Below are 72,089 nucleotides of genomic sequence, written 5' to 3'. Positions count from 1 at the left end.
TAAGCAGCTTTCAGCTAATGGATGGAGAGAAAGTCTCCAAGATTCAACACAGTTGCATCTGTTACTGGTACTTCAAACATTCTCGTTTCTTAAAGACATGTTGTCCATTGTTTCGGTTACATGTTAACGTTCGGCACCCTTGTACTTTATTGTACCTTGCAACCTTGTACATTTCTGTACAACTTTATAAACAGCATATATTGTCTAAAACTGAATGCTCAAAATCAGACTGAAGCATCTACTGTACAGGCAAGTCACTACAGTATATAAGTATTACATTGAGTAGACATCATGTGTTAAATCAATGTTACCCATGTTTAATCTTTTTCCAAAATAGGTTTACTGAAGACTTTAATTTTACAAGTCTGTTTTGACAGAGGTTTTACTTTTTACACCCTTGATCCAAGATCCTGACTGTTTTTCTACGCAACCAGAACAGGTGATCAGAAAATACTAGCGATCATGGACATATCATGTTGAAAATGACTGTTATTTTTTAAATCATGAAAACAGTTTAATATATGCAAAAATGAATTAATTGACACTCCTTCTTAAATGTTTTATGAATACTGCGTTTTGAAATAAGTGCAGCTGGGACATTAGAAGCTTGTCTGCTTTCCTTGACTTGCCTTTCACCTTCTTACTTGTTTCTTTCCCCTTCATACTTATTCATTTCGCGAGCCATATCGAGGGTGATGCCACACGATGAAGAAATCACGGATGTGCTACAAGCTCTGTAACTAGTTCCAGATGTGTAGCTCAGATGCGTGCCACACCAGATTTCAATTTTGCATTATTTGATTTATTTTTTGTCTCCAACCATGTATACACAAATCTGTGTAGAACTATTTAGTGTAAAATACGAGTCTACTGTATTAGTTAGCTCTTATCTCTGTAGCCTTGTGATAGGATGGACTTCTTATTATGCCTTTTGCACATACTGTTTATATTTTATAATTAACAAGAGGCAGAATGAGAAGTCATTAGACACTTCCTTCTCCTGTAACCTTAGGATAATAAAAGAGCTAACTTATTTTTAAATCAGCAATTGTTTACCCATCTGATCTTGATGATAAATCCAACAGGAAATATCGGTTCAATTGTTTTTCACATGAATAATCGCCTACAGCTTTATGAATTCCGTGTAAAGTTATATACAGTACATGAAGTCTGTTACTATGTGAGCAAAATACATTTAAAAAGCTACATTAGGAGAAGTGATTCTGCAATAATGGGAACTGAGTCCCTTCAGACCTAAAAAGGGGGAAAAGCCTGAAGACAAACCCCACAGGAAGTCTGAAATTTAATTTCATGTCCATCCAATTTACAGCAATAATTAGTAAAATATAATAATGTTTTATTACTGATTTAATTTAGGGTAGGGTTAAAAAATACAAGTGATGAATAATCTTTCCAGAATTATTCCAGTTATAAAGTGTTATAGAACATGTTTCTAAGGCCTTAAAATCTATAGTCTGTTTGCAGCCCTTCTGCTTTCCATGTTTTTATTCTTCTTAGATACAACTCTCAAAGACAGCAAAAACCTTCAAACCCATGCATGATATCAGCAATTTCTGGAAAACAAAGCAGTCTGAATGTCAGTGTGATAAACAGAGATATACATTTAAAGGCTTGTTTCAGGATTAAATCTAACTGAACTTCTGTCATTAATAAAACAATTTCCTTAACTATTTCACAAATTTAGTAGGTATAATTGTGACAGACAGAAAAAAAAAACTTCAAACACATGCATGATATTAACAATTTCATTAATGATATCACTATTTCATTAATTAAACCATTTCATCAACTTTAAAATGGGGGAAATTAGGAAAATATCTTCACCTGTATGAAAATCCAGGCATGTTCTATATATATTTTATGTCATTAGGTTATTAGAATACAATGTAAAGATATTAATGTACCTTGAAGGTTTTTTTCTAACCCAGATAAATTTCACTTATGAATATAAGACACAGCTTGCACCATAGAAAAATAATCTAGCAACCACAGAGTGAAAAGTAATCAGTAATCAATATTTTCGCAGGAAGTCTACATCCAGCTGTGATTAGTTTCCTTTAATCAAACCTTATTCACAATAATTGCCTAGACAGGTTAGTTTCCAGTGGTTTAGCACATCAGTTGCACTTAATTAGCAATTTTCTTTCTGTTATACTATTGTATCAGCTTCAATGTCTTCTGCCAAACCCCCGGTTTTTGAACAACAACAAATAAGCAAGCATTTTTCTGAAAGCATTTTGTTCTTTGGAATGTACATGATACTTTCCAGGTTAAAACCGAAAAGTGAAGGTGAAAAAAAATATTCAGAGCGATTTGAAACAGACAGGCTTTCATGAATTTTAATGTGTTTATGTGTTCAGCCAAGAATGAAATAAATGGCCATTTTTACACCTTTCTTGTCAAAACCTTCATTTAGTTGTAATCATGTGTCAGATTTATCCTATAAATAGTTATTGTCATAACTAAACCGATCAAGACATTCCATTTTGCTTGTCTGACCTGTCACGACAAATCCTCCCCACTAAATCCTGATCTTTATTGACATTCCTTTGAAAGTCACCATTCCAATAGAATCCCAAACTGCTGAAGTATGAAAAGAATAATCCTTCCTACAGTATTGCAGGATAATATTTATATGTGTGATTTCAATGTGCTGTGGAAAAACTACTGAACTCAAGATTCTCTACACAAATGGTTTGCTTCTTATCCCAATTTTTTAACAATGATAATGGCATGGTAAATTTTCAGCCTGCCAAATAGTAATACAAAAATATTTACTTATAATTGTTAAATTATTTTTGCACCCTTTATCTACTAATTAAAAACAAATTATTAACAATAATTTCTAAAGAGATATTGCTACGTCAATTGTCGAAATTTTGCAAAGAAAGAAAATAGCTGTGTAAGGTTAAGTATTAGCAGCAATAGTGCTACAACTGAAAACCGTTTTTCAGTTTTTTTACAGCTTTATCATCTTTATATTTTCAGCCAAAAGTGTAAGTGAAAGGAATTTTGCTATGGTTGATATAACAAGAAAAAGAAAAGGTTACACAATTAGGAAAGGTAGACTGTCCACACCAGAGACAAGTGCAATATCTCATATGGTAACTGGCATTTGGACACCCAGAAAGTGATAAACCTACATTTTTTTAAAGGAAATAAACTAGAACCTGAAAAACAATACTATAGCGGTAATATTTTGAAGCAGAAGATTGTTTCCTGTTGTACAAAAAAAGACGACATATAGAGTTTATCAAAATTTCATCAGGCACATTGTTCTGTAAAAGGTTGAAATCAATATCATGTCAAAAGTATCAGAGTGTTATTGGCATTGAGTTATTCTTCAAACTGCTTATTAAACTGCTCTTCAGCAAAGACAAGCAACTTAGAGATAATTTGAGACCAAATTCTAAAGACAATTCAACAGTCACGGCCCAGATTAAACTTCCTTAACTAAACAAATTACTTGTAAATTTAATATAGATTTTACAAGTGTTTCTAATCTAAAAACATATTTGAGGGTGTCCTACAAAACTAACTTGATTAGAGCTCTCCAGGACCATGACCAGGGACCTCTTATCTAAATTTGGTATGGATAGCATACTAGTCAGATTTGAGGAGAATACCAAAACAGGAGGAATAGCAAAAACCATAGAACCAGAAAACGAAATTCAAAATAATTTAGATAAAATTCCAGACAGGGCAACCACTTGGCAGATTTGGCAGATGTCTAATCACTGCTGGGGAAAGTTACAGTAAAAGCTGCTTCTGCAATGGAGTGTTCCTTAAAATTAACAAGAAGTTTGAGGGAAATGTTCAGAGTCACGATTTACAGTCGGTTACATATAACAATTATGTGTATAGTTACGTAAAGTTACAGCATATAACACCCCTTAAAAGGATTCATCCCAAACCCTTACACAAGTGACTTGTACAGTAAATATAATGGATTACTTTCAAAGTAACTAATGACGGTAGCAAAAACAATCTACAGATATGATATGGGAAACACTGAACTTAAAGAAGTTAATTATGAGAAAGACAAAACATTATGTTGACATAATTTAGATCTACTAGACAATGTAGGAACGCAATAAAAGGTCAAACACAAGGATTTTTTATATAACTCTGTATAGGATATAGAGTAAAAACATATACAGTAATTTTTAATCAAGGATATGATTAAATAGTACAATCTGTTTAAATAACAAACGAGTATAACTAGTGCTTGTACTGTACAACCTCATTTAGAATGTTGTGTCTGTTGTCCAAAAAACATGTTTTCTTGCTCTGAATCACAGCAGGTGCAGAGAAGAGCAGACAGGTGCATTCCAATGCTTTAAATAATGTCCGAAACTGACAGGGGGAATGGACTGGAGCTTTTTAGTTTTGAACGTGATTAAAAGGGCACAGCTGAAGGGTGCGTGGCAGCATATTTAGAACTGAGAACAGGAGGCGTGTCTTTATGGAAAAGGTTTTTACCTTGGACTTGTTCAACCGTTTCTTGAAGGAGGTCTTCAGATAAGAGATAATAAGATAAGATCACTTTATTGGCCATATACAATTTCTCGTATTAGGAATTTGTCTTTTCGCATATCCCAACTTGCTCTCCTGGAGACACACACACACACAGGGAAAGAAGCTTGGGGTCAGAGAACAGGGTCGGCCATTCATATGGCGCCCCTGGAGCAGCTGGGGTTAAGGGCCTTGCTCAGGGGCCCAATGGAGTAGGATTCCTCTGCCAGCCGCAGGACATGAACCGGCAACCTTCCAGCCACAAGCACAGATCCTTTGCCACAGAGCCACCGCTCAGGTGGACTAGCTAATAACTCCGAAACAAACTAGATGGGCGAAATGGCCTCCTCTAGTTCCTATCTATAACCAGAATCGCCAGTTGTAGTTTTATCACCAGCGCCACATTACTTGACACCCCCTCAGCAGACGATGAAATGGCAAACACCTTGCGCTGAACTCTTCGTTCTACCAAATGCGGATTATCAAACCATAGTCCTTCACATCATTTGCTGTACTTGACCCACACAGTCTCTCTCCTGGAACTTTTACCTCCGTGTGCTGCTTGTTTCATTGGGTTGATGCTACTATATCAACATCAACTACTTCAGTTTTCTTCTCATTATATCACCAAAAAGTGCATTCAGAACTGTCAGTAAATCCAAACTCATTCACACCACTCATTACTGTTGTGCCCTTTGATTCCATTATCTAACACTGTGAAAAGTAATCTAAAATTTGCCACTTTCAAATGGATGTAGTAGATGCTGAAAATGTAAAAGTAATATCATTTCTGTAGATTGCACTCCACTAGAGTCTACTGATGGGCACAAGGAATAATTGGATTTTATTTTAATTTCAGGTATATTTTATAAGTTATAAGGACACCAATTAAGTGATTTAGCACATTACTACATACTTTAATGTAGCCTTCAATATAAAAATAGGGTCAAGTAGTGGTTGCAAGTAGTCTGAGTGGATTAAATAAAGACAATATTCTCTCAAAGACATTAAAGAAGAGACATTACATGAATAACATTATATTAAGGGAAGTAGGAGCACTGAAAATGTAAAGCTGTAAAGTCATAACTTAGAATCATTAAAAGTTGTTTCAGTTGTGGTCGTAACGTACATGTCTATTTAACAAATATGACAACATATACAGTACGTCACATTTCTACAACAGTAGAAATTAAAATATAATACTCAAAATATATCAGTCTAGTTTAACAGTGATATAATTAAACAAAAAACACAGCATGTTTTCAATGAGATAACATTCTGTTTTCTGAGAAATAAACTCTCAGAATATTCAATATTTCAAATTTACTTTAATTTACAAATTTAAAGTAATAACTGGATAAGGTTACTCTATCATAGTATCAGGTTACTCTGACCCCAAGCTTCTCTCCCTGTCTGTGTGCCTGTGTTTCACATGGAGAGCAAGCTGGGGTATGCGAAAAGACAAATTCCAAATGCCAGAAATTGTATATGGCCAATAAATTGATCTTATGTTATCTTATCAGGTCTATATATTTAATTTGAAATAATAACAAACTAAGTGGTATATATAGTTTCTGTATAAACCATACATCACTAACATTCACACAGTCAACTAAATCACCTGTGCATGCCATGAAATTGTAATCCCAATGACAAGAAAGACAGATCGTTTGGCTAAAGTCAGGAAAACATTCTCCTACCTGAATGCCAAATGCTCAGAAAACAGCAACAGCCTGTTCAGGGACTCAAAGCCCTTTTTCTGTTTGTGGCACATCAAGTGAATACCAGGTCTGCTCCAAGATATCAAGGAAGAATATGTGCACAACATAAGAAGTGTTTTAAGTATGAAGTACATACTGTAGACCACAGGGCGTGAAAGTGAAATCAGGAGAAGTGGAGTCTAATTTAAGTTATGTGAGGCTGACAAGAGTACAAATTAAGGAGGATTGCTGTATCATGTAACCAGTGAACACTTTGATTATGAGGATCAGCAGCAGCTCAGAGGAAGGTTTAAGTATGGGGGAATCCAGGGCACTGTTCCAGAAGGAGACACAGTTGAACAGGAAAAAGCTCATAAAACAACAAATTCAGAATAAAAGAAATGGCATACAAAAATAAATGAAATAAATTTAACAAAAAATCTGATTACGAAGAAGTACTGCAATAAACACATGGCACATTATGTGCACAATGAGTTAGTATTATCATGGGACAGCATATGAGTCAATAAGGCTAACTTGTTGTTAACTATGGGGAGAGACTGAGATATATGGGAACAGTATGGGGAGATACTGAGGCACTCATGTTTTGGGAACAGGAAGTCAATGTATCACCCAAGTCAGTGACTAGTATGCAATACACTATTGTACCTGTATCAGTGACACAAATGCCACATGACTTCAGTCACATTTCAGAGATGTGAGAGGTTACATGCTAGTAACACACAAGGATACCCAGCCTCACAGCAAGACACTGCAGTGGGCACAAGATCATGGAACAAAGAAGAGATACCAATGGGCTTCAGATGAGTTTACTAATGACACATGTATTCCTTCTGCATTTTCCTGTTTAATTTAATGACTTGTATGTCTTATTTGATCCAGTTTCTGAATAAAACGAAAGAGAAAACTATTAATTGCATTCAACCATTTGTTTTGCTCCAAATGCTTGCAAAGTGGCGCTATGGTATTTTTATGTGTATGATTCTTTAATACTTGTTCTGCAGTATTAAGATATTGATATTGCAGGCTGCTATGAGTGGATGTTTGCCTTCAGAAGATCCATTTCTCCTAGTTTCTTAAGTCTAAACTAAAGTCATTCATTTCACATTTTAAAAATTCACATTTTGTAGCCAATGTCGGCCTAGAGAGGATGTAACCTTTCAATACAGACGAGGGCTCTGTACTGCATATTTTTGCATCTAATTTTGTACAGATATGTGCAAAACACATTTTGCACAGAGACTGGCAGATGGGGGTAGCTCTGTACAATTGACACAAATGAAGATGCTGTCAACGTTAACTTGCATAAATGGTCAAACTCAGCAGAAATACTGTGTAGCTGTCACAATGGGATCCAGAGAAACTGGGTCCAGGCTCTGGGTCTTCAAAAGACTTCCAAAAACACCAGAACTCATATTCCAAAAATATATGTTTCTAAGATTTGAAGCCTTAAAGACTGTATGAACCATTAAAAGTTAAATATTGCGAAACATTAACGTTGCCATTGCAATAACTGCATCCACTATTATCAGCTGAAAACTAATATTCCAGTTATGGTTATGTGGGTTTAGTTTTGTCCTGTCTTTAAAAAGGATGTTGGAATAAGAAACCCACTGCCCACAAAAGTTTACAGACACACATCTTGGATTTAAAAATAAGCTTTCTCATGTATAAAATAAAAAAAAACAGTCATACCAGTTCAGTGATAGCTAAAAACACTAGCCAAAGCATTATGGATGGTAACAGGGGAAAACACCATTCTAATTTGCTTACTTATCATTAATTAGCTTGTTTAAGATAATTAGCACATATGCAAATTTTAGACTTAATTAATCCCAAAGCACATCTTCTCTAATTATTGAATTTGTGGGTTGTATGTTATTTAATACAAAAGATATAGTCCAAATGTTAATATGTATGAGAGAGAAGAAATGTGGTAATTAAAAATACAGTAATTTATTTTTGCATCTAAGGTTAATTAGTGACTTTTCCCAATACTTTGTAGATGAAAATATATCAACACAAGTAATCTTTAAGGACACTGGGTAACCATCAAGGAACTTTGTGTAAGTTAATCAAAGCTGCTTGTCCTAATTTGCATTTATAAGTGAAATTAAGAAAGTGTGATAATTAGCACATACGCAAATCTGCATTTGAGTTACTGCATTTGGCATTGTCCCATAAAAGGCACAAAAAAAATTACAACAGAAAATAATTTTCTGCCGTCAATCTGACTAATTAATTATACTGTATGTATATCTAACATTTTTTAAATATATGTTAAAGCCCTTAATGGTATACAGCTTTTTACACAGCAAATTCAGTTTCTTTAAAAGTCTTTTCAAATATTTATGTGCTTCTGTATATGAACATTTCACTGAACAGATGAGTTAAAGATGAGTTAAAATCACTTCCTTAGGTGATTTCTGATCCAGCACTGGAAGTTTTTGAATGTTCCCATTTGTGGATGAAGGAAGGTGACCTGAAAGCATTTTGCATGTGTGAAAATAGACCCAAGGGTTTGAGTCTTATACTGTAATTAGAACATTCAAACTGGCAGGTCTAAACTTCGTGACTTCAATTTGACATAGCCACACAGTATATTGGTCCTGGTTTGTTTAAGAGCATTGTGTAAAGTTTTAAAGCACCAGTCTACCCATTTCCAGCACACCATACAGGACAGTTTGAAAAGTATAATGTCAGATTATATCAAATCATTATGTTGTTCACTACCAAGAATTTACTGTACATAAGAGCTGCACAGCTCAAAAGTTAAAAAATGAAATTATCTCATAGATTCTAGATTCTCATAGATGGAATCTAGATTCCATGCCAGAGTTCAGTTCCTGGTATGTCGACAGCTATTAAACGCACGTTATACACAGAAATGTAAAGGAACTTTATTAATGTTAATAAGGGATTAAATAATGATTTAAAGACTGCTCTTCTTTTTTTTATCAAATTGATTACTTGGTTCTCTAATTATTTCCAACTACACATTACCAGATGAATAACTGAATATATACTGTAAGTACAAGTATATTATTTACAGCCTTTAAACTGTCATCCATTCTTTAGCAAATCAATAGCTACATATTTTGTATTTCCAAATTCACAATTTTCTCACGCGTGATTTCTGATTACCGCCTCACTGTGGAGATAAACGTGATTTGTTAATTTATGAAGCATACCTCTATACCAGGGCTGCCCAACAAGTTGATCGCGATCTACTGTACCATCGCAAGAAATAAATAAAAAAATAAATGGGTTATTTGACTATTTACTTTTTTCGACAGCCTAAAAATGTATTCAGATCTGTGCATGTAATGTCATACGTTTTACTGACCTTTGTTTGTGTTTAACCCTTATCGAAAGGGTTGTAAAAGTCTCTTCTCTAAGGGCTGGCTAACACTGGGAAAAAGGCTACAGGAGCTCCGTAAATACAGAGTGTTGTGTTCTCGGTTCTTGCTGCAGGAACTCCACATTCGCTACAGTGCAAAGTGGAGCGAAACATACTATGACAAACTCGCCAACAGTTTGGTAAGTTTGATTGCCTTTTTGATAGTTCTAGTGTTTGAGCGAAAATGATGAAGCAAAGAGACCGACAACTTAACCGTCGCCATGATTATTTTTTGTACATTTCGCATTCAAATCTGCCATGCTAGCTTTCTACGTGAAAAGGGGAAATATAGAACAGCATTTTTAAAACTGCGCACAAGACGTACGATGTGGACTTTCCCGCTAAAAGTGAGTTACGGAAAAGTAAAGTGGAAAAACTTAAATCTCAACTAGCAGCAGTCGGTTTTCAGGAGGCCTACTACAAGAGGGAAAGCGGCAATCATCGCATCGCTCCGTGTGAGCCGCGTCCTGCCTCAACACAACAAGTCTGTCAGGGATCGAGAAGTAATTTGTAAAAACCGTTTGCGGAGGCTGCTGACTTGCTGTTTGGAGAGTTCAAAAACAAACATTTTTGGCAAGGTTCAAAAAGCTGTTGCCTGAAATGAAAGAGTTTCTCAAGTCGTCTAAACATGGTGAATAAGCCCAATTAGAGGATGATAAGTGGCTTCTGGATTTAGCTTTCCTCACAAACTTGCCTGAACTGCTGAATGAGCTGAATGTCGAGCTGCAAGGACAAAGATAAAAACGATATCGACATGATCAGCAGTGTCAACACGTTCAAAAAAATTACAAGTAAGCTTCTCAGTGTCAATGCTCACATTAAGGAAGGATATTCTTTTTTTTCTAAAATGGGGAACATTACTTGTTCACTGTAGCATGAGTCACTTGCTTTTATTTGCTGTAATTTTAGTGATGGGTATCGTTATTGTACTGATGTCTCCACAGTCTGTTTTCCCTATATTAGGGCTTCAAATTCACACTGGTATATCGCGCTGGACTGGCAAATGAAAAAAGTAGATCTAACATTAAAAAAGGTTGGGCACCCCTGCTCTATACAGTATATCTCAGGGTCCACAGACCTCATCCTGAAGAGACATAGTTCCGTTGTAAATGGTCAATGAACAAGACTAAGTTGCAAACATGTTGCAGGAAAGTACAATTATAATCACAGGAAAAGCCCATTTCAATTTGTCTGTAAATATCAGTACAGAGACCATATTACATTAGAGGTTAGACACCCTACAAACACAGATACTGTATGTAGAAGTCTACCCGTTGTTTTTTAGTTGACATGTTCATTTTGTTTTCTTCAGGGAATAAAATCAATATAGAAAATTTTAAGTTAATCAGTTCTGTCTGTAGTGCAAGACCAGTTCATTTCTTCTTACTTGCCTACATTGTCCTGTGAGGGGCAGATTTTAGAGGCAGGTTATACTGTATATGAAGATTACGGAGTATCTGAAATGAAAGACAAAGGATAAACCAGAAAACTATTTTCGTTATCCATCCCATCATTTTTTCTATCCAATTCCACTAATTAAGGGTTGTGGCGGGGCCAAAGCCGATCACAGCAAGCAACACGTCCAGGTAGATTACAACCTGTACGGGACACCAGTCCATCACAGGGCACACACAGAGACACGCTCACGCCAGGGCCAATTTTCCCAGAAGCCAAGTAACCTACCAGTATGTCTGTGGACTGTGGAAGGAAACCGGGGTACCCAGACGTAACCCACACGAATTCGGGGAGAACCTAGAAATTCCACACAGACAGTACCCCCAGACACCTGGGGACAGCTGCTGACACGTGCCTGTGTTTGCAGAGAGTCGGCACAACATCCCGAGAGGTTAGAAGGGTCAGAGTATTTAATCAACTCTGGAACGGTCTTCACCTGGCTTAATTTCAGGCCTAGCGAGTCAATCAAGGTTTGAGGTCCTAAAAAAAGTAGCAATGAATCCACTGGAAGGGAACCCGAACGTTTGCACATGCCACATTCACTGTTTTCTTTTTTTCCAATCTGTCAAATTCAGAAAATATACTGTATTGTAATTATACATAAAAATGTGCAGAAATATGTGATGTTTAAGCTTGTACCCTGCAGAGGCTGTTACTTTTTCACTTAGAGATTCAGTGAAACATGCAATTTGACCAGGGGTGCCCACACTTCTACATACAACTGTATATTTGCATTTTTTTTACACACAAATCCAAATGACCAGTTACCACTCAATCATACTACACCAGGGTAGTATCTCTCAGCTCATTACAGGGTAGTTATATATGATTATTAATCCAGTCCTGTTTATATTCACAATGATTTATGTGTTTTGTATGTGATGTAAATATTTCTAATTTTCATTTTTAGGCAGCCCTTTTTTCATCTCGTCACAAATTCCCAAACCAATTATCAGGTTATTGGTCTGTATTTCCAGTTTTTAGGTGGAAGCAGTGTGTACCTTACTGACGACAGTTAGTTACATAAAGAATATAGAGAACCTAGGCCCTCCAGGATGAGGAATGAACATCTCTGCTCTGCACAGCAGTGTTCTGAATACAGAACACAGTGTTTTTGTTCTTTAAAGGAACACAATTTAAATGGGGGAAAAATGATCATGAATGATTATATATCTAACATATTATTACACATTTGAGTGCTGCTTTTCCAGAAGATCAATTGCCACCTGATTTTAAAAGTTTAATTACCAGCTTAACATTTATGTAATGAATGAAAATTTGATAATAAAAGAAATGTAATACCTAGATAATCTTACCTGTTTTAAAATCAATGAATTGTCAGAACAGTGTCAAAGATAACAATAAATGCCACAACTAGAACAATTTTCACAAAATAGAAATGTTTTTTTTTGTTAATTTATGGACAAATGTGATAATGATAAACTTGGAAAATGAATACTGTTTGAAGGGACTGATTTTCTAATGATTTTCTTACACTCTGCCTTTCAGCAGAGATTAAAGTAAATATTGAATTATTAAACATTAAAAAACATTTCACTGACCCTGAAAAGTGACTTTTTTTTTCTTAGTATTTTAAACATACAGAGTTTATATCAAAACAACAGGCTAAAGGAAATTAATGTACAAGTGAAATTTTTTTGAGGATGCAGCTGTTGGGTGCAAACATTTTGAATTTCAATGCAATGACGCAGAATTTCAAAATAATAAAAATTCAATTGTTTACTAAAATGTATATTGGATTAAATTTTAGGGTGCCTCAGTGGTGCAGTGGCTAGCATTGTTGCTTTGAAGTACTGGGGCCCTGTGTTCAAATCCAGCTGTCTGTATAGAGTTTGTAGGTTCTCACCATGTTTGCATGGGTTTCCTCTGGGTGCTGTTTTCTTCCCACAGTCCAAAGACATACTGGTAGGTTAATCGTTTTTTGGCAAAACTGGCCCTGGTGTGAGTGTTTGTGTCTGTGTCTGCCCTGCAGTGGACTGGCATCCTGCCCAGGGTGTATCTTGCCTTGCACCTGTTGCTTGCCTGGATAGCTCCACCACGACACTGCATAGAATAAAGCTGTTCGAAGATGGATAATACATTTTCATTAATACAATGAGAAATTTAGAAACAGCTTTGAACATAATGACAAATGATTTACCTTGCCTCATACTGTTAAGGTATTTATCTGTGGTGTATTACCTGTCAAGATATTACTTTTGAAAAGCTCTCAGTGCAGAAGTCTTTTGTGGTTCTTTCACAATCGCTTATGTGGCTCATCGCTTACAGGCTGTACCTATCAGAAACTAAAGGAACACTATGCTGTCAGGATTGTGACCTTTTCAAGCTCCCGTTAGCAACCTACAGAGGAATAAATTATTTCACATGCTGGCCTGCTGGACCACTCCATCTCTGTCGCTTCACATTAACTGTGCAAACTTTAATCTCCCAGCCCCCTTCACCTCTGTGCGGCCAGTGTCGTGTAAATACTCGCCGAAACCTGATGACCACCCCAGGTTGCTGTGAATGCAGCAAGTCGGAGCAAGGTTTTAACACTCATCAAACCAGATGCTTTAGTCCTGATAATCCATTGAAGAAATTCATGTTTGGTGAATGCGAGGAAATTTATTCACAAAACAATGCCAACATTAAAAAAATAGTATGCAAGCAGATCCCTATGAGACCCACAGCCAAAAGTGTGATTTCAAAAAAGAGAATGCTGGTAATCACTTGCCACTTACTAGCACAACTTTATGTATCACAGGAACAAGTAATAGGTTTATTCCATGCTGAAAAGAGAAGAAAAGAAACACAACGTTTCGGGTGTGGAGCCTTCTTCGGGTGTCAACTCACCCGAACACATCCAAAGAAAGCTCCACAGCCGAAACATTGTTTCTTTTCTTCTCTTTTCAGCATGGAATAAACCTATTACCTGTTGCTTTGCAGCCTACTCGTGCTGACACAGCTCTCTACTTGAACTACTTTATGTATCACATGCGTAATGCACAGGCTACACAGCTACATTTAAATTAAAACCATGCTTTGTTGTTTAGACAGTATTTGTTCATTGTACGCTAATTAGTCTGTTCCAAAATGTCCTAAAGGCACACTTCCAATGTGTCACACATAAGTGTTTTTTTTTTACAAAGGACATTCATCCCTTCATTCACCTTCAATCCAATCGTGACGAGCAAAATTAGGAAAAGTCACCAAGAACATGATTTTTATGGATATGACTGCTTACCTAGGAGAGACCTGTTAAAATATTTGTAAAAAAATGTTACTAAACTACACTTAACTGGTTATAATCTAACTCATAACTACTTTAATACTGATTTTGATTGATTCAAAAGCATTTAATACTTTTTAATGTTTATTTTTTGAATCTTCAAAACCTTAACATATTTACAGACCTTGTATTAGGAATCATGGCAAAAAAAAATTCTCAACAGTATAACACAACAAATACTATTGTGCCTTGAAAAAGTTAAAAATGATATTGCAGTAGTTCTCAGGCAGAGTCACTGGTGAAATCTATCAGCTTATCAAGACTGTATTATGCTATTGCATGATAACACAAATACTAATCAAATACCACTCAGCTTCCACAATGAAATACAAAATAACTGTCTTTGTTTATCCCTGCAAGCATTTAGCTTGAAAAAAAAATAACAGAGAAACTATGATCACTGCTGCTATATTTGAATAAAGATGAGGTTTAATTTATTTGTTGGCAGACAAGTTTCACGCTGAGTTTTGGGAATCACAGTTTTTGAACTAATTTGTTTTTGAACAATATTTGTTTTACACATCAAAACCAAATAAAATCCCATACAAACAATAGCAATTTCAATAGTCCAAAATAGCTTTCAAATTTTCAAAGCTCAAACTTGAAATAGCCGGGGAAGGAGCTTTTTCCAAAATGACTTTAGTGAGGCAACCTTATTAGTTTTTGTACATTCAAGGGCTCTGCCCAAGGCAATACATCACAGGTGGAGTTGGACAAGCTTCAATTTTCTCTAAGCACTGTGTGCTTTGACATTTCATTAGGAGTTCCAATGTAATAGTGTCATTTAGGAGTAAAAAAAATAAGGCAAGGGATACACAGCCACTTCCGTTACCTGTGTAAGCTTGCAATTTCTCACAGCATTAAAAGAGCATTAGTTAGTGAGGGCGACAAAGAACTAATCTCCTTAATTCAATAAAATATCTTCGACTCCAAAGTAACATCTATATAAGCAATGTAGAATTATGTATTAGAACAGAAAAAAGTTTGGAGATTTGTAAATGTGACATATGAACTAGGGGGGAACACTGCACTCACTGTATGTTGAATTTTTAGATCTGTCTTTGAGTATGAATATTTGAGTGGCATGGTGGTGGAATGGTTAGCATAGCTGCATCACAGTGCCGAAGCCCTGGGATCTATTCCTTGGCCACTATTTTGAATGCTCTCCTCATGTTCACACAATCATCTTGTTGGTGCCAGTATTACATTTGTACGATTTTGAGTTAACTGGTCAAATAGCCTGCATGATAGGGTACAGTTCTCAAAACGGCTGACCCCTGGCAGCTAGAAAAATAAATCCAGCAATTGTTCACGTGCCAGCAGAGAAGTGTTTCTTGTCAATGAAGTCGGGTTCAAGGTTCCAGTTCGAACAAAACACTTCATAAGATGGTTGTGAAAAAGATGCAGGACCACTTGTGTCTGAGGTATGAAGTTGCTGGACAACCTGGGCTTTGGCATGAGTAGGTTCAAAAATGGGAGAAGATATGCCCTACAGTTTTAACGGGTTTCCACTGTTCTCAAGTCTAAATCCAATGAGAATCTGTACGTGAAACAAAAGTTTCAATATTCAAGCAACATGTGTCTTGAATATGCAAAGGCGGATGCAGTGGGGAAATCCTCAAGCTGCTTTAAAAAGACACAGTAGAGCATTTAACAAAGACTTTAGCAACTTTATTCCAAAATAGGGCACGAAACAGTAAAACATATTCAATTAAAAACTGTACAGTAAAAAACAATTTAAGACGGTAGCCCTTAAAAATAACATTATTTTTTAAAGTTCCACACCTTTTCATATATTTTTTTAAATATACTCCTTATCAGCTACCTTAATGACAAAATGTACTAATAGTGTACAAAAACTTTCAAAGTGACACAACTGTACTTCTTCAACAACTTGGAACTTTCCCAGCATAAAGTGTCTGTGAAGGAAGCTTAATCATGTTTTGTGTGATTTGTCTCTCCCCTTCTTCTCTCCTCTTCAGCCAAAGGTTGGGAATCACGTGAATTTATATGTAAGACAGTTAAGGAACGTTCAGTAACAGAACACTAAAATAAAAACAGAACCTGCTACAGGGACATGCTGTAACACTGGCAATGTTCGACAAGTGGGATGTTGGCCAGAAACACATACTAAAATCATTCAATATAATTACATCTCATAGCATTGAATTTTTTTGTAAAAAAAAAACTGTAAAGAAGAGTGTTCGTAAGCCAGTTTCAGTGCTGTAACACATTATGCCTGTGCTGTGACAACTCTTTACCCATCAAACACATTGCTAGGGCTTTCCAAGCTCTCTGCTGGTGTCTTTGCAGCAGTGGTAAAAACAACACACCAACCTCTACAATAGCTTGTAAAAACTGTATAGACAGGGCGTCGTGGTGGCACACTGGATAACACTGCTACCTCCCTGAGGTCCCGGGCTCATTTCCAGACCCAGGGTGCTATGTGAATGGAGTCTGTATAATTCCCTCTGTGTTCGCGCGGGTTGCTTCCAGGAGCTCCGGTTGCCTCCCACAGTCAAAAACATACTGGCAGGTTAATTGGCTTCGGAGAAAATTGGCCCTAGGTTTGTGTGTGTGCATGGCTGTCTGCCCTGAGATAGACTAGCATCCCATCCAGCGTGTATCTTTCCTTGGATGGACAGAATGGATGGATGAAAGATAAGATATATACAGACAGATGACAACGTAGCAAATTAAAAGCTAGAATCTTACAGATGTCTCACTGACTTGTGTGATCCTTTTTGTCCTGTCAGTGAGACGCGAGACATGCCAACTAAAAAGCAGCTGCAAATATAAGGAGAGAAATGATTCTGAAAAAGACTCAGGTGTCTATGCTGCCGTCATTTTCAGCTTTCTAGACCTGGGGTCAGCAATGGACAGCATGCAAGCCACTCTTCGCACACAACCTGATTTTAGTGGAATGTGCAAAGAGAGTCTAATCAACAGCAAAGAAAATAAAGGATGAAAAACAACAAAAATGATGCTTGACTGCTATTTCAATGGCACTAGACTCTCTTGATTCTCAATAAAGTTTATGATGTCACAGATCACATTTCCTGCACTAACGTGGAGGGTCAATCATTTTGGACAAAATAGCAGTTCCCAAGAAAGTGATGTTAGACGTACACTCATTTCATCCCTCTCGGAGGGAAAAATACAGATTTGTTCAACAACAAAGACCGTACTGTTTGTGATCTGTGTTGTGAGAGCATTGTTTGCGATGCATCAAATTGCATTTTAAGAGAAAACATGAGAATCATTTCAAGGATTAGATGGAAAAAGCAATTAGATGCGAAAACAATACCCCCGAAAGAGAATGAAGAATGTGGGAGCAACCAAGGAACAGACTGAATACACCGATCTGGCGCCTCATTGTGAGCATATTTATAAAGGATATGTTTCGTAATCCAAGGTCTGCGTTAGCACTCCCGTCAAGATAAACTCTGCATTATGGACATCTGAAACAAAAGAACTGCAAATGAACCGGGGAAACGCCAAGTGAAGTAACTGAAAAATACAAATAATTAATCTATATTTACCTATATTCTTGGCAAAATACTCTCTGCACAAATGAAGATCGTTTTCACAGGATATCAAAATTATCTCCGGTAAACTCTAAAGATGAGAACAAGAAAATCATTTAAAATATCAACCTTTTGTAATGCATACTTTTTCAAACCATATGTTCTGTATTGCTTACTAAACTGCAGACCACACTTTCAAGAGCAACCATTACACAACCTTAATTAAATTCCTTGACTGTGGTATCATTGTAATATCTGCAGGAAAAAGTCAAATTTATGAACTTTTTTTCTGTGCTCTGCACCTGTATTACCCAAGTATAACAACATACACGCATATGAGAATATGAGTTTGCAAGTTTGCACATGTGAAGGAGATATACAAGGCTCAGTGAAATACAGATGGGATCTGGGAATGTTTCTGTCAGGCAGGTCACAAAGGGAAGTCACATGGGCATTCAGGGCCCATCTAACACATCCAGCAGTACTAACTAAAACAATAAAACTGTCTGGAAGAGGCCTCAGCAAAACACAAAATTGTGTCCGAGTTAAAGAGGTGCTCACAGGCTTCCAGACACATCCATATGTTAACATATAGTCTTACATAATGAAAATATATTAACTATCTAAGCCATTGCATTACAATCTGTAAAATGTATGCTTTTTCATTTGGATCCAGCAAAATGTTCTCCAAATGATTCTCCACACACGTTTCAATAAAGGAAAAACAATTGCTTATAGCACCCAAAAATGAATGTTTTGCTTCAAACACTTAAGTGCTCGGTAAACTTCTGCACCATTCAAACAATAATAATAACCTTTATTTTATATAGCACCTTTAAAAGTAGCATCTCAAGGTACTCTATAGTAGGTGTAAAACAGTTATAAGAACAGCAAATCACAGAATTGGAACACAAGAAACATGCAGAAAGAGGAGCAGCAGAAAATATGTGGAGAAGAAACTTCTAGAAATCCTACCTTATTTTGCTTGTGTTCCATGATTTTACGGAAGGAAGGCTGTTTTGCCAACACTTTGCCACCTGCACATTCCACAATGGATTTCATTGTTGTGAGGCTTGGGCAGATTCCTGGAGTTATATAGAAATACTTCCCCTTGAACAACAAAATGAAAAACAGCTCATCTGTAAATTCCCCTTTTGCCACTCTCACTTTATTTACTTTGAGAACTAGTGTACATGTGTATGAGTACAAAAGGGTTCAAACTTACAGTCTTCAAAATACATTTTTATCCCTTGTTTCATTGTACTACTAGTACATTCTACTAGTAATAATAATAATGTAACAGGACAAACTTTAGTCAACTGGCATACATGGTTACATGGTAGTTAATACTGCTGCCTCACAGGTTTTGAAACCTGGGTTCGAGTCCAGACTTAAGACGCCTTTTATGCTTGGAGCTGATGTGTTTTCTCTGTGTTTGTGTGGGTTTTCTCCTAGTGCTCCGGATTCCTCCCACAGTCCAAAAACATGATGGCTAGGTTAAAGGTTAAGGTTAGGCCAGGTTAAAAGGTGATGCTAAATGGCCATACGAATACATGCATGCCCAATGGACTCAGTGAACCTGCCTGTACTCCCATATAGATGTGGGGCTGTTGCAACCCTTGCCAGGAATATGAAGCATTTTGATAACGTATGAAACTGTGCAATAAAATGTTTAGCACCCTATGTCAAAATACACAGAGTGAACTGATCTGAGTCACTTAAGACAAGGTTTTGTTTTCAAGAAGTGATTTGGAAGGAAAACTAGGAGACTGCAATTACAGCAGACTGAAAGCATAGCAGTTAAAGAGGGATTTTTAAACAAAATACTTAATTTTAGTTACATTAAGAAAATTAAGATTACGGCGAGTTAGAGGACGGCAGTGTGGAATTTTATGTTTTGTGCATGCTAAACTAAAACCTGACCTTTTCCGCGCCATTAAACATTTGTCCTTTGTTCTCTCCGAACAATAAAAAGAAAAAATGAGTAAAACCGTTTTAATCCTCAAGGGCCCATAAAATATATGTACTGTTCTCCCTAAATTGCTGCCAATTCCCAGTTCAGCGCAGCCACAAAGACCTTGATAAGCTTCATACATTCATGAATCTGCCAACACAGAACCTGCTCCGGAACAAGTTCATTATCCGACATCAAACCCAAAATGACAGATGTCCTCAGTTGTTCTTCTCGGCCAGCACGCGAACAGCAGTGTCCGTCTTTGACGCGCACCCGCCAGGGGTTCGCCGGCTGGTAGCGAGGGCTGAGACGAGGACCCCCTACCTTGAAGAGAGGAGCTGAGTGCGCCCTCTTCAGCGACTCCTCCAAGCTGAAGCAGAACAGCACCTCTGCCTCCGCATCCCTCAGGACGAAATTCTGCTCATCTGGAAAGAGAGAAATAACGGAAATCTTTCGAAGGGCATATCGAGCAAATTACTCTTCAGAGCAGTCAACCATGCTCCCACATTTCAAACAAACAGTTTAGTTTTCTGGAAAACTTTTGTTAACACGGGGGTCTGATTCCCTCCCCCAACAGACTTGTATTACAAAAACACAAACCTACCAAACAGATCCAACAGACTTTAACAAAGCATAATATTTAAGTTTTAACACAAATTAAAATTCAATTAAAGTGTTTTTCCTAACTAATTTAAGGAGTAATCAAGGAAGTGCTTAATTGTACTCTAGAGGATAAAGATCTTAATGATTGTTTTATTAGGCTGGACTAATTAAGGTACTGACTATAAACTTTGAAAATATAGATACTGCTTTTAGAGTTAAAACATCTTGTATTGCTTTTAGTGTGTTAAACCTAATGTCTGAATTGCACTGTACTTTTTCCTCTCTCTGCATGACCTCTTATATCACTGGCACAAAGCCAGTACACTGCTATTATTAAGAATTCTCATTATATGTCACTATATTAACTCATCCCACCTCTGCTATTTTACTTCATGAAATTGTCCCTCAACCCATAAAAACACCAAATCACCGTCCCTAATACATTTTTTTTTTCTTTTCTTTATGTAAAATAAAACCTGTACGTAATATAAAATCTGAGCACACTCTGTCTTCTGGAGTGAATTTTATGCTGTCGATTGAGCCTTTGGGACGATGGTCAGTTTTGAGAACGTTTTTTCCTGCCTGCTAATACAGTTGATACAGTTGCGTATTGATTTTACTCTCGTCTCTGATGAGAAGCTGGAGAGGAAATTTCACCGCTACTTTTGCCACAGCAGCATAAGCATTTGGACATTCTTACTAGCTGGCTGGAAGAACATTAATTACTTTTACACTGCAGTAAGTTATTAGACTTTTTTAAGAATAATGTAATAGTTTCACATCAGTATTTGCCCTTTGTGACTGTTGGTGACTAATATTTTATAAATCTATTTAACTAAGCTGGATATTGCATGCTTTATTATTTATTCACCTATTATATTAAAAAGTCCCCTAAAAGGTTAATATCTAACAGAGAATATTCAATTGATTTTACATATTGATGTGTAAAAAATCAAATATAATAAGGAGGTTGCTATACGGTAATTAATAAACTAATCTGCTGTACATACCAACAAATTTCTGGGCTTTCCAACTTTCCTCTAACCACTCCGGAGTCACTATGTGCTTCACAATGGACACAGCTGTGAGAAACTTCACTGTTCGTGTCACTTTGCTTGCGATGAGATGTGTACACTTCTGCACACACTCCGCCACCTCACCGCCAAGAACATACAACTTCTGGAGAGAAAAGAAAGACCTGCAGAATTAATAATCTCACATGATAAGAACTGAATAGGACACACCCATCTGTCAGGTATCTTAAGAAATGATACAAGTAATAGGTTTATTCCATGCTGAAAAGAGAAGAAAGAAAACAATGTTTCAGCTGTGGAGCCACCTGTGATTTGAAAACCTAATTCGGGCCTTCTTGCTGAATATGAACTGCCCTTCGCATATTGTAATGAATGCCTATCTTTTTACCCAGGAATGTTAATTTAGGCTAGAAAATAGAAAACTCTTGGACCTGGCGTTTCTGTTGACAAACGTCACCAGAGACAATGCAGAACACAGAGACTTTGGGCAACTTCAGCTACCGAGGTTTGCAAATGCTTTTTAAGTATTGATAAATCTTAAAAACTCCTTGTTTAGGCTTTTGGGATGTGGCAACTGTAAGGTGTGTGTATTCACATCTTTTGTCAGAGAAATTACTGTTTCGTAACTCTGAACTCATCGTGCTTAAAACTGGTAACACTTTACAAGAAACACTTTAAGAAACTTAGTTACCTTTATATACTGTTGAACCTGGGCTGGTTCAAATCCAGTGAAGAAAACAGCAGGGGTAGATTCCGGTGGTAGTTTTTTAGTTGGAGTTGGCAAATCTTCAATTCTGTAATGACAACACTGTTCTGAGTTGGGCGCTGAATATTATATTTCACTAGCAATACTGTCAAAACGTATTATTGTTATACAAGAATTAAAAGGATATGAATGGCCAAATAGACACAATAGGTGCAGAATGTACCAGAAACTCGTAAAGATGCGTTTCCTAATTCTGTGAAACTTACTTCATTTTATATCTAAATTAAAATGCTGCTTCACCGGTTACCAAAAACAGCTTTCTATACTATTTTGTTGCTATTGAAAGTAAAAAAAAAAAAAACAAAGTTAGGTTAGAAATACTGTTCTAGCATACAACATACAATTTAAAGAAATTCACATAACAAAAACGTAGAGGCTCAAGAAAGTAAATTTGCTCACCCATTCATTCCAGATCAGATACGATTGATTTAATTGAATGATTTACACATTGTACTCAAGCGTAGTACATACCAGCCCTAGATCAGCTCTATCAATGCCCATTGCTATACAGTACATGTTTATGAGCAGACTCACAACCTTCCAGGACTGTAACTCACCTTGGCTTTTTTGCAGGAGGTTGTGGGTTAGGTTCACTCTGTCTCTGCTTCTGCTGAAGCCGGATGGTCTGTTGTTAAAAATAAAGAAGCTAAATGCCTTTTGTCAACCACGTTATATGATTCAGCTAACGTGTAATAGGTTAATTCAATATCAGTTCATTCATTGGATTAATCCCATTGGTGATATGGTACTAACCAAATGAGTTATATGATACATATAAGTTATTTTACATCTAAATTAACATTAATAGCCTGAATGAATACAAAAATCTAACTTAGAAATACTAATATTATGAGGAAGACATTATCATTTTAAAGAATATGGCATATAAGAGCAAGGCATGTACAATTCTACACAACTAAAATTGCAAGAGATTTACCACTGTCTGAAACTGAAGAACAACTCAAGCTAAGGTTTTCGGGAACACAGAATGTGCAGAATGATTAAGACGTGCTCTGGAGCTCATGAATTAAAGAGGAGGATTCCAGTCCTGGTCTCAGAGGGCTGGTGTCTCCGGAAGGTCATAAAGGGCCTTTTCAAAGCACCAGCACCTCTTAAGCAGGGAGAAGTTATTTAAATGGTTCGGATGAATAAAAAATGAACCGAAGTTATTAAAACCTGAGCAGGAAAGCAAATCTACAGGACCAGACTGGAAATCCCTGTAACACGGCCTCTTTTATCAACGAGAAGAAGACAACTCAAGTTAGGATATTTGTTTAGATATAACAATGTTGATCGATACCAGTTTCTCACACAGCAAACACTTCTTAAATCACAAAGCAAACACTATAATGTGTTTGTCTAGAAGACCTTATGAAAAGTATTTTCTGAAAAAGTGCAATATTCCAATAAAGCAAACTCCTCAAAACAAGTCGCTGTGCTTGGTTTTGGTCTGAGTTCTTCAAGTGATACGTCATTAAAAAAAAACCAAGATAAATGACAGCATTTTTACATTTTATACAAAAAAAATACCAAAACCATAGAAGGGTTTCCGAACCAAACAAAATCATATTGGTTTAGATTTTTTTTTCTAAACTTTAAATATTCAGTCACTTTCAAAAGCCCAGAACATTGAAATTACAATCTTATCTTGAACTTATAAACCAGAACCAAAAAGCCATTTAGACCTCTTGTATGCACAAGGAAGAAAAGTGCCATCCATTAGTGATTCTGTAACCGTTTTATAAATTTCTTTATCCTTAACCATGTATCCTTCTGCTCTGTATAAAAAAACACCAAACATAATACTTACAACCAGGACATCTGGTGAGATCTTCAAAGGTCCTTGCCATGCCGCTAGAGGACAAAGTTAAATCTCATTACCACCCTGAAATTCCTGACATTTTACTTTTATATTGTACACACGGTAGCTCTCAGCAGGAATGTTTCTACCACAGACAGACATGATTTTATTAAAAAAAGAACAAGGACAGAAACATACGGGAAATGATTTTCAAATGGAACAGATTGTTTTTATCGGGCATCTACGTTTTGTTGTTCAGCAATAAGGGAAAAAAAACGTGATCCATTTGGGAAACGGGAGAAAAGTTTTTCCTTAATTTAAAAAAAAAATATATATATATAAAATACCTTGAGGGAGCTGTACTGACATCAAGCACTTTTTCTTAATGGTAACATCATACAAGCTGAACCACCAGCTGCAACACTACTACAAGCACTACAACATGCTCTAGTCCCTTTTAAGAAAATTGAATTGTTTAATCTTATATGGATTATAATCTTATTTTATAGTGACCTTTTATTGGAAAAAAACAAGAAAAAAAGCACCAGTTTTTTAAATTACAAATGATTAGCAGTCTCCATTATCCAAAATCTTACCCAATAAATTCTGTACCAAATGCTGATTTGGTGCCAGAGGGTCCTGAAGGTTAAAAACTGAATAACGGCTGTGCTGGATCTGGCGCAGAGCTTCGAAGTTGCCAAGAAGAATATCGCAGAGCCACTGAGCATTGACACAAGGTATCCTCCATTCTTTGGCTTTCTCGTATTTTAATCCACTGGGTCTGCACAGAACAAAAAAAAAGTACATTATAGCCAAATCTACCAGGAATCTCTATCTTGATTCCTGTGCGCACGATATCAGGCAAGCTTTGAGTCAAACACAAATGTCTGAAGCATTTACACCTGCACTTGTTGCTTAAAATCCTGAACTACAAATATATTAATTTAATATCACAGAGAAACATCTGAACTGCAAATACTGTTTGACCACTTACAAAAAAGTTCTTATTCAACAATGTTTTACCCCTAATCAGGATGAGAAATCGCATCTAGTAAAAACCTTTGATAAGAGTTGAATGGAAAGTGACTGGCAGAGCAGGCGTGAATGCAATCTTGACATTATTCCAGCTACCGCATTTGCAACTGCATTCTTACCCAGGTCTTCGCATTCATTGCGACACATCAAGCAACTATTATTGACTGTGACTGCTGTTTATGTGCTGTAATATGTAATATGAACTGCTGTGCCTGTGTGTGAACATGGATAAAAGCCCTAGCTAAATTTATGATGAGAAAACACACTGTAGAAACATCTGTGTTGACCAGTAAACTAATACGTCATGAAAAATGGGACCTGAAGTCCAGTTGGAGTTCGGCTGTATATACTATATTTAAATAGGAACAGGTAAAGGTTTATTCCATGCTGAAAAGAAAAGAGACAACATTTTTTTTGCTGTAGAACATGTCTTTTCTTTTCCTTTCAGCACAGAAGAAACCTTTACCCGTTCCTTGCTGGCGCTGCTACCTACTCGAACTTCTATATTTAAATGCACGTATGTTTGTCCTTGTATTTTTTGCAGGTTGAAGGTACTAAAATTGCGATCTCAAACTCACACTTGCAACAGGAAGTCATTTGCATTTGAATGCCACTGAACACAAGTCAGCCATTAACACATGACGCAACAAGTCAAGCGAATGCCACATAGAACCGCCGGAAGACGGCTCAACGGGCAGAGAGTTGCATTTTTACTTTGTATAGATCAGCGGGAATTAACCTTTACTTGATCCTATGCAGCCAACACATGCTGACAATGATAAAAGTTAAAACTATTCAATTCCCTCCTCAATAGGTCCCATATCGGAACTTATAAAGGAATTTAAAAACAAAAACAAATATGGAGTTGAAAGTAGGGGATGAGACCTAGATTGCTCCCCAGGTGAGCATGGTAATAACACAGAAACGTAGGAAAAAATGACAAGATCATATGTATTTTACATCAATATCCTGCAACTGTCATACTAACATGACAGAGTTCATATACTGTAGGTATAAACCAGAGAGTACTTTATGTTCAAAGGTAACTAAAGTTTTAATTGTTAAATTATATAACTAACAGATCTGTTCAAATCTGTGTTCAAAAATTACTCTTTTTTTAGCTAAATTCTTATGCTTTCGATACACTGAGAAATGGAAGCGTCATGAATATAACTCATTATGATAATACTGTTGATTTGGCAAAAAGAGATCTATGTAGTTTTTATTTCAATACAGAAAATGTAGCTCTAGCAACATTAATGAAATAGCCCACTGAGAACCTGAACATAATACCAAGCATTTTTCATTAGTATGTTATGTCCTTTCATTTTTTTTTTCATTTTTCAGTTTTGACATTCTTATCAGGAAGAGCGTGCTGTCCTTGCCCTTTTAGAAATAAAAAAAAAGTAAAAAAAAACAATCGTCCTTTTAACACATGGTTGGCAGTTTAGAAATACTTTATTTTCTAAACGTATTTGTGTTATAAAGGACACAACCACAGCCTTGCAAATTCCAAATGCGATCATTTTCTTTGTGGTTAAAAAAGCTCTTCAAATGTCTTTCAGAAATTCAGAATTCACAGAACTTACACTATTTGAACTATAGCCACACAAAAGATAAAAGCCCCGAAAGTTACTCAATCTCTCCTTTTCACAGTACTCTCAAGTATCATGTACAGTGCAGACAACAAATTCTAGCAGTAGAAGACTATAATGTCATTGAAGAGTAAACTTCAGCATAACAGACAAAAAAAGAGCCCAGATTGCCATTCTTCTACTTCTGTAACACTTTGTCCAGTAGCCGCAGGCAATTAATGTTTTTAACTGCAGAAATTGGATTTCAAGGAAAATTCTTAAGAAAAAATTAAGTAAAATTATTGATAATCAAACTATCTGGAATTAAGTTGCCTTGCTTGGTGTAAAATATTTTTTTTTGCCAGTTCTTGACAGCCCAGCCAGGATTGACTTATGCTGTCAGCTCTTCATCAATGCTCCCTCCTCTGAGAGCAATAAGACAGCAGTTCTCAGACCTGTTCCTCAAGACACTCTACGTCTTCAGCCTGTTATTTCAACAAATCCCTTAAATACTGTACCGAGAGATAAACTGGACTCTTCAATCATCAATACTAAAAAAACACAAGATAAAATCAACCTAAATCTCACCTAACCAGCACTAAACATAAATGTATCCTAAACATCACCCCTACTGAATACCTGTGAATGCTTTATTCACAGTGTGCGGCATTTCAGTTTCTAGAGAACACATTTTCTGTATAAGGGGACAGCAGCTCAAATTGAGAGCTCCTGATGCCTGCCTCGGTGTACGTCTACCAAATTCATAGCTATAATAAAACTGAGAACACTTACTCTTTACAGATGAGCACAGTATTACTGCGACACAGGTAGCCTGTATATTTGGCTCCTGTCAAGTAAGCCATCAACTTGAGGTCATCCCGATCCGTGTCTATAAACCCAGTCACTGAAACGATCTGTGGGAAGAGAAATATTTTTCAAATAATGTACACATTATATGTTCCAAAACAGATGATTTCTAGAATTAAAATATTCTGGAATGTCTGATGTCAGTGTGAATTTATTTACTCCTGTGAATAGCAGATAAACATGTTGGCACTTTGCAGTGGGATACACATACAAAACTTGCTGTATCTTCTAAGCATGTTTGCTGAAACCTCTTTACTGCTTAAAGTCACAAATGTCACTTTCTACTCGGCTCCATTCACATCTATCAATTTGTAATCAAAGATATAACAGTCACAGCACAAACTCCCTCACTTTCATAAGATTGGGGAATGGAAATAGAAAACAAAAAACTATAAATATAACATAGTACAATAATAAAAACACCTCAGTTTGTCTTATCTTTTTTCAATAGAGAGGCTGACAAATTTTGTATTGCAGGACTTGGGATCACTGCAAGTCAAAATATCTGAAAAATTAATGTCTCAGAGTCGGCCACTGTCAGAAAAAGGGTAAAAAAAAAGAGATCACATATAAGATATGTTAAAATCTCATTCCAACTATCAAAAGAAAGATAATGGAAAATGTTATTCTTATTATTTCAAATAATACCACCTTATCACAGGAAAGACAGATTGCATATAATGCCTTATTACCACAAACCAGCGAAAGAATGCGGTAGACCATTCAAAATCACATCAGTTTGCATCCATGACCCTAAATCGAAATGGAAATCACCCCTTTGGGACAGCATAGGATTAAGAGAGTGCTCAATGAGAAAACACTAATGGAAATGTTATGATGAAACATGTAAAGAAATCATTGTGCCTGATGAACAAGCACATTTTAATTATAGCAAATGATTTTTTGCAGCATTGAAGATTCATCCTAAAAATAATAGTGCTACATGTGATATAAACTGTTCTGTATTTGTGTAACAGCAAGTTGAAAAACAGCAGATTAACTATGAATGCTTTCTAATTGTTCAGCATACGTTCACATTCTTTAACAAGACCTCAGAAACAGCTCAGGTCTACAGAAACATAGATATGGAAAATGTATCTATATTTGAGAAAATGATACTATCTAACAGCATCTGCCTGTGAATTTTAACCAATAAATGAAATGAGGAAAGAAACAAAAATTAGTTTGTGTGACAGGGACAAATTATACTTTGCACTATAATTACAGGATAGTGACCAAATTCTAAAAATAATAATTAGCCTTTCCAATTGAATTGAAATGGAACAGAAAATGCCCCAAACCGAAACTCAATTCAAATGCTCGACTTTGACTCCTTTCATCAATCCCACAGGTGCTTTAGGTCACTGTGTCCCTCAACTCAACTTTTTTCTGAACTGTATAATGTTAGCATGCCCAGAGGGGTTGGGCAGCTGGTTGACCTCGGACCCCTAGAGGTTGTTTCTCTCCTTACTGAGGAGTTTTCGGTTCCTCTCCTCCGCTGTCTTCTGGCCCTTTCTCTTTATGTATCGCAACGTCATGTATTGTCACACAGCTCTGTGAAGTGCCCTGGGGCAAATCGTGTCGCGAGAGGCGCTATATCCGAAATAAACTGAAGTGAACGCCGCCCGCGCATCGCGGCTCACACGTACGTGCTGCGAGCACGGCTTTCCTCCAGGGGGGAAGGCGAAAGGAAAGTGCAGCGTGCGGTGAGGCGGGACCATCTTCTTCTTCTTCAGGACCGTGTTCAGCCAGTGCGCGGTGACGCAGCGCTTCCCCTCCCTCAGAGCCTGCGGGGCGAGACAGCGGCAGAGGTTGAGAACGGGCCGAGCCTTAAGAAGGGTTATTGGGTAAAAGAGATAAGAAAGGTTACAAACAAGAGGAGGCCATTCTGCACATCTAGCCCATCTGACAGTCAGTAGCTTATTGATCCAAGGATCTCATCCAGCCTTTTCTTGAAGGAAGCCAGAATATCACCCACAGGGTCTGGGTAGCTTGTTCCTTACATTTGACATTTGAGGATTAGAAATAGACTCATGGTGTAGCCAGTTCATTTTAATTCTTTTTTATAATGCAGAAAGAAAAATCAACAAAAGGCACCCCTCGCTATATACGTATCAAAGATCTTATCTATAAAGAGAGTTTATAAATGTCAAGGCCGCTCGCCGGATTGCGCATAAACTTTCAACACTCACAACAACCAATTAAAAGCTCAAGTCTAGACTGGGTTTTCTATACCTCTGTGAATCTTGTTTGACATCTGTCCAGTTGACAGATGCTGTAAATCTATTGATAGAGCATGACAGGTTACAACACAGGATCAGAACAGGTTTTACCATTACCAATACAGGGAAATGCCACATTTAATCCACTTACGTTTGTTTATAAATAGGATTTTCCTTCAATCCCAGGCATAGTATCAGAGACAGGCAATTTTGGAGGCTTACAATGTACTGCTGTGTAACACAAGTCAAATGGCTACACCTTTTTTCATTAAAAGAAGTTATACAGTTCATGAGATCGCAAAGCAAAGACAGCAAAATGCCGCTTTACTGTGGTAATTCAACAACTTTTACTGGCTCAGTTTTAAAAACCAGAACCACACGGGATTAATTTTTCAGATATCATTTTACCCAACAGAAGTACATCCAAACAAAGGGCTAAAGGATTCAAACTGTTAAAATGTACATTCTGAAAGCTTGACTCAATAATACGTGTTGGAACCAGCACAGACAGATAAATAACAAATAAAACTGGAGCAGTCCAGGTGTACAGGACACACACAGGATAAACTTCTGTTATTCTGTGACATAAATGGGAAGTGTACAAACAGAATACAAAGCAGAGCAATACACTTAATCCTGCTATACAGATACTTGATCTCCCCTGTTAGAAGAGTGCTTCCATGATATTAAGCTATGATGTGTATAGTGCTTTCTATAGTAGTTCAGGTGGGGAGCTGCGTCAGCATGCGTAGGCTGCAAAGGAACAAGTAATAGGTTTATTCCATGCTGAAGAAAAGAAGAAAGAAAACACGTTTTGGCCGTGGGGCCTTCAAGCTCACACCTGAAGAAGGCCCCACGGCCGAAACGTTGCATTTTCTTTCTTCTTTTTTTCAGCATGGAATAAACCTATTACTTGTTCCTTAGTGCTTTCTACTGTATGTTGAGGATGTCTTCTCATCATCAGTCATTCAGCATGGAAAAATATAATTTTCACTACATGACAACACAATTAATAGGACTTACCTGAACATACATGCTGCTGACTTGACTCTCACATAGCAGATGTGTGCAGCGAGGGTTGAGTGTGGAATCTACTGTTCCCCCATGCGCTTGAATTATCTGCATAAAACAATACATCTTGGCCATTCTGATCCAGAGAAGCATGACAAAAAGGTCACTTTGAAATCCTGCGAGAATGCACTTAATCGCCAAATCACAGAGATCTAGTAGTTTTCGTCCATTACATTTCTTCATTTTCTTAAGCATGTCCCTCAGCACTACAGTATACCCATTTACCATTGCATTTCTTTGTGGCTCACTTAGGTTTTCCAAGATTTCTAGTTAATGGCTTGGCTTTAAAACCATTAATAAATGTCCTAATTTACCTTGATTCAACTTGTAATATATTTGCCACTAGATGTCTGGTCTATGTGATAAAAAAAAAGACCGTTTTAGGTACTTACTCTCTTCCAAGTTGCAAGTAATTGTTTGTCAGACATCTGTTCTGGATAATCAGCAATGGCAAAAACACAGCCGATTAGGAAACTCTCCTCAGGAACTAGGAAACAAAGAATTAAACAGTTGAAATAAAGCACATTTTAAACAAGGTCTGAACTAAATGTAACAAACAGAGATACTCCTTCTTTGTCATATTTGGCCTCATGCAACAATTATTCTGTGGGCCTAATCACATCTATCTAAATATCATAAACTTAATTATTTTCTTAATCCCAAAACATAAAAACAATGAAATATGCAAAAGGTTATTAACCAAAACACATCTGAGGTCACGATTTCTGAAATTTCTGAAAGATTTCTTCTGGTGAGAAGAACCACAGTAGTGAGACGGACTAGTTCAGTCTTAAACAACACACAGAATGGGATGAGACTGTGGGAGAAGTCATCAGTAACTTCTAAATGTCAGTCTAAATCCAAAATGTCTGCTCCCAACTGAACTGCCTTAGAAGAAATGAAAGAAAATTAAACATGTCATACAGTATATTTCCAGGACAAGTGTACAGACCTTTCTGTCACTCCGCTAGTAACAGCCAGTGAACCATTCCACGTGTCACAATAAGAAAGTAATATTCTGCCCATTCTGCACAACAACAGCTGTAGCTGTGGCCCCGTTTTAACCACAGTCACAAGGTCTTCCAGGATCTAGCACCTTGCTTAATCCAAGCTGCAGGTACCAGTCCTCATGTCCGTGAACTTGTAACTATAACATAAATAGATTCAAATCGATACAGTTGCAAAATTAGCATAAAATTGCTAGACTTACTGTCGACTCCTGGATCATGCCCAAAGAGCTGATTCTGCTGAAGGGGCTGCAGCGGCACCTGCTGCTGCTGCTGCTGCTGCGGCTGGAGATGCTGTGTAGTGTGCGGCAATAGCTGTTGAGGGGTCTGATTCTGGAGATGTTGCTGCTGCTGCTGCTGCTGCTGCTGCTGCATGTGCTGCTGCTGCAGCTGCTGCTGCAGCTGCTGCTGCAGCTGCTGCTGCAAGAGATGTTGCTGATGCTGCTGATGGTGCTGCTGCAGCTGCTGCAGCTGCTGGTGGTTTTGCTGCTGCTGCTGCTGCTGCTGCTGCTGCTGCTGCTGCTGCTGCAGCTGCAGCCGGTGCAACTGCTGCTGCAACGCATGCTGCTGCTGCAGCTGCTGCAGCTGCGGCCGGAGCAGCTGCTGAGGTCTCAGCTGCTGCTGCTGCTGCTGCGTGAACTGGTGGGTTTGCGGTGGCAGTGGCTGCTGCGGCTGCTGCTGCTGCTGCTGCTGCTGCTGCTGCTGCTGCTGCTGCTGCACAAACTGGTGCTGCTGCTGCTGCTGCTGCTGCTGACTGAAGAGCTGCTGGTGGATCTGTTGCTGGTGGGGCTGCGGTAGGAACTGGTGCGTCTGCTGGGGCGCCTGGGGGAACGCCTGCTGCACAAGATGCTGCTGCGGCTGCTGCGACTGCTGCAGCTGCATGAGCTGTGGCGGCTGGAGGTGTAAGAGGGGATGCTGTTGCGGCAGCTGCTGAGGGTGAAGCTGCGGCTGCTGCTGCTGGACCTGATGCGATGGCGCCTGCTGCTGCTGCGGCGGCTGCTGCTGCTGCTGCTGCTGCTGCTGCAACAACTGCTGTGCTTCTGCAGAAAGCTGCTGCTGCTTCACTTGGTTGAGCAGGAGAGGATTTGCGTGGCCCTGCTGGCTCTGATTCGCTTGCTGTTCCAGTGATTTTGTTGGAGCTGAAAGGCTCTGTAAGATCTGAAAAGGAATTGATATTTGAAAAAAAAAAAAAAAAGGTTTTAAAGCATCAGGCTGAAATATTATGAACTTCCAGCACAGGAAAATAAAAACTAACATAGAAATAGACCGTACAGCTTCTGCTTTCATTTCCTCTCTTCAGGACTTAATCAACTGCAAATTTAATAAATACACACACTATTAAAATGTCTGTGAAAATCAAAACATTCCGGTAGTGCCACTTCGAGAGACGTTGGCGTCGTTGTTAGGACTCCATTTTTGATATGCCACGAAGTATAAATTGTGAATTTCATTGGCGAGTTTGTGAAGAGAAATAACGGTGACTGGTACATATCGGTTTCATTTTTTTTTATCAGGTGTTTTGGTGTTCTTCATCAAATGAAACCGACTGCAGTGACAGATGGATCTTTGTACTAACACTCTCACAGCAAACAGAACAATGTGTTATTTGTTGGACATGACCAGAGTTGTGTGCAGGTCTCTGGAAACATATCCTGACAAAGTAGTAATTTCAACTGGTTTCACTGCGTTTTGGTGTGTGTCTGCATTTGCTCTATTCATGACAGAGGAGTAATTTCAGCTGCTTTCACCAAATTTCTCTATGGGTCTGCAAATCCTTAATTTTATAGAAACCATGAATATTAGGAAGTTCATACTCAGGTTAAAGATACAGATGGTTAAAAAGAAAAAGAAAAACAGGTTTTTAGGGACTTAGTATTACAGATATGACCTAAAAATCTAAAGTCACAGACGTAAAAAAAACCAACAGTATCAAGATAAATGCATTAATTTCATTCGTTATTCCTCCACTTCTCCCTATTTCTGCAGATTCTGCAGACCTCTGGTTTCTTTATCTGTTAACTACCACAATGAAATAATGTCTAAGAAGGACTGGCAGCTTGAATGAGAAAAAATTAAAGGAATTCTACAGTGTTTGACTGACTTTAGTTTCAACACTGCGCATCTGTAATTCTCTTCCCCTAATGAGCTTTGTCAGAATCTGAAATACCAGACTAGCACAACAAACACAAATTGTATCACAAATGCAACAAAAATGTAAAAAATATACAAAATTCCAATAAGAAAGACTAATAAGAAGTTAGTCCAATAAGAAGGAGACTAACATGTTCAAAAATAGCTTTGCATTATCTCTACACATAGAGTAACATGTAGAAAGGCAGAAAATTTCTTTCACTATTCAGAGAGGTGAACATATTCACTGCTATAAGCAGTGAAAGAAAAAAGCAACACATTCTATAAATCTTAACATGAATATAAAATGATTCCTTAACTGCTAACATAAAATGGACAATCAAGTGACTATGTTTAAGTACAGCTAATGATTTGAAACGGACACCAATTATCCTTCTACCAACAAGATGAACAACTTGGCAATCAATCTTAAAGTGATTGCATTGCTGTGTACAGCTGATCGTTAATAGCAGTGTGACCACTTGATTACTCGCAATGTCAGGAAAATTGGAAGTGTGAAATCAAAGCTAAACTCACTCGTGTTAATCTTCATAACAGTTTAAATGTTGCCATTTTAATGGCTTCTAATGTCAAAGTTAATGAAAGCAGACTATAATGAAGGGTTTTCACATTTTAATTAAAATTCGCATTTTGTATGCAACCATGGACGGAAAAAAAAAACATAGACAGCCATAACGGTGCCTGGTGAAAATAATGAAATAAGCCTTTAAGCACAAAACCATGACAAATTGTGAACGGGGCAGAGAATGAATTCTCTCCTCACACTCATAATTAAGACAGATTTGTTTTCAGATGCCACTATTAAGGAAAAGCAATAATCTTAACTGAAAACAGCATTATTCCTTAAAGTCATTCTAAACATATTTCACTTTTACGTTAACTAAATCCTAAATTCTAAGACTATAGAAGAAAAAAAATATTCCTCATTACACATGCTTTTTTAATCAACCACTAATCCACAAATAATACCTGTGAAACAAAATGTTCTAAAACTTTATAAGAACAACATTTCTGAGTTTCACAAAAAGCCAAGAATGAAACTGATTTTTTAAAACATAACTGGATATACAGGACTATACTCCAATCAAAAGCAGCTCAAATAAACAACAGCTATTTCCTTCATTTTAAAATGTTTTTCAATGTCAGACAGCAGTTAGCCAAACTTCACCCTTGCATCCTTTGTTTTCCAAGACAAGCAGACATAAAAGACATAAGTACATAAAAGCTGCTGTTCATTAAAAAAAAAAAGATTGAATTACAAGATATTTCTAAAACAACTTAATTTTTCTATTAACCCATGAACTTCACCTTGCTATGAAAATCAAGCATCCTTTTCAGTTACTTTCCATTTGCATCACTGCGAGACGTAACTGTATCCTAGGAAACAGTCAACATGGATTTAGAAAAGTAAAAGAAGTAAGTCTTGTCTATGCAACTTGTTAGAGATCTTTGAACTTTTTAGAAGGCCTTTGGTTTAGTTACATAAAAGTTAATTTCACTCTAATTTCAGGTAGTTTGCATTTAGTAAAATCTGAGCATAAGGACTGAGATTAGGCAGATAGAGTACAGATGAGGGATGAATGTTCAAACTGGGTTGATACAATTTATGGAGTACCACAGGGATCAATACTAGGACCTCTGCTCTTCCTATAATAGTCAAAGAGCTGGATTCTGGTATACTTAGTAAACCAGTCAAAGTTACAGCTGATACCAAATTAGGAGTGTAATCAAACACTGTAGAAGCAGCAGCAAATGCAATTGAAAAAGATGCAGATAAAATTCCAGAGTGAGCAAACACCTAGAAGAAGATTAACATAGACAAGTTTTGCAGGGTTTTGTGTGCAGGTAGTAAAAATAACCTGCGAAAAGCTCAAAGGGAAAGAATGAGATAGAAGAGGCTTTTAGATTTAGTCAGTTATGCAGACGTGCTGTTTAAGTCTTCCAGACAATGTTGGGAAGCAATAAAAATGAAGATCTGCACTTGTAAAGTGACACATTAAGGCTTCCAAATAACACATGTATGTAAAGCATGCTTTTGCTTTTCATCTTTTGTGAATATGATGATCTGTCATGTGTCCCTTTTATCTACACGCATCTCATCCCTACAGAACCTGTTCTGAATGAGACCCCAGGAGTAGCCTGTTAGGAGAAGATGACGAAACCCAGAACAGTACTGGCCTGCACAGACAGTAGCCACATCCAGCTGCACTCCCCTTCACTTAAGTGCACTGCTGCAAAGTGCTCTCAAGACCGAAGGAAGCCTATACAGAAGATGCAATTATTGCTGCCCCAAGGTTGTACAACACAGCCTCCCTGTTAAGAAGCTGCTTCTCACAAAAACATCTTCAAATACAGGACACATCACAGACGAAGGAAAATAAAACACACACAGGTCGAACAAGGCATCGTAAAACGCACAATAACTTGCTTTTGCTATAGATACTTCTGGGCTTTTTTCTTTATGTATAAGCTTCAATACAACACACAACGAGTACAACTATTAGAGCAAAGGATGGGTGAACAAAGTGAGGATGGAAAAAAAATCACGTGTGTGTGTGGATAAATAAAAAATGTATGTACAGGATGCACTTCAAGTCCTCTCAGCATGACCGCCGATATCAGGACTTCAAAAGCCACCTTCACAAGACTACATCTCGGTGAGAGCAAAAACATCTTTATGCAGCCTCCCCCATTTTGTCAGTATAGCTGGAGAGGGATAGTTTTTTTACACTGTGTTTATTTATAGACACATTTAAGCTGCAGATGGTACAAAGCTTGGCTCAGGTAAACTGATAAAATCAGGCTGCTCCTATTCACATTCAGATTAGCTCCTTAAAAAAACTTCCACAGTGAAGCAACCAACAGACAATTCCCCCCAAATACTAATTCAATAAAACACCATCTCTTCACGTGAAAAAAGGAGGAGTTTAATGTAGGTTAACTGGTTGACATAAGGATGGACAACTCCTGTCCTTGACAGCCAGAATCCTGCATGCAGGTTTAATTAGGATGCTTCTATGAGGAGCTGCTAAATACGCAGGCACTTTGTCTTCTTACTAACTAATTAGTTCAACAAGGTAATTAACATGAGAGCTGGGATTAAAACCAGAGGAGTGCCCTCCACGTTACCAACATCTGGTCATTACCACAATCGGACTGCGACAGTAACAGCTGTAAGGATGATACAACTTGTAATACCACCTAGTCTTTAAAACAAGCAAGTTTCCTTTCCAGATTCCTAAGCGCTCTAGACTTACTAAGGGCAAAGCCCAGCCCAGATTGCTTGTTCATTAAATCACAATCGCCATGCTCAGGTTTGATTTATATATGAAATATACATGAAGTCACAGCTGAAAGAATAAACAGGAGAAGTCTATGACGCATTGCTTCGACTGTTTAAGAAATGTCACTTTCTTGAAATTGCATCCTAACACCCTGGGAACAAGCAGCCACCTTGCAGCTTGGAATGTAGTTTCGGGAGACTGGGTCTCCAGTCACCGCAATCTCTCCACGTTTTCCGTGATGGCCATTTCTTCAAAAACCCCAACCACTTCTACAGACGTGTACCTTATTAAGGGTAATGCATAATCCTTTAATAAATTACAATTTACTGCATTTAAATAGGAAAGGGCTCCCAGTTTATTAACCACTGAAGTGTACCGGCATGCATTAAAGGGGAACAGCAGTCTGAATATCTTGACCGTTATTTTGGTAACCAAATAAGTTCATTGACGATATAGAAAGATTTCACAAATTTCAAATGAAGCACAAAATCATGAACTCTTTAAGTACTGTCAGTTGCCCCTGGTCTCACCATGGGCAAGCGCGAGAGTTCCCACGAATTGTGACTTGATGCGGCCCTTCCTGCTCCCTAGTCACCGTAATGACTAATGTTGTAATGCGATGTACGAGGGAATAAGTACAAATTGTGCAGCAGATATTTGACCTCAGAAATGTTCCAACATGATCTGCATGCAGAGTTGACAAATAACTTCCATTTATCGGCAAAACCGTCTTGAAGTCGAGCACAATATTTCTATTGGATTAAAGCCTGCTTTTTTTACAACGTAATAGGGCCACTTCACCTCACCAGAAGATTTGTTGCCTTATTCAGAATCACAGAATATGGTGCTGCACATACCTGGAAATGTAATCTATTTTGTGATGTAAATTGGAGGTTTTACAAGTTACTGCGTATGTTTTTCTTTTATTGTGGTTCTAAATGCACCCTGCAATCAATGCTAATTCTAAGCCCGAAAGATAAAAATAGCATCGCAGCTCCCCTTTAAGCTCCAACAGGCCTCCTACAGAGCACATCAGGAGGAGTGAGAAGATGCTTCACTCCTTGAATTAAGGGGAAAACCTAATGTAACAAACACGTTTAAACACAGGACTCAAAATGATCCAGGACACTGGGCTTCTCACTTCTGCTCTTACAAACAGAGTAAATACTGTACTGCTGTTGTCACATAATTCACAAGTGTGAAATGTAATGATTAATCCTGACATGCATTCACTGTTAACCATATTACATTATAGGAGGCAATGTTCACAAGTGATTAATTTAAAACACTGATGTAGCCTTTCTTGATAAAACTCCAATTGGGAGTTAGGCAATCACATAAAATTCGCCAGCAACGGTTCTTGTCTTTTTGACGTGTTAAAAACCGAAACGAGAAGAAAAATCATTTTAAAACTCTTGTGGCTCACAACTCCGCACACATTTGACTGATAGAATATCTGAATTCATGTTTTATTAATGCAAGGCGGAAATAGTAATATATCGAATTTGTACTGTGACTGGTATAATAATATTTTACTGTATACATTTTGAACCTGTCTATGATCTCTATTTACAACGTCCTCGTGGTTTCGGTAACTGGTTGTGTGAGGTTTCCCTTGCCAGCTCGGCGTCTTCCTCCCGACTCTGTCTTTCCCTCTTGCCTTCCTCTCTCATCACTCTCGCCTACTATGTGACTCCTCTCCCAGCTCAGCTTTCAGTGGTGTATTTTTTGACATGAGCAATTTTTTGTTATTTTTTCGTCTCAGGATTCAAGGCAAACAACATTCTGTTCTACAATTACATGCTCGGATGTTTATACACTGCATTATCATTTACTTCGTTCACATTTAATTTCTTCAATTTCCAATTAAAGAATGTCCAGTAGCTTTTATGCGCGTCATGTAATTCCTGTGTAATCGGGAAAAGAAACCCAAAGGTATTTATTTCTCCCATTCGGGATTAAAATAATGTATTTTATAGTCGCAGACGAGAGTGAGAATCCTCTCCTCTCCAACACTTTCATGCACAATTTAAGTGCAATGAATTCTGCTCGGTAAACTAATCTTTGTAATGACCTCTGTTTTATGTTGATATGAGGCACACTTATTCAAAAACAGTAGCAATAGCAACTATTCACTCAGTGTCTACACAGTTTTTTTCCCTGCACTAAAAACTACAATAGTAATAATAGCTGAGAGCAAGGTGACCCACTCAATTAGAATTGAGAATGGCCAATTCTGCTTTAAAATCTGCACTGCTTTTGTGGTCCTGCTTTTCAACAACAAGATCTTTAACACAAAGCAAATACAACTTTTGCACCCGTTGCAGGCTATCAGACTCTGTCAATCATTAGGAAAATCTTTCTGTACTGTAAGGTGAATGTTCCAGATTGTGCATACCGGATTGTGTGTGCTATATCACGTAGCCACCAAAGCAAGAGGTAAATCTCGAACATGCATGCTAACCTCTGCCACTTTGCAGTTGGTAGAACACACTTGAGGACACAAAACTTTTATATGTGTTTCTGAGCCCAACCAAAAACCCTTTCATACCTCAGCCAAATAAAGCAAAATATTTCAATAACGCTCATTTCAAGATCCAGACAAGAAAAACTCAGATTCAATCTACGGCTGCCATGTACATTAAAATACCATTTGACAAAAGGTTTTCTACTTACATGTGCAACATTTGAGGGCCGGGTGACCTGCTGAATGTCAGCGTTATTTGTAATATTCCTCAGCGTCCGGGCAGCAGGATTCCAGGAACCCAGAAGTTCTGGTCTCTCTGGGCCTTGTGTGCCCTGCCCCGACGCCACCAGGTTATTCCTTGCCTCTGGGGGCAGAACGGTGCCCGGTACTGGAGGCACGATGGCACACAGGTTGATGAGGCCCGAGTCCTTCCCATGGGGCAAACGGCGTTTGGCGGTAGCAGTCTGGGGCAGCTCAGCCGGGGTCCAGTTCAGATTCCGCTCCTGTTTTTCCGGCGAGGAGTCCGAGGAATCGTCGAACATGATCTCTTCCTTCTTCCCGGGCTTCGGGGAGAACCCGTGGCCGCTCATGGGAGAGTCCCCGCGGGACGAGGCCCGACTGGACTTCCTGGAACGGTTGTCGATGTAGCTGCCATCGGACTGGGAGCCCCGGTCGTACTCTTCGTCGCTCTCGACCTCGTCCTCTTCCTGGTAGGTCAGCCGTGGATGATAGGGCACCTCATCCTTCCGGGTTTTATCGGAGACGGAGTCCAGGACCCACTCCGGCGTCACAATTTTAATGCTGCTTTGCTTCAGTGCACATTCATACTTCTCCTGAAACGGGAAAATAAAAAAATAGACGAGGCTCATTGACTGCAAAGCAGGTGCAAGAAATTAAAAACTTCTTAAATGCAGCCTGATGGGCGGTGAAACGCAGAAAGTTCCTTTAAAAAATAACAAAAAGCAATCAAAACAATCTGACTTTTGGTAGAACAGTTTTAATACAAAACAGGCAAAAAGTGCGTGTAATGTTTTAGTGGAAGATTTTGTTGCCCGGATAAATTCTACACGAGTGCATGTCATGGGCATAAAACTAAAAAAACAACCAAGGAAGTAAAAGGTTGAAGAACTGGTTCAAAACCTATAGCCACTTTAAACGGAGATTTGTACTTAAAAATGGATTTTCAATCGTTACTGGACAGATTTGTAGTCATTTGAAAGTATTATTGTAAAGAATACAGCTGTCAGCGTGTAGGGTTACTGTCTGAAGGGCCTGTGTTAAAGTGACCCTGATCAAGGCAATAAACACTTATCACTCTTCCTGCAATAACTGCAGAAAGAAAGCAGGGCTTTGCCTATGGCTAATAAAACAGAAAAGCTAGACATGTCCTGGGAGGCATCTCAATGATGGCTACAATGGACAGCTTTTATCCCTGCTTCATATTATCACCACCTACCATCAGCCAAATGTCCCATTAAGTCCACTAGTATACAAGGCAGACAGTGCAGTTAAGATGAGGCTTGCTGTTCCCATTTCCTCTGTGTAACCGGCAATAAAAAGAGACTTTAAGGGCTGTTTTAGAGAGGTAATTTGCACTGGCACTCAAACTGGTAAGATACAACAGATGGTAGATTTAAACAACTAACACAATAAACCAGTGGCTAGTAAAGCAACACCTTATTGAAACCGGGGTATACAAGGCAGCCCCAGATATGCACTGCTGCCAAATACGTTCTCTTAGTCTGAAAAGTGTGAACTTTCTACTATTTGTAATGTTGTCTGCATAGGACGCGTATTAGTAAGTTGGTGAAAGTTCAGCGGTTCAAAACAGTCTTCTTAATATGCTGATTTTTTTAGGTCTGAGACAAATTATGTTTCACTACTTTATTCACACACATCAGTTACAACAGAGGGACTCAGTACTGGCTAGTTTGTGCTTTCAAAGACAAAACTGTGCGGAAAACAGGATTGATTAATCTAAAATGGTGTTTCTATTTTACGAAGCATAATGTCTATAATTCGCTTGTGACTTTTGTCAGAGGAAAGAAAAATCTTTTAAAAAATCTATTATCTTTGAACCAAAGATAGACAGCTGGGAATATCTTTTATTTGTTATCTTTTACAAACGAGAAAAGATTTTACAAATCTCTCTTTGCCGTCAAAGTCCCAAAAAGGGTATAGTATTTGAATATGAACAAAGTAATAATGATATAAATAATAACAATACTGAAAGCCTTCCCTAAGGCTTGTATTTGTATTATCTCAAACAAGCAGCAAAAGCTTTATGCATGATTGATCTTCTAGAACTGATTGATCTTCTGCATGACTGATCTTCTAGAACTTCTTTACCAGGAAGATTTGGCCCATTCATTAACCACAGTTTCTGAAGTAGTTTTTTTATTTAGTGTTGAATCTGTGTGACCTGATGTGGCACCAAAGTTTATACTGCAATAACAATAACAAAAAAACACATAAAAACTAATAAAACACACTGCAGCTCTGGGCTGTGCCACTGTTGTCTCAAATTTCAACAAACTGAAAAAGGAATTATTTTCAAGAGATTTACAATACAAAATTGTAAAAACAAACTTGTAAAAACATTTTTTTCTAATGACCACATCTTCAAGAAAGTACTCTTTCGGAATAAAAGATAATACAATCCAAAAGCTGTAATTCAAATGTAATTTAAGCATTGAACAGCTTCTTGTATGTATTAAATAAAAAATAAAACTAACACCCCCATTCAGAAATGTTGTCTTGTTTAGTCCCACTATGCTGTTTTCAAAAGTCTTACATTCAGTAATTTACTACAGTACTAGACTTTGCACAAAGAAAGTAGGCTTGTTGGATTTGGGTTTCCTTTTAGGAAATATCACGAGTTTTTCCTCATCCTACATTCAAGTGTGTGTTCGCCACAACCTTGAATCTTATTTATAAAAATCATCAGTAATTTCCCTCCGTAATACAAAAATAAGGAATCGCTGATCATGTTGAGCGATTTTCTGTGACACCTTAAAAGAAGCACTGAAAAAACAAACTGGGTTTTTTGAAAATTGAGATTCCGGACACAAGCACAGAAGACTGGAAACTGTTTTTCAAGTTTGGTTAATTTGCACTGTGCCACACACAATTCTGTAAACCTACAGACAATTCGTTAAAACAGCAGCCATACAACACAGACATCCTTACAACACACAAGAAGGAATACATTACACTGATATAATTACCCCTTTCGGCTCTGGGACAATTAAATGAGTACACTTCTTATTGAGATTCAGCTGACACTCTCCCCCATAATAGGTTACCAAAGCCCACAGTGGATTTCGGTCCTCAGGTATCTGCAGCAACAGACAAAAAGAAAAATCTGTCATTCGGAGAAGGTATTTTATCCTGTACTAATCAGCGGTTCCATTTTTTAACTTGACGGTTTTCTGATATTATGGTAATGAAGGATGTACTGCATGTAGCAAGATAAAACATTAAGCCATTTTGACTGTTTGTACAGCTTAGTGGCCAAGTGAATCTAAACTTTTGACCAGTTTCTTCTTGAAGAGGCCCTGCCTTCAGGCATCACAATCAACTGGCTGAGAAACCTGTTCCAGATACCCTCGATGTTTAGTCGAGAAAAAGTATTTCGTACTCCCTGTTTTAAAACAAGCTTCCAAAAGCCCCATGCGAGTGTGAATTAATCCAATGAGCTGGCACTATCTAGATTCCTTTTGATTGTATATATGGGATCTCTTTTGTTCTAGACTGAAGAAATCTCACTCATTCATGCCAAGATGCCAGTCTTGGTGTTATGTCACTATGCTAAATGAGGTCTTACAAATAGCACATATTTAAGCACATATTCCACATATTATGCAGTTAAGCATTCGGCTTGCTTTGATTGTTCTAAACAATGGCTTGCTGAGCACATACAGTACAAGAATAAACACTCAGGCCTCTTTCATCTGTTACCCATCTATGGCTATAAATGAAGAGAAAGACCTTCAAGCTTGAGATTCGTTAAAGGTCATCTTACAGTTTTTGTTCCTAATGGAACCACTCAGAGGATGTTCTGAGGAACAGACTGAAAAATGTAAACTCAGTTTAAACCACTCCAGTCCTACCTAATCTCCACATTAATAAATGCAAGTCTTGAGGCTAGTTTATAAATTGTGGCCAAAAGTATCTAGTTTTGGTGAACTGGTCTGTCTCTAAAGAAAAACTTACACCTTATCACCAAGTTCAGAGACTGAAACATCTTTGGAGTTCAGTGGCTGTAACCAGAAAAAAAAATAACTACTGACCTTGGGCAGACATGCAGTGACACCGAAGAAAATCTGTCCTGATTCTGGAGAAAACCCAGTGACACTACATAAATTTCATTAAGGAAAAATAAACAAGAAAGAGGAGTAAAACAGGCTGCACTTTACATTTACTTGGATAGTCCAGATGATATCTGCCTTGAGTGCACTAGAGGCGAGCATTTTTATTATCTGTTGAAGATACGTTTATAGACCTTTCTTTTCACCTCAGATCATCTCATTTCAAGTAGCATGATTTTTCAGAAAAACAGTCTGAAACATTACATTCCTGCCTATATTTGACAGCAGAAAGCAGTGAGAGAAAGCTTAGTGATCTAGGAGTCCCAACAAAAGACATGAAATCCAAAGGCAAACACATGTTTATTGTTCTCTATAAGTAAATGTATTTACACAAAAGCATCTTTACAATTTGTTCTGTCAGAAGTTACTAAATACTGTCAAATAATGTTTGCAAAGGATGTAACTATCTTTTAATCTCCAATGACCCAAAACTTGTCTTGACCCAAAACAAGTATTGATTAATTTTTATAGTCACACATCGGTATCAATGCTTCCACTGTCAAGGGACAGAAAAGGCTGATTTGGTCCGAGTTAAATGTTAACTGCAATTTGTAACAAACTTCACGGAAAAGTGCATAAAACAATTTCTCATTTATATTTATGTAAATGTAAATACATGTTCATATGTATGTTCAAGCACTCAAATATATCTCAATCTACCACTACTACAACTTTATATGTTTAAGGCAACATAACACTTTGCAGATATTTCCTGCTCATGAAAATCTTGACCTTAAACAGTGCACTACTCATTTACAAAACCCAACAAATTTCAATGTTCGTTTTTCCAAGGAAGAAGAAATTACATCGTTCCTACAGATGCCCTTATGATAAGACTGCGCAAAAGGATACGGCAGAAGATCCCCACATCGGACAGACAAGATCACCCAAGAAGGCTGCAAGACAAAACAAAGAAATACATCAGTTATACTGCAACCGGACTCTCACAGGCAACTCGGCATATTATAGAACTTTTCAGGAAGATTGAAATCATCTGCAAAAAAAAATGACAGGGCTACAATACACAGAGATGATAAGAGAAGAGGGGAGGTGTTACAGTTTTGAATTTTGAAATTTGAAACTAAAAATCGATTAATGTTGGGGTATGCTGTCTGTTTCTTGACCTGCAAGGCAAATGCTGAAATATGAAAAACTGACAGATGCTTAAATCTGGGAGATTTAGGTTCAACAAGAAAAGAAAACAGGCACATCAACTGGAGGACAAAGAGTAACCAATTTAAAGAAAGACTGTTGGACTTGCTAACCTCTAAGAAATGTTATCATAAACTTTTAAGTTTAACACAGTTGAAGCAAGCAAAACAAAACTACCTGAGGAAAACAATGGTATCTGAGGGGCTAGGACAGTTAACTGGGATAAAATATGAACAAACTAATCTGCACAACACCAGCACAGAATAGCTGAGAGAAAGGAGTTGGCCCCAGACTGAGGGAAAAGGCAAGGTAACAACAGTACAACACTATACTATACAGCACTATATAACTTTAATAATATACCATACTATACCAGGATGCCGCTCAAAACAGTGGACTTCACATCATAAACACAAAACACACATATACAAGGCTTTAGAATGCACAGCCTTTTGTATGAATCAAATGTCACCAATACTAATTCAGTCCAAAATGGCTACAGAACCTTAAATAGAAGTAAGCACCCCAAGAGCTTGATACCGGTAATGAAGTTTGATTATGAAGTTTCCATTGAGGTGTTACAGTTTATAAATGCCACTGTTACAGAAACCGGGTTTTAATATGTACATAAGCGTCTTTACAAACAAGATCAATCAATGAATTTGGCGTCTCGTACCTTAACAACAGGCAGATCAAAGACCTCCCGGGATTCTCCAACCTCAGGGTTGTCCCCATCCTCCGCGATGATGTGTGTAGCAAGGGCATTGTAAGACACCTCCTTGGCTTTTCCAGCCTTCAACAGCTGCACTACCTACGGGTAGACAAGATTTATTTGAAGTACTCCATTTTCTATTGCTACTGCTTTGTTTTATGCTCGCTGTGACCCTGACGATAAGGCGATGTAGATTATGTAGATTGCCCAATAACCGACATTTTAACTCTTCTTTACCTGAAAGCTAATGGAACACTTCCAAATGAAAAAAAACTACATAGAATTGTTCTTATTCCGATCTGCTCAGATGTCAGGTAGCATTTGCTGGATGTTCCGTAACACTACGTACAACGCATTGGGCTGCTGTGAATGAAGATCTCTGGGAGGAAAACAAGATCGCAATATTACAGCTGATAACCCAAAAGACTTCTAAATGCGGACCAGTATGGTTCTTCAAAAATGCAACTGTGATAATCTCCAGCAAAGTCTCAGCTCTGTGTAAAAATCGGGTATTATTACACCCTGTACGGCATAATCTGAACTGCACTGTACCGTATTAAAACTCCAACAGGGGAGCTAACTATATGGCAGGAAGTGTCAACAAGCAACATCCGGTAACCACTTCCATCAAACCCAATGGAAGGACAAACTCTGCGCAAGCTCAGTATGACGCCCACAATTTTGCAAGGTGTTTGAATTACTTGATGGCAAAATACACAAATTAAACAACCCTCGGCTGAAATTGAAGCTCCAGATTTACAAACCCTTACTACTTGAGCGCACAGTCGTTTAAAACACGTGTTTCAGCACTGCCGTTTACCATGGAAGATAAAGACGGGACAAATAACCTGGAGGCCCGTTTGCAAGGAGAAAAGGCACCACAGATCTGTGCAGACAAGGCATCTACAAACTGATCTAGATCCTTACAATTACCGCTGAAAACGAAAAAGTAGAATATTTTCATTTCCTTAAAAACCCGCTTGCAGCACGAGAGAAAAAAAGCGCATCGCTCATTTGCTCTTCTACAACTGTGCTCTCAAATCCACACTCACACACAAGAAATAATATAATCCCTTTTCACCTTCTGGTCAATATCTCCCACCACGTAGAACTTAACATCTTTAAAAAGCTCGTCGGGAACCTTCAGCTCTTCATCTGGCATATTTTGGTATCTTTAAAAAATATATATACCCTTAAAATCACAAAACTCGAGAACAACATAGAACAAGAGAAAGTTAATTTGGTCTATCTCTTCCTCTAGCTCAAGCGCCAAACACAACTCAGCGCGCCTTAGGAAGCCCGCACTCGCTTGTTAGGGGGAGGCTGTACGATTAACTTTGCTAAATGTGATTTTTCTTTCTCTGTAATGCACATGTTTTTTCATATTTTGTATTATTTTTACATGAGTATATCATGAGTATAGTCAAAGCTTGTTATTTTTTTCCAGTCATTGTATTTGATATTTTGTTTTGAAAGTCGTCGTCCCCTTCAGATGAGTGAGACCTCTTATTGTAGGCGGAGCAATTTGTTCCCTCCCAGATTTTCGAGTGCTGCTGTGGCGCGCCGCTTGGTCCATTCACATTAAACTGCGCGGTGTCAGAGCAGCAGGATGTTCTGTGCTTTATAGATGTATGTACTATACTGTTCGCGACTGAGCCTTTGAATAGGTATTGCTGTTTTTTTTCCCCACCTAGTATCACAGCGCTAACTTATTTTTTTTCTTTCAGATAAGAAAACGAGTAAAACAATTTAGATTTTAATTTATGCACGCATGTATCAAGTTTCAAAATAAACTTTTCGGTTTTATGCATGTATGTTTAAAAAAAACAAACTTGATTGACAAAAAAATCACTAAATTGGGTTCAGGCTAACATTGGCATTGTAAACTACTGCTTCGGATGCGTGTAGTAACGTCAAACAACGTGCTGTACCTATAATGAATGCGTGTTTAACGCATCAACAAAATTACAATACCCGGCATAAAGGCAATAATAATAAAAAATATAATTATTGTTATTATTATTTCTGGACACTCCAAAGCGCTTTACAGGTAATGTGTAGCCCACTCCTGGATGATGCGACGGTAGCTGAAGTGCGCCAATACGCTCACTTCACATAATGACCAATAACCCCCACCACAGCTAGTTCGACTTCAGAAAACTGTAACAGCATTATTTCTATTGGAGCAGAAAAAGCTGATCTCTTCTGTTTATTCCCCATTCACTTTTGAAGAGAAATATTATATCGGATTGAGGGCAACACTCTCCAGTAGGCGAGGGTTACCTTTTTTCACATTTAAAATGGAGGACACTTGCCAATGTTATTTATTGTTTATTAGATTTATGGTGGCCATAAATGTACATTCACTCAAGAGGAAACTCCATAGACAAGGGGTGGGGAAGTGTGTTGGTGATATTTATACTAGAATATATTTGTTCATGAACCATTTCAGATCAAATCAAAAAACCTTTGTAACCCTACAGTAGGTCATGACACCTCTACTGTATTCTCCCTGTGTCACTGGCATGATACCAGACATTTCCCAATCTTCCTCGTAAGACAAGCTCACCAAATTCATTTCCCAGAGGGCCTAACATGTGCTGTTTTTTCACCCAACCCAAGTAGTCAATTAAACAATCAGTTTAGAGAAAAACAGTACTAGACATATATACTGGACATACTGTATACAGGATTCTACTTAAGGTCTTTTACAGGCGATGACTAAAAACACCCACTTAATTTAAGGTACAGGGTTATTATTTTGTTACGGTTATTGTTTTATTAAGGTTCTTTATGAAACATTTCAGAGTCACATTGCAAGTTTAAGATTTATGCCTTGTTAGTTAAATAATTAGATCCGTTATATAGCTGAGAGCTCAGGTCAGGAAAAAGCCCAGTCTGACACCCCTGTCTGAAGAACATGGTCAGTTCTGGGAACATACAGTACCTTATGTCACAATGTTTAATGTTTCTTTATTAGCCCTATACAATTTCTTGCATTAGGAATTTGTCTTTTCACATACCCCAGCTTTTCTCCATGAGACATAGACAGGGAGAGAAGCTTGGGGTCAGAGCACAGGGTCAGCCATTGTACGGCACCCCTGGAGCAGTTGGGGTTAAGGGCCTTGCTCGGGGACCCAACAGAGTAGGATTCCTCTGCCAGCCACGGGATTTGAACCGGCAACCTCCCAGTCACAGGTGCAGATCCTTAGCCACAGAGCCACCGCTCCGATACTGGTGCTGGTGGATGTGGCACGTTTCCGTAAGGACAAAAGCCCCGGTCCAACACCATGTGGTGCAGTAATGGGCACACCATACCTGGTCCTGTCCTTGGAAGGTCAGGGTAGCGGTAGGTTTTCCTTCCAGCGCAGCCAAGTAGCGGCTTAATGGGACCAGATTAAGAATTTCTTCCAGCTACTCAGGTCCTGGTTGTCTGAACAGACTTCAGAAATCTGAAGACTCCGTTCCAGGCTCCAGGCTGGCCCATCCCTGAGGGGTTGGGGGGATGATAAAACAGGGCTTCACACTGTTCATTTTTCTTTTGGGAGAGGGGACAACACAATCCGAAAAGAAAGTATTTTTGTCTATTCAATAGACTTTTTTTCTTTTTTCCCAGCATCTTAAACTTTAGAAACTGCTCTTAAAGTGCTGTAGATCTACAAAATATGTAATTCACTGTGCTTTTAATACACTTAAGATTCAATCATGAGAGTGAATTTGCAGGACAGTGACCTAGAATTGACTTTGTAGTTTTCTGTGTGAATCTACTACTTTAATTTTTTTCTCATAAACATATTTTAGTATAGTTGCTAGGTATTGTCCTCTCAAATGAATGTCAGAAATGTATCTTGTTCTGCTGTTTATGGATGGACATCCATTGATAGGATAAGCTACTGGGACTCTCACCAGACATGTGCAGTGAGAAGCCTCTTCAGAACACCAGACTTAACAAACCCAACTTCAGACCAAAACTCCCAAGAGAAACAAAATATCAGCAATCAGTCAGATAAGATCATGTTAAACCTCGTCTCTCCATTACTGCTTTCCAGTACTGACATCATACAAAAAACTATTAGTTATCCTGTTGTGTCATTATTTGAAACCTGGTTTTGCTATTGCATTGCTAAAACATTTAGGCTTGGATCCAAAGCTAGTGTAAGTGGGAGTATCTGTAACAGGTCCTTGTGTTCTTTGTTTTTGGGAAATTGTTGTATAAGTTCTGACAAGCTGTTGATTATGTTTGCACTCACTGCTGTAGTGTCAAGCGACCACAGTAAGATCTGCTGAAAAATCCGAAGTCCGTCAATTATTGACGACGGGGTTGCATAGATACAGAATCCTTGAGTTGAAAAAATAAACTGAAAGACTCACAAATTTCTTCATACACATTAGTGTAGCATCCTAGCACGTCCCTTCATTCTTGATCTTTTGCCACAGTAAAAAAAATGTATGCTGCATGATTCTAATATAAAAAAGGTTGAAATGCTTGAGTGATATGCTTTATTCTTCATGAAGCTTAAGTTTTTTTATTAATAAAATCTCATTTACAGTGATAAACATGACCCATCCATAGTCAGTGTCACAACAGAAAGAGTAACAAATAGAGCTACAAATATAGAAACGCAGGTCACTTTCTTTCTCAGTCCTCTCCACAGACTCAATGAGCTTTTTAAATGTCATGGTCCTTGTGGTTTAGTTTAATGGCTGATTTGCATATTCTGGAACAACCAGTATCTACTAAAAAGACAAACATGGAAATAGAATCAAGAAGAACAATAGCTACCATTAAATACGTTTAATTTGTAATCTCATGTACAGTAGTTAAGGAAGACCTACCTTTTCTAAATCCATGTTGACTATTCCTGAATGATTTTATTTCCAGTTATTATTAATTGTTATCATTTACATGTAAAGAAGTCAGACTTATTGGTCTTCTATGGCTTCTTTTTTCACTTCAACTTTATTGGCCATTTTTTTTAATGGGGCCTACAGTACCATGACATGTCTTCCATTCTAGTAGAGTTGGTGGCAATAATTTACCATCTACTCTGATTCATATTGTAGCTCATTTTTTGTATTTTTGCCCTCTTATCAAACATCATTTGGACTGCCTCTCCTCCACATCCCTGATCACCAAAACCATTGTCACTACAACACTTACACTGTGATTAACAAAACACCCATCTAGAGCTTCTGAGTGAGTCAATCAATAAAAACTCCAGTTTTGTCTGCAAGCTGTGGTGTCTTGTGCAGAAAAGATTGGTTGGAATCCAGACTGGAATTGGAATTAGCTGCATTACTAGCAATTTGATCTTAAATTTTCTGTGAATTAGCTGCATTTCTTACACGGTGTAAGCTTTTAGTCGGCTTATACATGGGAACTATTGTGCTAGGGAGTCTCTTCAACTTTTTCAGACTAGGGTCGATGCCACGCAGCTTCCCTGATGTTTTGGATGCCGAGTGGTGTGCACCTGTGAGACATACAAAGAAAAAAACACAACTACAGTTAATACTTGTCTTCTTTGGACACACTTCTTAACATTTACACTTGTGAGCAAGAAATAAGTCTTCACCATCTGTTTTTCTTTTCTATAACAATTCTACTGAATTTTGGGAGAAAATACGCTTGCATTACGAATCACTTGTGCAGCTGTTAAATATGACCATTCTAAGGATACTGCTTGCATAACTCTGGTTTTACATACAGTAGTCAAACCATTGTACTATGTGGTTATTTACATGCACAACACTGCATGTACTTCGTCCTGTATTTAAAAGTGTCAGGAAATGTTTTGTCCATCTTCCCATTTGAACATGCTTACAGCCATAGTTTGTATTTCACTGGTCCGGACATGTGCATATATATAAAATAAAGACAGCAGTGATGGTGAGGAAGATGGGGTGGGGAGACTAGAGATTCCTTACCCGTGATGAAGCCAGTGCTCTTATGTTTCAGTTTCACTATTCTCACTTTGTGAGGCAACAGCGCATCTTTAATTTCTGTTTGTATTTAAATGTTCATCAATGGTGTCCGTTAAAATTTTCCTTTGAAACGCATCATTTAAAGGATGACAGATAGTGGAACTAGTGATAGTGAAATAGTTAAATGTATTTAACTTCTAACACTACTACAGTACACCAATTACGACAACAGTTTCTCATCTTCTGTGAAACCAATGTAATACTGTACTTAGTGGGTTTTAATGACAATTTTGTCTCGCTGGAGTTAATAGACAGTGAGAACAGGAAGTACTGAATTTCTAACAGCAAACAACAACAATGATGAGCACTTGAATGTGACATGATGTTTTTTGACATTCACAAGGCTTCTGGAAGTTTCTCATGAAAGATCGGTCCTTACATTACAAGCTGTAGGCATGCAATGAAATGTTTCTGTTTGGACTGAGAAATGATTAATGGAAAATGGAGTACAAACAGGAGGTCGTTGTTCCAATTAAGTGATGAAATTAGTGGAGTTCCAGAAGGATTTGCACTGGGACCACTTGTTATTCCAAATGTCTGAATGCTGGTATTGTCAGTAAAATAGTTTAATTTGCAAACTAGACCTCAGTAAGAGGACTAGCAAACACTATAGTAATTGAAATAGAATGAGTAAAGATTTTGGCAAAAGTCAAGGGCAGAATATCACGTACAGGTATGAAAAAGAACTTAAAGAAGCAACTTATGATAAAGACTTAGATATTTATCCCACATCATTTACATCTTTCATGTGTGGGGAAGCAATAAGCAAGCAAACAAAACGTTAGGATATATAGTCAAAAGCATATAATTAAAATCAAGGGATGTTATGCTGAAATTGTATAGTGCACTAGTAAAGCCTCAATGTAGAATACTGTTGAAAAGCTTGGTTAACACATTATAGAAAAGTTATTGCAGCTCTGAAGTTAGTCCACACAAAAGCAACAAAGTGCATTCTAGTACTTAAATGAATATCCTACAAAGACAGACTGAAGGAAAGGAACCTTTTTAGTCGTGAAAAAAGTAGATATGACAGGACCTCAGAATTACCACAGGCATTGACAAGGTCAGTAATACATACAATATGTTTCTTCAGAATGAACAGTGACGCATAAACCAGAAGACACAAGTAAAAACTAGAGGAAAGTGCATTAAAAAACCAGAACAGAAGACACCGCTTTACACAAGTAACAATGACAACAAGATATGGTATATACATTTCTATAAAACTAGTAGTGTAGAAGGGATTATTCATGCTCCTACAGTATTATTCATTAAAATCATTTACTAGAAATATTTACAATGTGCTCAGATGAATTAGTGTACAGTGATCTCATTGTCAGGTGTTATTTAACAATATTTATAACACTGAAAAAGTTAGTGAGCAGCTCTGTCAGAGATGAAAGATTGCAATACAGTATTTATATGTGCAACTGTATGAATATATAACATTAAAAGAAGTGTGCAGGGTGCTTGAAAAGAGCACTCTACCAAAATACTTGTTCAGCCGATATTGATAAAAGGTTCAAGATGAATAATCATTCTCTGAATTCTCCAGAAATAATGCACATACAGTATGACCCCATCTTGAGTGCTCATCAAATTTATTTAAGGACATGAATCATCTTTCCACAGCATTTTGAAATTGCATTACTTAATTGAGAATTAGTACAGAATATATCCATGCTTTCAATTAAATACCAAGGGGATTTCGTGATGATTTCTAAAAATTGACGAATATAGAATTGCTATCATTTTTGGAAGGTGAATCAGCTTGAAAGCCAAAGTTACTTTGTTCCCCTTTCACTTAATTTAGAAACTGGACTTCTTATCCATAAAAAATACTGATACTAGGAATTCTTTGATGTTGTCAGATGAATGCATTTCATTCTTATTTGTGCAAAGTAAAGAAGCAAGGTACTTCAGAAAGAGCAGAATTTTGATGAAAATGCAACCACTGGCTATTTGCTTTAATGTTTAAGTGCTTTTGTTTTTCGCTATTTTAAAATTAGAGCATTACAATAACATTAATTTAATCATCCTGAGAATTGCATTTAAAAGTTTCTGTTTACTTAAAAATTTTCACTGGTGTCTACTGCACATTGCAACAACTCATGTTACATGACAGCTACAAGCCTTCCTCACAGTGTTATTTCAGAAGTGCTATTTTCAAAATTTTAAGTGTCATGTATACTGCCAGCATATCTTGCTACCATCTGACATCTGATTAAATTATGTGCCTGTAGATTTATACTGTCCTCTTCCTTGTATATGGATGTCAGTACAAACATTGGCTACATTGCTAATACAGTACAGTAATACAAGTTTAGTACATACTTGCTAGCACAGTAATCATCGGGTTATCTTTAATTAACATTGTTTCCTACATGTAGTTTATAAAGCAAGTTACTTTAGTAACTTTAAGTTACTTTAACTTTATACGTACTGTACCATTAGATGTCAGGCTGGAGTTTCATGAGTTGGCTGTTAACTGACTCAACAAACAAGTGGAAAACGACATGGAACCACACTGGACAGAGCCCACATGACTCAAATGCACTTTGGAGAAAATTTATAAGGCTCACTCACAGTCCAGGTGAGCATCTTTCTGACTAAATAAACCTACTGTATATAATAATTCAAAATATAGTATGCCCCCAAAACAGTTCTGCAAATACCTGAGATAATAATAATAAACCTTAAACCTTGCTTACAGAGATGTATTACCAAAAATACCAAAGCCTAAATGCAGTCTTTAAACTCTCCTCATTGCTGCTATAATAACCCTATTTGCACTGCAGCCTGCCACAGCACTTCACAAGACAATCTACAGTATGTACAGTACATCCATCTAGGAAATGTACAGGCTGATCCTTGTGATTATGTACTGTAAAGTGTGCCAATGAATTATGTCTATAAGATATATAATAAATACAGTACTTTCATAATGTTAAGTTGTCCTTTTACATTGCAAGTACTGTGGTTCAGTACTGTACTGTGGTACAGCAGATTAAAGAAATCAATTAATCAATCTGTCATTTTTCTATAGTGCCCACTGCAACAGGTTGTCACAGACAGCTTTGCAAAATTCTATAGCAGCTGACGATATTGTACAGCAAACTGTACAGCTGTGGTTGAAGGGATGATGCCACTCTCATCAAAAGCACTACAAACTCCCAGGCTTCACCCTCGGCAGTCACTAATGGGAAGTTGTGAACACTGTTGTGTTGTCAATTATGAACCATTCTAAACCAATCAAACTAACTACTGCAGTTAAAGAAACTGAGGTTTCGCAAATATTCATTTGATTGAGACAGGTCTTGACCAACAATGCAGAAAACATTACAATACCTTGTAATGTGTTCAGTTCTAGACCTGGGGTGCTATCTGTTTGGCATTTGTATGTTCTCCTTGTGTTTGCGTAGGTTTTCTCTGGGTGCCCTGGTTTCCTCCCACAGTCCAAAAACATACTGCTAGTTTTAACTACTGGGAAAATTGGTCCTGGTGTGTATGTGTCTGTCAATTTTTGTGTCTGTGTGCCCAACCTGTCCAGAGTGTACCCTTCCTTGTGCCCATTACTGGTTGCCAGGATAGACACCAGCTCCCCCTCACCCCCGAAATGGAAGACGTTAGAAGATGCATGGAATACTGTATGTTTAGCTGGACTTTCAAATAGTATACCAGTACAACATTCAAAACTGAAGGAGGACAGGTGAGGTCAACCCTCTTCAGGAGACTGGGAAAAAAAAGAGAGTCAAGGCTACAGAGCTGAAGCGATCATCAGGCCTTTGTTTCAGTCAAGTCAAGGCACAGCAGCAGCAGCGCACGAGAACAAGAGAGCTCTGCCAGTTTCTCTGACAGGTCTTTTTTATGGCCTGTAACAAACATTTGTTCCAAAAAATGGTAGCCACTTCCTCCGACTGGCTAAACTGACAAATTACCTCACCCTGTGGTTAGGAACAAACCTTCTCCTCCCATCTGTTAATTAAAGTTAGGCTACTTATAACAATCTACAGTCTCCTCCTTTGTTTTTATCAATTGATACATAGCTTGTCGGCGAGACAATTTGTCCCTGTCAGCTGTCTGCATCTTATTTTTATCAAATGCTCCAAAAAACATGTTTTTAACTAAGCTTGCTAGATATAAGCAATTTTTGTAGCCTGCAGGTTAACAGTGCTCTGGTTATACAGTTACAGTACAGTTATGTTATACAAAAACATAAAATCCAATCGATCAAAAACTTTAGGAAAGTTGCCATTCAGTTTACTTTTCAGTGTGACAGCAATGCATTCATGTATACTGTAGGTCTGAACTGTATTTTTCTGTGTAATGGCACTATATTCAGATCACACCATTTCTCATTATTTATTAGGAAGTTATTTTATTCCAAGGCCAGTCTAAATTCAGATACAGTATATTTCTACAGTAGAATGTTGCATGATTGATGCTGTCTAAATAATTCTCGCCTTGCTGCTGCATTCAGTTCTAGTGAGAAGCCAATTATAATTTGGAAGCCTCAACACAAATATCCAGCCACGGATGGTGCACTGGAGCTTAGCTGTGGAAAATATTCCTTCTTAAAATTGCACTGCTGGGAGCTTGTATTCTAAAGAATTGTTGTACCAAAGTGTAAAAGCTGCAGGGTGTAGCATGTTATGTGATTGGGAAAAAAAAGCTTTAGAATCATCCAGGGTTTAAATTTATATTGTTAAATTATTCAGTCGGACAAAAAAAACAGTGCTCCATGTGCAGCAAAATTTTAGAATCCATTTCAATAGGCAACAATATTGAATAAGATTTTATCTTCAGTTCACTCAGAAAGTGGTTCTGTCTCTAGCTTTGTATTTGCACTGGTGGGTTCCCAAACAAAAAAAAAAACTATATTTTAATCAGACATTATTTCATCTTATTAATAATTTTTATACTAAGCAACTCACATTTGTATCCATTCATGCAGCTTTTACACTATATTGCATTTCTTTTTGTAATAAGGAATTTATTTTTCATTAAAGGTGAATTAAATTAAATCTCTAATATGGAGCATAATGCAGTCACTGTATTTATAGTTAATTGCAGTGTATTTGTGTCTTTATTAAACAGTATCATGCTGCACTTAAAGAGAAACCATTTTCTCATCACATAACAAAGACAACTCTACACATATTTGTAAGTATGAAATAATTTGTATTTTTAAATGTATTCTCAGTTTTTAAATTGATCTTGTTGATGCCTGTTAGCTTTTCTCCCAGCAAACATAATCATTAATGCATCATTAAATGCTTGACATTAGAAATCTCAGCAAGCTGCAAGGAATATACTGTATTTATAGAAAAATGTATTATTTGATTAATGCTTCACAAAAAAGAACAACATCAGCATGATATTAATATTCCAGACCTCGATGTCAGCACATAGATGTTTTCATAACTTTTAATAGGATAGTCCCTGTGCCTGAAAGCCCCTGGGAATTGCAAGGTCTAACATCAGACAAAGTGGGTAGGCTTCTGGGTTGTCCACATTTTTGTAAATGTGAATGCAAATGTTATTGAAAGATATTGAGACTTTGTTCCTTGAAGCACACAACTGGATCTATAAAAACTAAACTTGTACTACAGTTATACTGAATAGTAATATGAAAGTCAAAATAACGGAGACGTCTTAAATAAAACTATATACACATATCATTGTCTTATGCAGGGGTTTATTACTGAGAAGTGATTACTCAACATTATGCAAAGTTCTAATTCCTGTTCTAAAGGCAGCAGACAGAACCCAATTTAACTGAGACCAGAGAGCCCTTTAAAAATATGAGACAAAGCCAAGTTGATTACATAATGTAGGAAGTTTGCAGGTAATTAACAGGGATCTTAAAGAAAAGAGGAAGAGTGAAGAGTAAAATTATAAACCATGGCTATAAGGAGAAATATAAAATAACGATCCTTTATCCATGATAAACTTCATGATAAACTTCACAAGGCTGGATATTCTATGCATGAAATATGCAGACCACAAACAAAAGAAAACAAATGGCGCACATATACAGATGTGGCAGATATATCTAGTGACAATAAATTTAAGATGAAAGAAAATACTCCCCATTTTTGCTATTTTCTAAGGTGACATCCTGGCTCTTCCATGTGACTGGATTAGGTATTTGTATCCCTCGGCTACTAGAAAAGAAACGAGCTACATGGAGAGAATGATCTCCTCCATTCTTAGGTTCTTATCGAATCAATTCCACAAAAGTCTTATTACCACATGGGAAAAAAGCAAGCAGAAATTTGGGGAAACTACAAAGATGGGGGTGTGTGCAGCTCAAAACCCTTTTGTTCAGAGAACAAAATCTAGGATAAGTCAAAAGAGAAATGGTAAAGATAAAAAAGAAATTCTATGGTCTTCATTCGAAATAAAGGTTTTCATATGAGAAGAAGCTTTTTAGCCGAAGAATGGGAGTGTGATGAACTTCTGTATTCACAAACGTGATCAGAAGTATCTTAAAACACAAAGTACATGTGAACTTTAAAATAAGAGAATTAATTCATTTGCATCTGCTGAATCTGTGTGGTTAAATATCACTATTAACGAGAAGAAATGTCTTCATGATAAATATAGTGTACATGAAACATACTGTAGAAAAATACTCTTAACAGTTGTTGGGGATATTTAAGTACTCAATATCTTAAGGAAAAGCGTTTTGAGCAGTGATTTGGTCACGTGTAAATTGTATCAACACCATCAATAAAAATAACTAAGGGGAAATTTAGGAAAATTGCAGAGCACATAGTAGTTTCAGTTATATACAGTATGTACAGTACATATGCATTACAATACAGAAGAGATTGAGAATTTATAGACTGTGATATACAGTTATACAGAAAAGTATTTTACATAAATGAGAATTAAACCAAAATAATCTTATATGTCTTTAAGTAAAACCCAGAATTATTGTTGGACCATTTTCACTCAGTTTAAACTTAAACTTTATGTGGTAAATTTGCTCTACTGCCTTGCCAAACTGCAGTGTTTAACTGTGTGACAGAAAACCTACAGTTGAGTAATCAAGCTCATTAGCAAAAACACCAATACTCAACTGGACTCTGCCTAAGAAAAATGTAGCATGAACTATCAAGCAACAGAACAAATAGTTTTAAATTAATTATATAATACAGAGGTAAGATAAGATAAGATCACTTTATTGGCCATATACAATTTCTTGTATTAGGAATTTGTCTTTTCGCATATCCCAGCTAGCTCTCCATGAGACACACAGACAGGGAGAGAAGCTTGGGGTCAGAGCGCAGGGTCAGCCATTTATACGGCGCCCCTGGAACAGTTGGGGTTAAGGGCCTTGCTCAGGGGCCCAGCGGAGTAGGATTCCTCTGCCAGCTGCGGGATACGAACCGAAAACCTTCCAGCCACAGGCGCAGATCCTCAGGCACATCTTCCACAATAAAGGCAAATGGGAGGGGTCAGTCTCTATGTCATTCAGACTTCAAGAAGACTCAGTATAGTCAGAACCTCAGGCAAAAGCTGAGTACTTCAGTTCTCAGATCTAAAAGCAAGGGAAACCACCTACTGCAGATATCTTTCCCTGCACAAAGAACACAAACAACAAACTCTCCAGGGAACTTAATTAATGAAAAAAGTAAAAGCAACTCGGATTTTGAGAGGAGGTATCTTCTGCAGGTTCCTCATCCATCCACTTAAGGAAGAATCCAAATAACTTCATACATTATATATATTATATTATCTGCAGTATACTGTATTTTGGATTAGTCACTGGACCAGTTTTCCCTGGCACACCAGTGGGAATGAGAGAAAAACCATTGCAATTAAATACGTTATTGTGCAACATATTGCTGCAGCAAGCTCAGCTGCAGCTAATTTCCCATCTACTGAGTTTAAAGCACACTGCATGGTTTCAATTGTCTGGTCTCACCTTAGCATCAGGGGTAAAAGATCAGAAGGTATTGACTCAGACAGTGTTTCTATTAACTATCATGCACATCTGAAGTGGAAAGAATGAATTAGTCAAAACAAATATGGAACAGGTAAGTGCATAGATATATTTTAAAATAATAGGACTCGGTGATAAGAGCACAAGGTTTTTTTTTTTACAAAACAAAAAGGTGTTTTTCCTAAACAGAAAGATAAGGAACTGTAACTCTGTGTAGCCTATACTTTATCACCTTTGCACAGGTGTGAATCTCTGTGGCAAAACCTGCAGGAGAGGTCATTCAAAATATAAATTATTTCCTAAGAGAACATCAACACGCCTGGAAATTCAGGCCATAATACTACAGTTTTTACAAAAACAATTGCTGAAATAAAGCTTGATTTCTTTGCATGATGTGATCCTTGGTGGCATATGGTTTGTTCACAAATCACATATTTTGGCATCTAAGTTCTAAACCTGAAGTGATTGGGATTCAGCTTTTCATGCAGGGAGCACTGTTTGTTTGACAAACAAATGACACAGAAGGGATCTGAGCACCTGCTGGTACGAATCAAGGCAGGATGACTTCTGACCCTAAATGAGACAGTGAGGACTAGCTGGAGAACAGATTGATTGGAGTGTCTTTTATATAGGCCATTAAATACATCCAGAGGTCTTATTGGCCAGTTTTTAAAAATGAAAACTAAGCTTTAACCTACAGAAAACTAATAGCTGAAAAATAGATTTCACAGTAAGTTTTAAATTTAAGGTTTTGATATAAAAGATTGGCAGGGAATTTAACAGTGCAATACAATCATACTGTATGTATTATAAGTACGACTGCCTGCTTCACAATCTGATGTACATTTGCCCTCACTTTCATTCCTCTTTTATACACTGTAGTTAGAATGACTTAGTGAAAGTTGGCTTTTAGGTTGAGTTATAATAAGAAGATTTAAGCGTTGCCCAATATTAAAAATTAAACTAACCAGGCACTGAAGTTCCATGTAAATCATGAGAAGTGTATATTTTGCAGAAGAAAAAGACAACTATTTTTAGTTTAAAAATGAGTTTAATACAGTAATACGCTTTATATGAAAAAGCTGCAAAAAAGAAATGGTATTAGTTTAGGCCAAGTAGATCCAAAAGATAAAGCAATTACAAGTAAGCCTTTCTGAAAAATTCAGTTTTTAGGCTAGACTTAAGAGCTTAAGAGTTTAAGAGACTTAAGAGCTCCCAATGGCTTTGATTATTTTTTGGGTTGGTGTTCGAGAGATTTGGCTCACAACACAAAAAGTCGTATCACCCACAGAGTGTTAACAATTTCATACATAGGGAGCATATTCAGTAGCACAGATCCATCAACTGAAGGTCATGTAGGGTACATAGATAACATGTTGGTAGGATATTGCCATGAATGTAAGTATCCAGCGTGGTTTGTGTCATCTACGTTTTTATATCTGAAATGCAGAGAGTATTGAAACATCTGCTGTACATTTGTGTCAGGTTTACATAGACATAAGAGTGAGTAAGAGTATCACCTGCATAGAAAAGGTAAGTACAATAAGTAGAAATGGTAAGTGGAAACATGTAGATACTAAATAACAGAAGGCCCAGTACTAAGCCATGAGGAACTTCAAATTTCAAGGTTAAGCAAAGTGTGGAAGCTTTAGAACTGTCACGAGAGCTCGAAAACTCCTGTGTAGTGCGTATTTCGGACCCTAGGTAAAATCCGGAAGAGACTGGAGAAGGGCAACAGGGAAACACGACAGCATCAGGACAGAATGAATGACAGGGGGGCGTGACGTCAGTGTTCCGGTGCTCGGGGGGCGTGGCGCAGGCGCAACGCGTCCAAAACAATCCAGAAGGGGAAACCAGGTAGCAGTCCAAAGTCCATCGCCGGGAGATCCATCAAAACAGACACAGGAACGAGGGACGAGGAACCAGGAACACGGAACCAGGAAGTAAAATCCATCTTCCAGTACCGAGCTCTGAAGCTCGGAGACGGCAAACTTAAGTAGTGACCGGATAATAGGAAAGAAGTGCACGTAACTAAAATACAAAATGGTCGGAGCGCCCTCTAGGAGAGGGACGACCGTGACAAGAACTGATCCGATCAGCTGCAGCATGTCAAGGGATCCGCACCTTCTCTTAAGGAACAAGTAAAATGTGTATTCCATGCTCAAAAAAAGAACAAAGAAAACACAATGTTTCGGCCGTGGAGCCTTCTCACACCTGAAGAAGGCTCCACGGCCGAAACGTTGTGTTTTTTCTTCTTTTTTTCAGCAGGGAATAAACCTATTACTTGTTCCTTTGCAGCCTACTCATGCTGACGCAGCAACCCGCCTTCTCTTAAGGAAGGTGATAATTATAACTATTTGTTATTGTTGAAGCTGAAACTAATTACACTTCAGTATAAGTAAGTAATCTTGGTATTTAGTTTAATTAAAGAATGTAAGTATTCCTACAAATATTCTTTACTTAAAACATTTAATCTTCTAAAAACCTTTTCAGAAGGTTACCACGCTTGCTGTTTCTGCTAATTATTTGCATTGTGCTCTGTAAAGGAAAACCAGCTTTTCTAATTCCAGCCAACTAAATCTTCCATTGTCCCTGGGGAAAGATGCACTGCTGGCTGAGCTGATCATTTGCACAGACACAGGGAGAGAAGGAAGGAGAGCAAGCACTGTGTGACAGAGCCACAGATCACATTGCATTGGGAAGTCACTAAATCTGAGAAATTATTGATTGCTCTAAATTGTCGTTTGGACAAATATTACTTTATTCAACCAATCAGATGCTATTGAGATACAAAACATGGTAGATGTACATCTAAAATGTTTAACAGTCAAGGCTATGATCTGCAATATTTGGTCTATATTCTTCATAGTAGGGACTAAACTACCTTATTCGATTTGATATTTAAAAAGATTTGATTTAATGAGAATAAACAGCATATTAATATTGAAGAGTCTAACCTTAGACGTGATTCGGGTACATCCAACTGAGTGTTGGACTCAAGTTGTGGTTGATGAATTTTTACAATTGAAATGCTGTTCTTGTATTTTTCTTTTAAATTTTGAATTCAATTCAAGTTAATGCTATTGTAAAATAGTGTGTTAAGGTTATTATAGAGAACTGGGGCCAAATAAGTTATGAAGTCAAAGGTGAAATAATTATTTGTTTAATTATGTGATAATTAAAGCTTTGCATTTTGCATTAATTTAACTTTTGGTGCTACATATCATTGTCTGCTTGTGTATATACAATACTTTTGTGCCTTTCTCTACAATAGCATGACGTCAGAAAGAATGTGTTGAAATACTAACATCTGTTTAGTCAACATAAACAAAAATTGGGTATAATGTTTTTTTAACTCATGCTGAATACTAGAAAATGTGCTCCCGTCAATAATATCCTTGTCATGCCACAAAACTGACCTATATGCCAGAGTGGAAAACCAATCTCATATCCTGTGTGGAGGTTACACCAAAGTACCTGAGAGATCCTAGCAAAGTGACCGTATCATGTTATGGGGATACTTATTTCAGCCATTCAGAAAATGGGACACCACAAGAGAGTCTGGAGCGGTGGCTCTGTGGCTAAGGATCTGTGCCTGTGGCTGGAAGGTTGCTGGTTCAAATCCCGCAGCCAGCTTAGGAATCCTACTCTGGTGGGCCCCTGAGCAAGGCCCCTAACCCCAACTGCTCCAGGTTTGCTGTACAATGGCTGACCCTGCGCTCTGACCCCAAGCTTCTCTCCCTGTCTGTGTCTCATGGAGAGCAAGTTGGGGTATGCGAAAAGATGAATTCCTAATACAAGAAATTGTATAGGGCTAATAAAATGATGTTATGGGTCTGAATACTGTATATTAAGCCCTGATACACTCCACCCTGGAGCCACCATCTTACTGTGCAAGAGGTCTGTCCACTGCAACACCCAGGTGTCCTTGCAGGACAATGCCAGTCATGGAGAAGACTGAAACAGATACATCAATCTTGTGCAGGAATGGTGACACATGTTTTTTTCTCAACCTCTTTGTGTCCTGTTCTCTTCTACCTTGGTACTGTAGGATCAGCCAAAACAAGAATACTTTTCTCACTTTTTGTTCCCATGGACAGAAACTCAGTTATACACTAATATTACCATGATCACGTCCATATTTCTACACCATTCTTCCTTACATAGTGTGTTATAAATATACATGTGGCCAAGATGGACGTATTGCTTTTGGTTAACAGATTGTTAGGAAGTAATGTGAATGAAATTATTTGTACAGATAATTTGTGATTATACACTGCATACTCCAAGGGAAATATTTTACCCAAATCGTTGTGCTTCTAATTATTCTCGATATGGAAATAATCTAAATCAATCTTTCTTTCCCAGTGATGCAGATATTGCTTGGCTCCTGGAAAATTGGCTGTACAGCTTAATTTTCTTATCACTTGGCATGTTCTATCTGGAGACAAACACTGCACTTCCCTTTGCTGTTATTGGATTTCAGCTTCTTTACAAATTTGCCTCCAAAACCTGAAAAGCAGCTGGTAACTTTGTAATGAATCACCTGGCTGCTGAGTAATATATATTGGAACGTCTGTCACTTGTCTGATAGAGACCCGATTGGTTCAGATGCACATAGTGCATATCTGTCTTAGAGCCTGACATTCCAGGTTTACTTCCTGCTGACAGCACTCAATATCAGTGCTATTTTGCTGATGCACCTTTCCAGCAACTCATTAAAACATCACTTAATGTCACTTCATTATGACCTTTAGAGTACCTGTATTTTCGAGATACTTGAGCAAAGAACAAACATTGTATCATCACTAATTTCCATGGACTAATCAACAGTTATATATATATACTGTGTATGAAGAATATATCTGGATGCGCTGCAGCTAAGATACCAGCTGTCTTCCCACAAATTAAATATTAGCATTACTGGTTTCTGAAAGCTGTAGGTTATGTACTCGCATACAGCATTAATAAAATAACCACCTGTGCTGTGACTAATTGTGATTTCTAATTTCATTAGTATTTTGTTCCATTTTGAAAAAGTATTGGTAATAGCAAATTTGTGTTTCAAACAATTATAACAAGAATAGAGGCTCACTTGCCAAATTGTGAAAATGCTGTGTATTTAATAGCTAAGTTGCAAACTAAATACAACTTTTGTGGGTGGCTTTTCACTTTTGTCAGAAGATGAAAACATTCTCTTACCACTGGCAGTGTCTCAAAAAAGAAAACAGAAAATGGTAGATCTCTCTTAGTCGCGAATTTCCTCTTAAAATTAGTTCCCATTATCACCTGAATAATAAGCAGGTATTGAATATTTTGCGCCCGAAGTCAGGATTTTTTTTCAATAACCTGTTCTTCCTTGGCAGGTGTAAATAAAGGCTGTCATGGGTAAGTACATGGTTGTAGTCTACATCTTCTAAGTGGAAATTTGAATTGCAAAATTAAGCTCCTCAGATTTGAATGCGAATTTCCATGGAATAACAGCAGTGGTAAACAAATGGTGCTTCTGAAGTGTTCTGTCCCCATCTGATTCTGAACTCATTCTGAATATGGTAGGAAAAATGAATTACGTGCTCTGTATGATCAGAAATCAGCATCCAGATTTTGAGGTAACAACGCAGACTTTTTTAACAGTGTTTCATTAGGAGAAAAAAATCTAAAGACTTCAGAGTTTTGGGACATGTTTTGAACCTGGTGGCTAGCAGAAAGATGCTTCTTGACAAACCTTAATGAAAGAGCATTGAGGAAATCTTTCGGCCCTTTAGGCGTTTGTGACAAGCAGGGTATATTAAACTGCGAGAACTGACTTTTTTGCCCTTTAAATGAAACTGGTAGGATATCTGCAAGCATTCCCTGCCCACACAAACTTCCATTGTCATGTCAATCGTGTCTTTTCTAAAAGAGGATACAATTCTGTTCAGGTTAACACCTGACTCTCTTTAAGAAGCTCAAGGCTATTGGGTTATTGGAGGTGATAACCTTTAAAACTAAACTAAACTAAACTAAAAAGATTGAGGAATACTTAAACTGTACTTCTTTTCCTCACATATTGCCATTAGTGATCAAGCCTTCTACATATTTAAATGATCACTGTTATGTGGTTATTTTAGCAATTTGAATTTAGATTATATGCTATATATTCTTCCATCATTAGAAAACTAAGCTGTGGTACAGGTAATTAGTAGGAATAATAACAATAATTTTCTCAGGAAAATACAAAACTTAGCTCATACATTTTAGTCAAACTATTTTTTTACTGTGATTTTTGACTGTTGTATTTTCCTGAGGAACTAACTCATCAGTTATAGGATGGTATCAATATATGAGATATCAGATATCAAGATACAGATATGTAAAATAAGCAACATCATCACTTTATGATTTAAATTTAGAAGCTAAGATATTCTACCACATAAAATTATCCATCATGAATAATTATCCAAGGCACACTGGATGCTACCTTGATTTAACAATGCTAATCTGGAGCATGCACACAAGTTAACAATAGAATTTCTAAAGAGAAAAGAAATAAAGAGTTTAGTCCTTTGACCTCACTCCAGCTGAAATATTGTTTTGATTTGCAAGGTTGGATGTGAAATGTTGAGCTGTGACAATAATGACGTCCTTCAAATTAAAATGTGCTGAAAGAAAACCTTATAGGCAGATTGAGCAAAACATGCACATCTCAGGCCAATAACTAATTCAGCCTCTGAAAAAGTTCCAAACAGAAATAGAATCCAAATGAGGCTACACTCAGAGAAGAGATGATGGTACAAACTCTTTGAAAAACGAGTTGTGGTATTTTGTCCAGATTGGTGACATTTCACATTTCAAGATGTGAACATTTTTTGTTTGTTTTCTTCCTTCTTTTATTCTTATCTTTATCAGTGTCTAATAACACTCTTTCAGTGTCTAATCTGTTTTATGTGAAAAAATGTGTTCATCCTTTTGAGACTGTATGCCAAAATCACACACATACCTAATGTATGCAAATATCACACTTTTAAGCATTTAAGCATTTAAGCATTAAGCATGGGGCGGAGCAGTGGCTCTGTGGCTCAGGATCTGCATCTGTGGCTGGAAGATTGCTGGTTCAAATCCTGCAGCTAGCAGAGGAATCCTACTCTGTTGGGCCCCTGAGTAAGGCCCTTAACCCCAACTGCTCCAGGGATGCTATACAATGGCAGACCCTGTGCTCTGACCCCAGGCTCTCTCCCTGTCTGTGTATCTCATGGAGAGCAAGCTGGGGTATGTGAAAAGACAATTCCTAATGCAAGAAATTGTAAAGGGTTAATAAAGTGATGTTATTATTATTATTATTATTATTATTATTATTATTATTATTATTTTGTACAAATCAGTCTGTGATACAAAGATACATAAAAGAAGAATGTCACATTTACAAACTGAAATATATCCAACTTCTGATTATGAGAAGGCTGCAGACATAGGTAAATATACAGAGGCATTAAAGAAATTCAACAAATGGAACAAAATGCATTTGTTCTATTTTTAATATCTCTCAGTATATTATCCTCTGATCCTGGAATAAACATGCGGATGCAAAGGCAATCTTTTATGTTTGAGTTGTTACAAAATCCCATGTTTGTGAATTGCTGCTATGAATCAGAATATGATCCGTTCGAAGTATGATGTGTCTTTTCTCCCTGATGTGCTACTACAATATCTAGAGTGTGATGCGAACTGCACTGCGCAGGTATATTTATTTCTTCTCATTCACAACAGTACTGTGTTCATTCATTCAAGGCAGATGAATGCAAGACAAATCCACACTTGGAAATCAAAGCATCTTTGTAAAAGTTGGGCTATTGAGCATATCTAATATTTCAATTACAAATGCACTGGAATATGAATAATAGTAAGAAGTAGAACTGAAAGCAATTTTGATAGCTTCCAAGCGATTGCCCAATTATCCCAATTATCGCAGTTTTGATGGCTTCCAAGCAAGTATTGTTCTTATGAAATACCGTAGTCAAGCAATTTTCCTAGTAGGTTGCTATGGAATGGATAATAGTTGCAAACTAATAATGTCTAAGAATCCTTTAACCTGAGAATTGAAATAGTAAGAAACATTTTAAGTAGCGTCAGCATGTGTAGGCTGCAAAGGAACACGTAAAGGTTTATGCCATTCAGAAAAGAGAAGAAAGGAAACACAATGTTTCGGCTGTGGAGCCTTCTATGGGTGACACCTGTGTTTCCTTTGTTCTCTCGTCAGCATGGAATAAACCTTTACTTGTTCCCTAGTAAGGAACGTGGTTATAGCCAGAGAGACTCTTACAAAAATGAACTACTGTACAACATCACTAGCTTAGCTACACCACTTGTAATGCACTAGACCTGTCTTAAAATGCAAGGCTAACAAAATTTGACTTTACGCCCTTTTCCATTATTTTTCTGTAAGGAGGGGTTTTCTGTGTGTACTTGCTGTAAATGCATTCAATCAGTACAATTTCCGACAATATCCAGCAGAGGGCAACAGATCCCAAAATTAACTCAGTGGCTTTCAACCTAGAAGGGGGGGTGTCCAAGGACCCCAGGAGGTCCACAGAACATTTCTAAAGAGTAAATGATATGAGACTGAAAATACAGTTCTGAATGCCAGACAAGATTGTTTGTTGCTAAGGTAAATACATGTGAACACTCCCACCGACAGGGAAAACCTTAAGTGGTGGGTAGTGGAAAAAGCTGATCACAGAAATACTGCACATGCAATATGATTTAGGGATCCGAGTCAAAGCTGGTCCTCTTAGGTCTCTCACCTTGCACTACCTTCTGTGGGGTACAAATTGGCTACATTTCCCCCCATTAGGGACTTAGAACACACACTTCATTTACTCAGGGCCCTTGCCTGGTCCCGGGTGTCCCGAATGTCCAGGGTCTGAGCGTATTCTGCCAAAAGCACTTAAAGAAGTGGGGATATTCACAAACCATGGACAAAAACCCAACTTTCAACAGTTGTACAAGTCAGAGGTAAAACACACTGCCTGGAAGAGGTACCGCCCATCGGGGGAAAGGATGACAAAACGGAACCACATAATTATAGATCAAGACCTCTTTCTTTTGTTGCGGCAAAAGTATTCATACCCTTACAATGCTGTCCCACTTTGTGAATGATTTTTTTTTTCCTCCAAAATCTGAATGTTGAAACTGAAGTCTTCTAAAGGTAAGATATGGTATAGAAAATGTCAGCAAAAACTAAAGATAAATAAGTATTGCATAAGTACTTAGATCTAAGAGCTCTATATTGTATATTCTGTATACTGTATTTATACAAATATATGTATACAGTATATATGAACTATACTCATAACTTTGGCAGCAATTACTGCTGCAAATCTTTTTGGGTTAATGTCTACAAAACTTGCACTTCAGTTTGGTACAGTACAGCTATCCATAGAATTTTGTCTATAAAAGAATTTTTGACCAATCTTTTGGGCCAATTTGCTCAAGCTCTCTCAAGTTGCTTAGGTATCGCATATGGACAGCTCTTTTAAAGTCTTTCCACAGATTCTCAAAAGGATTCAAGTCAAAACTTTGACTGGACTGGTCAAGGGCATTCATTTTCTTAATCCCAAGCCACCCAAAGTGTAGCTTTGACTTTATGTTTTGGATCATTGTCATGATGAAAGGCGAATTTTTGTCCAAGTTTTAATTCTTTAGCAGACCGAAACATGTTTTTTTCTAGTATTTGCCTGTACTTTGTTCCATCCGTTTTTCCTTCAATCCTAACAAGCTTCCCAGTTCCCGAGAAGAAGTCTCCTTACAGCATGATTCTGCCACCACTATGTTTGCCTCTAGGGATAGTGTTGACTAGGAGACGTGCTGTGTTGTGTTACAAACTCCAGGTGTGATATGAGATGGGTTTCCAATCTGCCATACAGGCCAGGCACATTTCTAGCACATTTTTTCTATCTCAGCCACTGAACTCTATCTCTTTTGACGTTATTGGTCTCACAGTAGCATCCCGGTTGAGTTTTCTCCTTATCTGGCTGTTCAGTTTAGAGGAATGGGCTGATCTAAGCAGTGACTGTGGTCTGATGAACCTTCCGTGTCTAGATGATTGAGTAGGATATGCTCACAGGGATATTCAGAGACCTTAATAATTTTGTACCATTTTCTAGATCTATGCTTTTTAGTTACTTTACCCCTGACTTGCTTTGAAAGCTCTTCACTGTTGAGTCTTTGCTTAAAATTCTCTACCAGAACCAGGAACCTCACGGAGACATGTCTTTATTTGGATATCATGAATACCACTATTATTATACACAGACAGAGGCCGCTGAGCTAATTCTATTGCTCATTAAGGTAATTTTGTGCACCAAAATTAATTTAGGTTTTCAACAGAAAATGGTTTGATTACTTATGCATTCATGAATTTTACTTTTTCTTTCATATTATTTATCTATTTCTTTATATGTACTGTGATATGTTATGATACTGTATGTACTTTGCTTTGAATGTATACAGTAGGTTAGGGATATAACAAATACTAATTTCTACTTCAAACTGTTATGACAGCAAGCTTTAAAGCAATAAAACTGTGCAAGGGGTGCAAAGGTCTGAATACTCTTGCCAGAAACTGTACATTAACACTGGAATTATTCTACATTTATGAATGCTTAGACCATCTGACCCATGTCCTATATTGTATGTAGACAGAACTTGGTTGATCCCTGTATGTAAATGGGAATATTGGTATAGACATTTTCTTTCCAATGGCTATACATTATAAAGTATACTTAAACAGGTTAAATAAATGTAATACAAGTCACACAATCATATTCATAAGAATCAAAGTACTGTAGGTAATTAAAACAAATCTTTTGCCTGTTTTCTAAGAGGAAATAATTAGAGCTGTATAAACAAATTACATAGAAAGTTTTGTCTTAATATTTCACAGCTTTTATATCATTCTGCATTTAAATCCAAAATGAAATGTAATCCACTGTCATTGTTATATTTCCATCACTGTATTGGTTGCTAAGTACTTATATTTTACTATACAATTTGATGTTTTCATTATCGAGAGGTTGTTTTGTGAAAGTGAATCTTTAAAGAAAGTCTCAAAATGTCATAGAAACAGATACCTGTGCCTGAATAATTACCTGAAAACTGAAATCTAATTAGATAGGTCATATTTCTTCTGCTTATATAATTGCAAACAAATAGGTGTTGCTATTTAATGGGTGGTGCATTGCATTCTGAGGCCCATTTGATACTGAAGATCACATAATAACAAACATATACAAATCAAATGAGGACCTCCAAAACTCTTTCATTTCATTTTCTAGAATGTGTCACATATTTACAACTCAGTTACAGGTGGAGATTTCAATACAGACCTTGACCCCTAACGCAATAGATATAATGTTCCAAATCCTGTTAAGCTCCCACTGTCTTCCTTAGTCATATATCAATACATCAGGGACTTGGTTTAGGGAATAGTTGGTGTTTTCAGAACCCCAGCGTCACAGAACTGCTCTCTATGCCATAAATTATTTTCAAGGACAGATTTTGTTCTTGAAGAATAACTCTCTTATATCTACAATATTTGACACTGCAATTCACATAATCACTATGTCAGGTCATGCACTCGTCAGGTCTCAAAATTTCAGTCAACCAACAATATTCAGTGTAAATCCACACAGTAGTGTTTTAATACATCTCCTTTAAAAAATATTTTTTTTAATATTCTTTCAGGAAAATTGGGAATCTTTCCAGATAAAGTTAAACTAGCAACATTAAGATAAAAATTAGAAATGAAACTAGTTGTAAATCAGTTTAAAAAGAAAGATGGAGAAAGCCACCAATCTACTATATTTCTGTAGTGTTTTTAGATGACACAACGTGTAATTGTTTCTACTGATCTACCTCCATCAATGAACTTCACACTCATTCTGTATTATTAAAATGGAATAATGAATAATTATTTGCTAAGTACCATCCCACATTGCTTTTAAATGGAGATTTAAAGATGATCTGCAAAGCCCTGGAAGCACGTGTGAAATCAGTTTCAGTACTAGTTCATGCAGGTCAAATTGTCTTTGTTAAAGGTAGGCATGCACTTGACAATACTAGAGATATTGGACCTGTTCTAAAAATGTAGTATTTGATTCATACAATACTTTATAATT

At 37.4% G+C, this 72,089-nt stretch overlaps 1 protein-coding gene across 4 annotated transcripts; it reads right to left on the bottom strand.

Annotated features, from left to right (window-relative positions):
• Nucleotides 1–16,257: 16,257 nt before the first annotated feature.
• Nucleotides 16,258–47,270, bottom strand: paxip1 (PAX interacting (with transcription-activation domain) protein 1). 4 transcript variants are annotated; one of them, XM_088919117.1, is made up of 21 exons: nt 47,080–47,270; nt 45,963–46,097; nt 44,987–45,030; nt 44,057–44,120; nt 42,992–43,102; nt 39,974–40,597; nt 32,066–33,020; nt 31,248–31,342; nt 30,808–30,903; nt 29,212–29,349; nt 27,488–27,609; nt 24,683–24,867; nt 24,096–24,139; nt 22,843–22,910; nt 22,211–22,313; nt 21,496–21,664; nt 20,207–20,307; nt 18,904–19,038; nt 17,944–18,019; nt 17,804–17,862; nt 16,258–16,415 (listed from the first exon to the last, which is right to left on the bottom strand). In XM_088919117.1, exons 1-21 carry the CDS (start codon nt 47,158–47,160, stop codon nt 16,398–16,400), a joined length of 3,423 nt encoding a protein of 1,140 aa, XP_088775243.1. In that variant the 5' UTR covers nt 47,161–47,270; the 3' UTR covers nt 16,258–16,397. The 4 variants fall into 4 exon arrangements, with proteins under 4 accessions (XP_088775243.1, XP_088775244.1, XP_088775245.1 ...); XM_088919118.1 differs by having other exon boundaries at nt 21,496–21,661; XM_088919119.1 differs by lacking the exons at nt 16,258–16,415; nt 17,804–17,862; nt 17,944–18,019; nt 18,904–19,038; nt 20,207–20,307 and having other exon boundaries at nt 21,535–21,664; nt 22,211–22,327.
• Nucleotides 47,271–72,089: the final 24,819 nt, after the last annotated feature.

This window comes from Atractosteus spatula, chromosome 6, assembly GCF_055471065.1.
Source record: "Atractosteus spatula isolate fAtrSpa1 chromosome 6, fAtrSpa1.hap1, whole genome shotgun sequence".
Classification (NCBI taxonomy): Eukaryota; Metazoa; Chordata; class Actinopteri; order Semionotiformes; family Lepisosteidae; genus Atractosteus; species Atractosteus spatula.
Note: the sequence above shows the minus strand (reverse complement) of the source record. Positions and strands in the feature narration are given on the sequence as shown.

Bases quoted from the DNA above. Each gene is read 5' to 3' on its own strand.
- paxip1 (XM_088919117.1), bottom strand. From the start codon at position 47,160: ATGCCAGATGAAGAGCTGAAGGTTCCCGACGAGCTTTTTAAAGATGTT. The intron at 31,343-32,065 runs GTAAGTCTAGCA...TTTGTTTCCTAG, and splicing joins GCATGATCCAGGAGTCGACA to TTCCTGAGGAGAGTTTCCTA. The intron at 19,039-20,206 runs GTAGGGGGTCCT...TTGTTGTTCAAG, and splicing joins ACTCAGCTCCTCTCTTCAAG to GGGAAGTATTTCTATATAAC.